Source organism: Stomoxys calcitrans, chromosome 3 (assembly GCF_963082655.1).
Source record: "Stomoxys calcitrans chromosome 3, idStoCalc2.1, whole genome shotgun sequence".
Classification (NCBI taxonomy): Eukaryota; Metazoa; Arthropoda; class Insecta; order Diptera; family Muscidae; genus Stomoxys; species Stomoxys calcitrans.
Window position 1 is genome coordinate 51,997,774 of NC_081554.1, and position 72,089 is coordinate 52,069,862.

Genomic DNA, 72,089 nt, shown 5'->3' on the forward strand with positions numbered 1-72,089 from the left:
TCTACGACGCATAGTTTAGGAGATACAGCCATTTTAAGTTTTCCAAGTGGAATTTCGATTTTTCAAGGATTTTTGATGGAGTCACGAATTAAGGCCCATTTCCCTCTACGACGCTTACATACAGCCATTTTAAGTTTTCCAAGTGGAATTTCGATTTTTCAAGGATTTTTGATGGAGTCACAAATTAAGGCCCATTTCCCTCTACGACGCTTAGTTTAGGAGAAACAGCCATTTTAAGTTTTCAGAGTGAAATTTCGATTTTTCCGGGAGTCACGAATTAAGGCCCATTTCCCTCTACGACGCATAGTTTAGGAGATACAGCCATTTTAAGTTTTCGATTTTTCAAAGATTTTTGATGGAGTCACGAATTAAGGCCCATTTCCCTCTACGACGCATAGTTTAGGAGATACAGCCGTTTTAAGTTTTCCAAGTGAAATTTCGATTTTTCAAAGATTTTTGATGGAGTCACGAATTAAGGCCCATTTCCCTCTACGACGCATAGTTTAGGAGATACAGCCATTTTAAGTTTTCCAAGTGAAATTTCGATTTTTCCGGGAGTCACGAATTAAGGCCCATTTCCCTCTACGACGCATAGTTTACGAGATACAGCCATTTTAAGTTTTCCAAGTGAAATTTCGATTTTTCAAAGATTTTTGGTGGAGTCACGAATTAAGGCCCATTTCCCTCTACGACGCATAGTTTAGGAGATACAGCCATTTTAAGTTTTCCAAGTGAAATTTCGATTTTTCAAAAATTTTTGATGGAGTCACGAATTAAGGCCCATTTCCCTATACGACGCATAGTTTACGAGTTTTCCAAGTGAAATTTTAATTTTTTTTGATGGAGTCACGAATTAAGGCCCATTTCCCTCTACGACGCATAGTTTAGGAGATCCAGCCATTTTATGTTTTGCAAGTGAAATTTCGATTTTTCAAGGATTTTTGATGGAGTCACGAATTAAGGCCCATTTCCCTCTACAGCGCTTAGTTAAGGAGATACAGCCATTGTAAGTTTCGCAAGTGAAATTTCGATTTTCAAGGATTTTTGATGGATTTGACGAATTAAGGCCCATTTCCCTCTACGCCGCATAGTTTAGGAGATACAGCCATTTTTAGTTTTCCAAGTGAAATTTCGATTTTTCAAGGATTTTTGATTGATTCACTAATTAAGGCTTATTTCCCTCTACGACGCATAGTTTAGGAGATACAGCCATTTTAAGTTTTCCAAGTGAAATTTCAATTTTTAATGGATTTTTGATGGAGTCACAAATTAAGGCCCATTTCCCTCTACAACTCATAGTTTAGGAGACACAGCCATTTTAAGTTTTCTAAGTTAAGTTTCGATTTTGCAAGGATTTTTGATGGAGTCACGAATTAAGGCCCATTTCCCTCTACGACGCATAGTTTAGGAGATACAGCCAGTTTTCCAAGTGAAGTTTCGATTTTTCAAGGATTTTTGATGGAGCCACGAATTAAGGCCCATTTCCCTCTACGACGCATAGTTTAGGAGATACAGCCATTTTAAGTTTTCCAAGTAAAATTTCGATTTTTTAAGGATTTTCGATGGATTCACGAATTAAGGTCCAACCCTCTACGACCCATAGTTTAGGAGATACAGCCATTTTAAGTTTTGCAAGTGAAATTTCGATTTTCAAGGATTTTTGATGGAGTCACGAATTAAGGCCCATTTCCCTCTACGACGCATAGTTTAAGAGATACAGCCATTTAAAGTTTTCCAAGTGAAATTTCGATTTTTCAAGGATGTTTTGATGGAGTCACGAATTAAGGCCCATTTCCTTCTACGACGCATAGTTTAAGAGATACAGCCATTTTAAGTTTTCCAAGTGAAATTTCCATTTTTCAAGGATTTTTGATGGAGTCACGAATTAAGGTTCATTTCCGACTCATAGTTTACAGCCATTTTAAGTGAAATTTCGATTTTTCAAGGATTTTGGATTAAGGAGATATGGCCATTTTAAGTTTTCCCAGGGAAAAATTCATTAGTTGAGCAATGTTTATCATAATTTTTAGTATTTGAAATTTTTTGGCAATAGTTTCAAAAATCAAATTTTTGATTAAAATGGCAAAGTCATAATTCATTTCAAAAATAAGTTTGAAGTGTATAATTTTCATAATTTTCATTATTTTGACTCACCTGAAGTTATGTCGTTTTGGACCTAAAAGAAACAAAAAAAATGAGTTCAATTACTACGAATTTAATAATTTTTCCATAATTGAAGGAGTTCTGATTGCGAATTCAACGGATTTTTGCAGGCAAATTAACCTCTCCATTTACCTCTCGGTTATGGCTAATAAAACTAGTTCAACCTTTTTCCTAATGGTTGCAGTATAATGGAGGCCACCGTAGCGCAGAGGTTAGCATGTCCGCATATGACGCTGAACGCCTGGGTTCGAATCCTGGCGAGACAACCAGGCCCTTGTCATTGAGTTTATACTTGAATCGGACTGCACTCATTGATATGTGAGAAGTTTGCCCCTGTACCTTAGTGGAATGTTCATGGGCAAAATTTGCATTTGCATTTTGATTGCAGTATAATAACATTTTGAAAATCGTGTGCACAATATTTTCTACAAGCAATGTTTTCCTTAGATGTCAGCAACTGCTAAGGAAGAAAAATGTTGACACTCCACAGCACAATTTAACATAAACACCCAAATCAAAACATCGAACAAAATAAGCTGATTAAATTCTGCTTAGGGCCCAGTAGCTAAGAATACGTCAATGCATTTCTTATGGCTACGAAAATTTCGTTTGAAGTGCATACCGCCCTTAACTCATTGAGGTGAGCCAGGGGAAAATTAAGTGAGAAACTTCACACAAAAGTTTTCCTTAAGGCTTAATAGAACTTTTTACAGAGAATGCAGACTGCAACGAAATTAATGTGAGTCGAAATAACTTTCATTCAGCTGAAATTTATAGTTTTTTTTTTTTTTAAATAGGTTAGACTGGGGTTTCTTTTCAAAGCCTTATAACAATGACAAATATTTTTAGGTTTGAGAATAAGAACAATTTTATCTCATTTTCGCATTCGCGAAATTTTTCTAGGCCTTCTTAGGGAAAAACCCACAAGGGGCAATTTGCTTTTAAGCTTATAGGGCGGCTCCATAATGGCCCTTTTTTAAATCAATAACGGCACAAAAGGCATCCCAAAGTTTCTTTTCACCTAGTGAGCAATGCATCCCATCCTCAAGAGATCTGAGGCGACCCATAAAATTGTGGGTCCAAGAATCTTTGCGAAAGACAACAAGGAGACGAAAGTATTTAACAGAGGGTCAACAAAGGACATGTGGAGGCTTTTAATGAAAACGCACTGTCTACAGTATGCTAAGGGACTTGGAGGCCACCATTGCGCAAAGGTTTGCATGTCTGCCCATGACTTCGAACGCCCGTGTTCGAATCATGGCGAGAACATCAGAAAGAAGTAAAAGCGTGCTAAGTTCGGCCGGGCCGAATCTTATATACCCTCCACTATGGGTCGTATTTGTCGACATCTTTTCCCGGCATCTCTTCTTAGGCAAAAAAAAGGATAAAAGAAAACATTTGCTCTCCTGTTAGAGCGATATCAAGATATGTGTAAAATGTCAGCCAATTCGAATAAGAATTGCGCCCATTGGGGGCTTAAGAAGTAAAATAGAGAAATCGATTTATATGGGAGCTGTATCAGGCTATAGACCGATTCAGATCATAATAAACATGCATGTTGATGGTCATGAGAGAATCCGTCGTACAAAATTTTATTCCAATCGGATAAGAATTGCGCACTCTAGAGGCTCAAGAAGTCAAGACCCAAGATCGGTTTATATGACAGCTATATCAGGTTATGGACCGATTTGAACCATACTTGGCACAGTTATTGGATATCATATTAAACACGTCGTGCAAAATTTTTTTCCAATCGGATAAGAATTGCGCACTCTAGAGGCTCAAGAAGTCAAGACCCAAGATCGGTTTATATGACAGCTATATCAGGTTATGGACCGATTTGAACCATACTTGGTACAGTTGTTGGATATCATAACAAAACACGTCGCGCAAAATTTCATGTTGCATGTTGATGGTCATGAGAGAATCCGTCGTACAAAATTTTATTCCAATCGGATATGAATTGCGCCCTCTAGAGGCTCAAGAAGTCAAGACCCAAGATCGGTTTATATGGCAGCTGCATCAGGTTATGAACCGATTTGAACCTAATTTAGCACAGTTGTTGGAAGTCATAGCAAAACACGTCGTGCAAAATTTCATTTTAATCGGACAAGAATTGCGCCCTCTAGAGGCTCAAGAAATCAAAACCCAAGATCGGTTTATATGGAAGCTATATAAGGTTATGGACCGATTTGAACCTTACTTGGTTCATTTGTTGGAAGTCATAGCGAAACACGTCGTGCAAAATTTCATTCCAATCGGATAAGAATTGCGCACTCTAGAGACTCATGAAGTCAAGACCCAAGATCGGTTTATATGGCAGCTATATCAAAACATGGACCGATATGGCCCATTTACAATACCAACTGACCTACACTAATAAGAAGTATTTGTGAAAAATTTCAAGCGGCTAGTTTTACTCCTTCGGAAGTTAGCGTGCTTTCGACAGACAGACGGATGGACGGACGGATGGACAGACGGACGGACATGGCTAGATCGACATAAAATGTCACGACGATCAAGAATATGTATACTTTATGGGGTCTCAGACGAATATTTCGAGTAGTTACAAACAGAATGACAAAAGTAGTATACCCCCCATCCTATGGTGGAGGGTATAAAAAATTTTACCAGCGGTTATCCCCTCTTAAGAGGTGTCGCACTGCAGCATGCCCTTCGGACTCGGCTATAAAAAGGAGATCCCTTACCACTTAGCTTAGCATTGATATGTGAGAAGTTTTATGAAATGTTCATGGGCAAACTTGCAATTTGCAATACTACGGGATTGACAGAGACACCGGAATCTTGGAACAATGAGGTTGATCGAAGGCATATCATTACAGACTTTCTGGTTGGTGAGGCAAGGTTGGATGAGGATAATACCGGACAAGTCCTAGTGGTGTTTAATGCAGGCACCTGCCGCGTTGGCCTAATCCTGCAGGGCTCTTAACCCCGGGTGAATATAATGCGTCCACCAACGCCCCCACACATAGCCTAAGATATGCATGGGTACCAATTCGAGTTCACGTTGTCTGGACGCGTTCTCCCCCTTGGTTAGGGGCGGAGCACTATCTAAAACTCCTTCCGATCTATGGGTCACGGCACCCGGTTGCAATGCAACTCCACATCGAGCTTGCGCTCTACCCGCGATTTGGGTCCAAACCACAGCCACCACGTTACTCCCCACTGGGGCCTCACCATAGTGATAATACCGGACAGAGTCGCCCAGGCCATATTGTGGCCCATTGTTGTGGTTCCTCAAGAGCCTTTCTCTTTTAGATCCGGTTAGTTCACCAAGCAGCGCCAATGATTCCGGCAGATTTCATCAATGCACTCTCTCCTAGGATGAAAGAATGCATATGAATTCTATGTGAATTCGTTTTTTTACCAACCACCATAGTATATAGGTATACTAACCTAGTCATTCCGTTTGTAACACCTCGAAATATTGACCTAGGTCCCCATACAGTATATGTATTCTTGATCACTTCGACGTCTTGATTCGATCTAGCCATATCCGTCCGTCCGTCCGTCAGACGAAATATGACGATAGCGGTCGAACGCGTACAGCTAGCCGCTTGAGATTTTGCACTGACACTTAATATTGATCTAGGTCGTTGGAGATGGCAAATGGGCGATATCGGTTCAAATTTAGATAAATCTCCCATATAAACCGATCTCCCGATTTGACTTCTTGAGCCATTACAAGCCACAATTTATGTCCGATTTGTCTGAAATTTTGCATGTAGTGTACTCTTATGACTTACAACAACATTGGTAAGTACGGTCCGAATCGGTCTATAAGCTGATATAGCTCCTATATAAACCGATCTCCCGATTTGACGTCTTGAATCCTTACAAGCCGCAATTTTTTCCAAATTGGCTGAAATTTTGCATGAGGTGTTCTGTTACGACTTCCAACAACTGTGCTAAATATGGTGGGATTCCTAGATTCGGCCCGGCCTAACTTAGCTTAGTAAAGGATTAAAAAAGCAGATCGGTTTATATGGGAACTATATCAGGTCATAGACCCTACTTGGCACAGTGTTTGAAATTCATAACAGAACACTATGTGCAAAATTTCAGCCAAATCGGAAAATAATTGCGGTTTTCAGAGGCTAAAGAAATCAAATAGGGAGATCGGTTTATATGGGAGCTATATCAGGTTCTTGAGCGATTTGAACCGTACACCGCACAGTGTTTGGAAGTCATAAGAGAACACTATGTGCAAAATTTCAGCCAAATCGGATGAAAATTGAGGCTTCCAGGTTCTCCAGAAGTCAAATCAGGAGATCGGTTTATATAGGAGCTAAATCAGGTTATAGACAGATTCGGACCGTACTTGGCTCAGTTGTTAGAAGTCATAACAGAACACTATGTGCAAAATTTCAGCCAAATCGTACAAAAATTGCGGCTTCCAGGGGCTCAAGAAGTCAAATCGAGAGATCCCATATAACCATATGGGAGGTGTACCCAAATATGAATCTATATCAATCAAATCAATACAAAGTATCTGTGCAAAATTTCAAGCGGCCAGCTTCACGCGTTCGACCTATATCGTGATTTCGACAGACGGACGAACGGACATGGCTAGTTCGATTCCGAATGTCGAGACGATCCAGAATATATATGCTTTATAGGTTCGCAGATCAATATTTCGAGGTGTTATAAACGGAATGACTAGGTTAGTATACCCCCATCCTATGGTGGTTGGTAAAAATATGTCATTAAATTGATAATTCCTGAATAAGTTTAGTTTCAAGAAAACACATGGTCGAAGAAAGTTATCATGCTCCTGTTTCACAAATATTTCCATAGTATAAAACAGTTTATTTCCATACATCAATCTACAAACTGCCTCTCCTACCATTTACCCAAGGCATGCATAATAAGCTGGGGAATTTCTGTTGTTGCCATAAATTGAGGTTAAACAGCTCCAAGAATCTATTCAAGCTACCACAAACGTTAGCACAACTCAGAACGAGAACATCTTTCACCTGTATGCCACAAGCTCTGATTTTGCCAGCTGCATGAAAAACAAAACACCACTTCTTACACAGAATTTTAAATGATAACAAATATACTGAATGCTGCTCTCAACGTGTATCACTTTATTTTCATGTACATGCTTAAGATAAACAATGCAAATCGTTGTTGCAGGAAATTGCTTTCTGACACTCCCATATTTATGAAGTCCCACCCAAAGGATACAAATAACACCTGAAGTGCTTTTAATGTCAGTTGAAAGACTCCCTTTCGTGGTGCTTTCTGGATGCTGAGAAACATGCTAATCTTTATTGCCGGAAAAACCAACATTCCTAAAGCATTAAGTAGCTTATCATAGTTCAGTGGAATACCAAATTATTGGGTAGCAGCACTCAAGCTTCTATTTATTTCATTTCTATAGAAAAAGTTTAAAAATTTCTGATTTTCTAGAAAACATTCGATGTTTTATGAAAAATTCAGATTTGTATACCCTTCACCATAGAATGGGGGTATACTAATTTCGTGATTGCGTTTGTAACACATCGAAATATTGATCTGAGATCCAGCAAAGCATATAAATTCTTGATTGTCTTAACATTCCAAATCGAAATAGCCATGTTCGTCAGTTTATCTGTCTGTAAATGCGGTCGGCCTATGTTTTGATATATCTGCCATATAAACCGATCTCGGATCATTGAATCTTGAGGCTCTAGAGGGCGCAATTCTTATCCGATATGGCTGACATTTTGCATGTGGCATTTGAAGTGACTTTCAATAACTGGTCCACAACCTGATATAGTTGTTAGAACTCACAACAGAACCCTATGTGCAAAATTTCAGCCAAATCAGGCAAAAATTTCGGCTTCCAGGGGCTCATGAAGTCAAATCGGGAGATCGGCTTATATGGGAGCTGTATCAGGTTACGGTCTGATTTAACCCGTACTTGGCGAAGTTGTTGGAAGTCATAACAAAACACTAGGTGCAAAATTTCAGCCAAATCGGAAAAACATTTCGGCTTCCAGGGGCTCAGGAAGTCAAATCGGGAGATCGGGTTATATGGGAGCTATATCAGGTTATACATCGATTTAGACCGTACTTGGTACATATGTTAAAAGTCATAACAGAACACTAGGTGCAAAATTTCAGCCAAATCGGACCAAAATTACGGCTTCCAGGAGCTCAAGAAGTCAAATCGGGAGATCGGCTTATATGGGAGCTATATCAGGTTATAGATCGATTTAGACCGTACTTGGTACCTATGTTATAAGTCATAACAGAACACCGTGTGCAAAATTTCAGCTAAATCGGACAAAAATTGCGTCTTTCAGGGGCTCAGGAAGTCAAATCGGGAGATCGGTTTATATGGGAGCTATATCAGGTTCTTGACCGATTTGGACCGAACTTTGCACAGTTGATGAAACTTGAGGCTTGCAGGGGCTCAAGAAGTCAAAACAAGAGATTGGTTTCTGTGGAAGCTATATCCAAATCTAAACGGATGTGACCCATTTGCAATCCCCAACGACCTACAGCAATATAAGTATCTCAGCTAAATAGCAGGTGGCTAGCTTTACGCGTTCGACCGCTATCGTGATTTCGACAGATGGACGGACGGACAAGGCTAATTGGACTCAGAGTGTCAAGACAATCCAGAATATATACACTTTATGGGGTCTTAGATCCCGAGGAGTTGCAAACGGATTAGTATAACCCAATTGTGGAGCTTTGTTTATTTGTCTGTTCCGTATAGACTCAAAAATAGCTGAACCCATTTGCATTACATTTTCACAGATGGTGGGGTTGACCTCCCGTTAAAAATAGGTTACTTAATTTTTTGATATCTGTTGGGGGGCGAACCCTCCCCCTTACCCTAATTTTCAAAAACGTCAGATCTAGGAGACGGGTGCACCGATTTGGGCATAATTTTGTATGCCGCCTTATGGTAAAAGCAGAAACACAAAATTGGAATACAACTTTGGGGTCAAATAACCTGGGGGGACGCCCCACCCAAAAACACATCCAAAGGGACATGTTTGCCGATTGCGACAATATGGGTATCAAATGAAAGGTATTTAAGAGTAGAGTACAACTTGATTTAAAAATTTGACCCCAAGTGACGGAGAGTCGCCCCACCCCCCCAAAAAAATATCCCAAAAAGATATATTTATCGATTGGGTCAATATGGGTATCAAATGAAATGTAATTGGAAGTAGAATACGAATCTGGTATGAGAATTTGGTCCAAGGTGTCTACGGGAACTCCTCAATCCCAAAACCCCCCAAAACGGGCCCGTAAGACATAAATCCAAATAAGGGTTTCAAATAAAGGGTCCTAGGGAGTAGACTATAAATCTGGTATACAATCTTAGATCAAAGGGTCTGGGGACCGCTCATCCATTAAATACCCTTCATACGACATATAGTCGATCGGGACAATATGGGACTTAAAGGGAAGGTCTACGATAGTAGAGTACGAATCTGATCCCTGGAACCTACCGCTTTCCTCAATTTTCAAATACCCCAGATCTCGGAGATGAATGCACCAATTTAATGCACCGGTTTAAGCAAAATGTTGCCGCCTTATGGTAAGCCAGAAACACAAAATTAGTATAAAACTTTGGCGTCAAATAACCTGGGGGTACCCCCCACCCAAAAACCCATACAAACGGAAATGTTTGCTGATTGGGACAGTATGGGTATTAAATAATTAAAAGGTATTTAAGAGTAAAGTAAAACTTTGTATAAAAATTTGGCATATTCATTTTGTTATTCCCTTTGCAAGACATCAAAATATTGATTTCCGTAAAAATCTAAGAACATCTAGCCACTAGCCCCTGAATCAGCGATCTGAATCAGGAAATAAACAGGGTAGTCAACGAAGATAGGCGGAATTTGTGGCTGGAACAGTTGGAGCAATGTAACTTAGGCACCGGTTTAGGCAAGCTGTGGTCTACTGTTAAGTCACTCTCGTAACCCGGTAGACGGGATGACAGTACCTCAGTCAGAGATGCCCCAGGTTATTCAACCGTCAATTCACTGTGCATCCCGAGAGTGACAGGGCAAGGAGGAGCCATTCGTTGTATCCGTGGTCTCCGAGCCGATGGACAACCATCACAATTTACCATGGGCGAAGTTATAAATGTTATCCATGGCACCAAATCATCCAAGGCATTGGGCCCCGACGGAATCTCTACACTGATGCTGAACAATTTAGATTTACCTGGAGTTGAGTACCTTACTACTGTCCTCAACCTGTCCTTGAACACTCTCATAGTTCTCGATGTCTGGAAAATGGACAGAGTGATCCCGCTACTGAAGCCTGAAAAGGACCCGAGTTTGGGGTAGTCGTACAGACCTATCTCCCTTCTCTCACCAGTGGCAAAGACGCTTGAGGCATTACTCCTCTCGAGCCTCGTAGGAGAATTTCCATTCGCCGAGCATCAACATGGATATCGAAGACTGCACAGCACAACAACAGCTTTGCATGCCGTCACCGCACACATTTGCCGTGGCTTCAATCAGCCCAGGCCATGTGATAGGACGGTCCTCGTGGAACTGCACCCTTCGAAGGCATTCGACACCATGTCACCGGTCAGCCATGCCAAACTATTTGAGGACATCGCCGATACGTCCCTGCAGCCAGGCCTGAAACGCTGAGTTGCGAATTATTTGTGTGGTCACCAGCCATTTGTGGTGATATAGGGTCTTAGGCCCATAAAAGCCACACTTATTATCCGATTTTGCTTAAATTTGGGGCAGTGAGTTGTGTTAGGCTCATTGACATACTTCTGCAATTTGCCCCAGATTGGTCCAGAATTGGATATAGCTGCCATATAGACTGATTTAAGGACTTGCGTCCATAAAAGGCGCATTTATTGTCCGATTTTGCCAAAATTTGGGACAGTGAGTTGTGTTAGGCCCTTCGACATCCATCTTCAATTTGGCTCAAATCTGTCCAGATTTGGATATAGCTGCCATATAGACCGAGCACTCGATTTAAGGTTTTGGGCCCATAAACGCGCATTTATTGTCCGATGTCGTCGGAATTTGGGAGAGTGAGTTCAGTTATGCCTCTCAACATACTCCTGTAATATGGCTCAGATCTGTCCAGATTTGGATATAGCTGCCATATAGACCGATCTCCCGATTTAAGGTTATGGGCCCATAAAAGGCGCATTTATAGTTCGATGTCGGCAAAACTTGGGACAGTGAGTTGTGTTAGGACCTTTAACATCCATCTTCAATTTGGCTCAGATCGGTCAAGATTTGAATATAGCTGTCATATAGACCGATCTCTCAATTTATGGTTTTGGGCCAATAAAAGGCGCATTTATTGTCCGATGTCGACGAAATTTAGGACAGTGAGTTGTGTTAGGACCTTTAACATCCATCTTCAATTTGGCCCAGATCGGCCAAGATTTGAATATAGCTGCCATATAGACCGATCTCTCGATTTTAGGTTTTGGGGCCATAAAAAGCGCATTTATAATCCGATTTCGCCGAAATTTGGGACAGTGAGTTGTGTTAGGCTCTTTGACATTTGTCTGCAACTTGGCCCAAAACGGTTCAGATTTGGATATAGCTACCATATAAACGCATATCTCGATTTAAAGTCTTGGCCACATAAAAGGCGCATTTATAATTCGATTTCACTAAAACTTGACACAGTGACTTATGTTAGGCTTTTCGACATCCGTGTCGTATATGGTTCAGATCGATTTATTTTTAGATATAGCTACTAAAAAGATCAATATTGTGGTATAAACAATTGAACAATGACTTGTTCTTATAAGTATTTGGTCTAAATCGGAACATATTTCGATATAGCTGCGATGGGGCATAAATATGCATTTTTCACCGGATTTTGACGAAAGGCGGTTTACATATATATTTATTTATTTCATTTCATGCAATGCGAAGCCATCAGGCCTATAAATAATCACACTATGCATAAGACGTACTTTTTCTAACATAAGTTAAAAAACTACTCAATATATTCGAGGTGGTGGGTATCCAAAGTTCGGCCCGGCCGCCGAACGCCTTTTTACTTGTTCAACCTAAACTAACCTAGCCTAAGAAATGGATACACATAGAGAAGGTCTCAGACTACCTGGTAGCTGGACAAAATCTTAAGGATGTGCATTTCCAACAAGTACGATTGGATTCGGGATTATGAAGAATTTTTTAATCTTCTTTAAACATTTCATTAAAATTTGATTTTTTTTTTTAACATTTCATTAAAATTTGATTTGTAAAGAAAATTTCCTGAAAATTTAATTTGAAATGAAAATTGCGAAGTTTAAAACCATTTTTCTGAAAATATAATTTTCACAAACAATTTAATCAAATTATAATTTAATGAATTTGCAATTCTTTATACAAAAATTTTTTAAGAATTTATTTTCTATAAAAAATGTCATTGAATCTTTGTGTTTGTTCTTAAGTTTTTTTTTCACTATCTCTCCCGCTTAAACTCTTATTGTTGATAAGAAACGTGTCCCGCTAGCCTAAAATATGTTTTTCAATTTTGCTGACTTGTAGCATCCGCAGGATTAATCTCATCCGCATAAAGGCACAATGATTCCACTTCATTTCTTGAGCGAACTTCCAAATCGACCACCGCGATTGTTATGGGCTTATCTACTACCGAACAGCCTCCATGCCCCCAAAATGCCTTTCCCCTTCCTCCTTGAATTCTGTCATAATAAATATTTATTGGATATCAATGATTTCGTACCACCCAACCTCTCCTCCCCACAAAATGCCACGCAAACTAGGCAGCCTTCAGCCTCCAGCCAAAACAAAAACCAAGTCGCATACAGGGTGGCTGATGAAAGCCGCTACCAAAAAAAAATGTAATAACTTTTTTTCTATTTAATAATAATAATTTAATAATTAATTTAATTAATTAATTAATTAATTTAATTAATAATAATTTAATAATTAATTTAATAATTTAATTTAACATGAATAAAAGAAAAATGTATTCCATACACCGAAAAAAAAATGTAGCAATATTCATCATTGTAGCAATATTCATCAGCCTCCCTGTATATAAATAAATCTTTGTGCAAACATTGAATGAAAAAAGGTAACACCGTAGATTAAAAAGCAACAAATACGTACATCTAGCTCCAGTTTGGGATATGCTCGAATATCGAAAGCATTCATTTGTTGATTATACTACAAGAGGATGCAAAAAAGGACTACAGAAAAATCTATTTGTTTGTATGCCAACCATCCCCACTTAGCGAAAATGCACAACAAATGCGACACTTCCAATGGCTGAGCAATGGTGGCCATGCTGCCGGAGAGTACAGGAGTATCGTGAGTACCATAAATCTTAGAATTGTCAGCGTATCTAATACGACCATAACTTTGAACTTTTTTGTGCAAATGTTCATCCTTAAAGGATGAGGATGTTTTTGTAGGCAAAAACAGTCCACATTTTATGGAGTTTCCAGGCAGTCATTAAGAGGACGATGTTCAAGACATCGTTATACCCGCAAGGACCTCATCGTTGACGAGAAGAAAATAGCGTGGGCGGTTCCCAACTTCCGGCCGTTTAAATAGGCCTGGTCAAATGGGATCATCCCTGGTCTGCTTCAAGAGTTCCTAGGGGCCACTCTGCCACGGATTTTCAGGGCGAGTCTGGCACTATCCTATTCATCGAGGGCATGGAGGGAGGTCAGACTGTTGTTTATCCACAGGCAGAAAAAAACCACAGTTCTAAACCCCAATCAGTCTGTCATAGTTTTTATTTCAATCACTGCAAAGGCTGGCAATCCTTAAGTTGAAGGAGGAACAAATACCGAAGAATTTCAGTGGGGCACAACATGCAACTCCCTCGTCCTCCTCTGGTCGATGACTAGCCATAGCGCCTTCGCATGCCGGCAACCATCCACCGAGTCCCAGCTCGCCACCGACGCCGCCCTGGCCATCCCATCTACTGTGTTCAGTAGCTCGATAAATGGACTGATCCGCCCGGCGCAGACAAACCCTTCCTGGCGCACACGTCCGCCCTCTCATTTCCTGGAATTCACTAATGCCCATGAACCCATGTCAGTGTCACATCGTGGGCCTGGAGCCTATCCACGGATTCCAAACAACACGCCACGCATTTCGACCTCACCATCCTCTACCCCAAGGCCTTGAGCGCCGCCAAACTGTCCACATAAATTCTAAGATTCGAGGTAAGGCCCTTACCAGAATTTCTCTTGCGGCCACTGCAATGGCATAGACCTCAGCCTGAAAGACCGTACACTTGTCCGGCAGTTTCAAAGACACTGATATTAAAAGCGTCAGAGTAGACTCCCAATCCAGTCCCTGAATCCATCTTGGAGCCATCTGTGTAGATCGAGGTCCACCTTTCTCAAGTACACCATTCGCCCTCCATTCGTCCCTCTCAGGAAATCGAATCGCGAAAGCCCTCACTTCAGTCGGTACTGGTGCCAGGTAGTCGGAGATCCTCCTCAGTTCACCCTTCGTATCCATAACACCCAGAATCGAACTGTGGCCGGGACCGTCCTCCTTCCCTTAGTCTAAGTGCGACCCTGGCAGTTTCAAATATAGGCCCTAATGGCCAGCATATCCAGCATCGCCTCCAGGTCTGCCTGCGGTGCGGATTTCAGTGTGCCTGTGACCCCGACGCAGCCAGTCTCTGGACCTTCTCGAACTCCTTCGCACGAGTCCTCTTCCCGTATACATACAATAAATCATACTGGGAGTCATCCCCCACTTTCTACCGAACATCCTCCTGCAGGAGTAAAAAGCGCGCAGTTCCTTACGTCTTCTTTCCTCGATGTTCCTCTTCCAGGACAGTTTCGAATCGAGGACAATGACTAATGGTACGATAGGTCGAGATTTTTCTCCAACAGAAGGAGAAGATGATGGCGGTCTTCCTTGATATTGAGGGAGCATTTAATAACGTGGAGGTAGGGTGGATAGTCGCCGCCCTGCATCGCATGGGGATACATCCGAGTATCTCCCGGTGAATGGATAACATGCTTTGCGGCAGGATTATTTACGCGGACTTAAGAGAAAGTGTAGGCAGAAGGAGGGCGCCGAGGGGAACGCCAGGAGGGATGTTCTCAACGATTCTCAGGAACCTAGTGATAAACCAAGTCATTTGGGATCTCAACGAAAAGGGCGTGAGGCTGATTGGACATGGGGGAGACGTCGTACAGTGGGCCAATCGGCGAAAAATTTCAAAATAAGTCCACAACTTTTTACCTGTTGGTCTGAGCGTTGAAAATTGTTCTAGACATTTGTAGAGAAATAGTCATTAAAATGTCTCTGTCCTATCCGATTTTATGTAACTCTCAGCATGGACTTGACATGCTGAGAGAAGGCGTACATGACCACTGCTCCATTCTGGATGCGATGGAATCAAGGGGTAGGCTGAGGAGAATCTGAAACCACATGTCGCCAAGACCGTTTCGAGAAATGTTGTGTCGGCTTCGCTTTTCCAAAAAGGACGAGTTGTTGTTGTTGTACCAGTGTGTTGTACACAGAGGCGGCAGCCTTTGCCGATGATGGATGTCAACGGGTCCATCCGGTAACGTACAACCGGCTGCAATGGGATTGCAAATGCTGTGGAAGGCAGATGCTGCGATTGTGTTGAATGAGACTTCGTTCTTCATTGACGGCTCCAGGATGGAGTCAGGGACGGAATTAGGGGTCTACTAAGAGACACTCGACAACGGCATATCAGTCAGACTGCCGGACAAGTGCACGATCTTTCAGACAGAGGACTGTGGCAATAAGTTGGCTGCAAAGCAGATACGGAGGATGAACCTACCACCTTCGAAACTCAGGATATATGTGGATATGAGGCCTTAATATCAAGGACGATGAGGTCGAGGTGGGTGGCGGAGTCATGACGTTGTGTTGGCCTGGTTTCCCGGATACGTCGGTGTTCTGCGGAATGAATGGGCGTACGAGTGTGACAGAAGGGGATCCTCTACTGCAAGCAGACCTGCGGCCGGTCTTGCCCATATGCACTATTGTCGAACTACTCAACATAGTAAAAGAGATGAACAGTGCGGAAGTGATGGTGAGACGGGAATCTGTGGATGGATGTCGGATTGCCAGAAAACTCTCAACTGCTGTTGACCAGGGAATTGCTGGTTAGTTGATTGATAAGGGGACACCTGGACACCGTAAAGGAGTCATAACTGAATACTGTACGTTAGGCCATATTGATATCGAAATAGTTCTGTTGAGGAAAGGTAGTGCCTCTTATTGATTCATCTTTGTTTTCCTTGTAAACAGCCATATCTCAGTCTTAGCTGAATAAACATTCATACCCCTAGGTCTAGCCCGGTCGTATGCCATCTTCGAGACCCTTTCGGATTATCTGCATAGCTGGTTCTGAGCATTCCCTAAGAAATATTAAACCCTCAAAACACTCTCTTCTGTCAGGATCCGTAGAAGATTAAATGTAGTGGTGGTGGTGGGTGGATTGGTGATAAAATCCCGTATTCTGTTCCACTTATTTTATGGGACCCACAATTGTTCCATTTGTTATTTAACTTCCTTAACATATCATTCATCGATTCCCGAAGGTCCACGTCAACCGTGTAGTGGTCAAAGTATTGATAAATGAATCGGTCCTCACATTGTTGAAAACTCTTTGGATGCCAATACATTACGTCAACCTGTACATCTTGGCATCGAAAGATTTTTCTATTCTATGAACAACTTCGAGCAGAACGGTCTCCAATGACCTTCTCTAGCCATAGGCACGTTTCTTGTATCTATGTAATAGGCTGGGTATTGTAGTCTATTTCATGGCATCTACTGCACCGTTCATAGTTTCGAGCAGAAACGACGTAAGGCTTTAAGTTCTATAGGCCTTCGGTTTGGCATAACTTGCCTTGCAAGGCTTGGGTATAAACACCACAATCGGCTTCTGCTAGACTAGAATCCACTACACCGTTCATGGTTTTGGGTAAAAAGGACGTAAGGTTTTAAGTTCTATAGGCCTTTGGTTTCGCATTTGCCTTGCCGGGTTTGGCAAGGCAGGAGTCAGACGGGACAGTCCTAGCAGAAGCTAGATTGGACAGTCCTAGGCTACTTGCTAACTAAATTTCCCATAAACATCTCACTAAGGAACATGAGCTACTTCTCTCACATCAATGAGTCCAGTCCGATCAATGTTTAAGCTCAATGATAAGGGGCCTCCTTTTTATGCCGAGTGCAAACGGCGTGCCGCATAGCGAAACCATTTGGAAGAGAAGTCTTCAGATGGCAGGATGCTTCACAAATGTAGCCAGCATTGCAAACTTTGCCGATGTACATTCCACTAAGGAACAGGGGCAAACTTCTCACATATCAATGAGTGCAGTCCGATCAAACTTTAAGCTCAATGATAAGGGACCTCCTTTTTATAGCCGAGTCCGAACGGTGTGCCGCAGTACGACACCTCTTTTGAGAGAAATTTTACATGGCATAGTACCTCACAAATGTTGCCAGCATTAGGAGGGGAAAACCACCGCTGAAAATTTTTTTTCCGATGGTCTCGCCTGGATTGGAACCAAGGGGTGTTCAGAGTCATAGGTGGACATGCTAACCTTTGCGCTACGGTGGCCTCCTATGTAGCCAGCATTTGTAAGGGGATAACCACCGCTAAAAATTATTACGTCGGGATTTGAACATAGGTATTCGGCGTCAGAGTCGGACATGCTAACCTCTGCGCCACGGCGGCCTCCAGCCTTAGGCATGCTACGAATATAGCGGCATCTAGACCCATTCTTGTAATCTGCCGCCTCCAGTTGTTATACAGGAAATATTCTATCAGTTCCAAGTGACTTAAGTGGAAGGAAGCTCCTCAAGGCTTCCTTAACCAAAAAGTCCATAATCATGAGCCCTGGATCAACCTCATCGTTCCTAGATTTCGCCGACCCTGCCTGTCCCGTCGTATACTGTGAAAAATGCGTCTTCTTCAATAGCCTTGACATCTCCTTTTTGTTCACTGCCTGCCTCTTTGTCATCATTGCTGTCGAACTGTTCGCAGAAAAGCTACCAAAAGTTACGCTTCGCAGCTCTGGTTATCCTGTAGTATTCGTGGAATTGTTCGTCATACACAACCAAATACACTCCCGTCTGTTTACAACATGCTCTGCATGACTTTAGAAAGAGTTCCATGTAAATTTTGTCTGTAGAGAAAATTTCAAGGAAATGTTGTCTATAGAGAAAATTTCATGGAAGTGTTGTCTATAGAGAAAATTTCATGGCAATATTGTTTTTAAAGAAAATTTCATGGAAATGTTGTCTTTAGAGAAAATTTCTTGAAAATTTTGTCTTTAGAGAAAATTCCATGGAAATTTTGTCTTTAGAGAAAATTCCATGGAAATTTTGTCTTTGGAGAAAGTTTAAAAGAAATCTTATCTTTAGAGAAAATTTCTGTTTTTAGAGAAAATTTCTTGAAAATTTTGTCTTTAGAGAAAATTCCACGAAAATTTTGTTTTTGGAGAAAGTTTTAAAGAAATCTTATCTTTAGAGAAAATTTCATGGAAATTTTGTCATTGGTGAAAGTTTTATTGAATCCACTGTACTTCTCGGCACCATCTCTGGACAAATACTCCCATCGAATTTGCCATCCATACGTGCATAACACTCGGTGTCTATGCTCTATTTAAATATTTAACAGTGGATATCAGTCTTTGCCAAGAACCAATGATTTGCAATTAATCGTAATTGGTCTTAGATGCTCAAATAATTTCTATACAATGACTTTTATGGTTAAAGCCAATATTTACTTAAGAGACATTGTTTAGCACCTGGGTGCGTAAGGGGAGAAGCACTGACTTTCAGGAAGTCATACAAATTGCGTAGACAAAAGGGGGCAACTTATATCTACCGGCTTAAAAGAACGTGTGCATCATACCCCCCTACCAAAATTCAACAAAATCGTTTACAATGAACCCTGGGCTTCAAAGAGAGAGGAATTAGGTTAACCTGACCAAACTTTTGATATATTCTACAATCGACCATGGATCTTCACGAGTTTTGTATTGTCTTATGAGCCTTACATCATATCAGGGAGTTGATATGAAGAAAGTTTTAAAAGATTTTCAGTGTAATAAGCCCACAAGTTGAAATATCATCGAAGTCGTATGGAAAATACGCCGCCCGTTCAAGAAGTCAAACAGTAAGGTTGATCTAGCACTAATGAAGCCAACGAAAAAGATTCTCTCAAAAACCCATGTCTAAACTGAGAAGTTGGTAAAAGGACTGGGGAATAAGAGTGATGGCAATGAAGTTAATGGAATATTTCCGGCGTTACTACAGGGTGGCACGAGTCCTCAGAGACTGGATAAACTATGCGCTTAGGAACAGGTGGATAAATTGAGGGTTCCATGACATAAATAAAGGGTGATTTTTTTGAGGTTAGGATTTTCATGCATTAGTATTTGACAGATCACGTGGGATTTCAGACATGGTGTCAAAGAGAAAGATGCTCAGTATGCTTTGACATTTCATCATGAATAGACTTACTAACGAGCAACGCTTGCAAATCATTGAATTTTATTACCAAAATCAGTGTTCGGTTCGAAATTTTGACAAATTTTGTTCAGCGATGAGGCTCATTTCTGGTTGAATGGCTACGTAAATAAGCAAAATTGCCGCATTTGGAGTGAAGAGCAACCAGAAGCCGTTCAAGAACTGCCCATGCATCCCGAAAAATGCACTGTTTGGTGTGGTTTGTACGCTGGTGGAATCATTGGACCGTATTTTTTCAAAGATGCTGTTGGACGCAACGTTACGGTGAATGAACACATTTCGAACCGAACACTGATTTTGGTAATAAAATTCAATGATTTGCAAGCGTTGCTCGTTAGTAAGTCTATTCATGATGAAATGTCAAAGCATACTGAGCATCTTTCTCTTTGACACCATGTCTGAAATCCCACGTGATCTGTCAAATACTAATGCATGAAAATCCTAACCTCAAAAAAATCACCCTTTATAAGGGAAAAAGTGGCACAAGATACGCCACAAGGGGCATTTTATCGCCACTTCTATGGGTGATAACCATAAACGACCGATTACGAATGCTGACTGAGAAGGGATTTGAACCCGTCTGCTATGCAGACGATGTTATAAATCATCTAAGGGGTAAGGATCCGAACCAGCTATGCAGAAGGGCCGAAAAGGTCTTACATATGGCATATGACTGGAAAACATCCAGAGCTCTCAATGTTAGCCCAGAGAAGTCTGAAATACACCAGTTTATGAGGGACACGAAGGTGGGCCAATTTGACGCACCATGTTTCCTCAATGCAACGATATCGATATCTGACAAGGTCAAATACTTAGGTGTGATCTTGGATAGGAAACTAAATTAGAAGTGTCACATTCCGGAGCGTACTGAGAAGGCTCACAGATGTTGGGCAATATGAACACGGGCCGTAGGCTCGAAATGGGACCTGATTCCGAGGATAGTCCACTGGCTCAACAGAAACGTGATAAGAGCAATACATACTCATGCCTCAGCAATTGGGTGGACTGCTATGGAGGAAAAGTACAACAAAAGGACCATATAACAGGTTCAAAGAACATGCTGCTTTGGCATAGGCGGAGCCATGAGGACCCCGCCCATGAGGATCCCGCCCATGAGGGAATTAGAGACTATTCTAGATATCCGACCCAATGACAAACAGATTATGTGTGAGACAGCCACTAGTTTGGTGGACTGCTATGGAGAAAAAGTACAACAAAAGGACCATATAACAGGTTCAGAGAACATGCTGCTTTGGCATAGGCGGAGCGATGAGAACCCCGCCCATTAGGGCACTGGAGACTATTCTAGATATACGAACCATTGACATACAGATAAAGCGTAAGGCAGCCAATGCGGATTAAGTGTAAGGCGATGGGAGAATGGATTGAGGATGGGAGCTCCTCATACCATCGCGATGTAATCGAGGCGACGATAAGAAACCTGGAAGGAGGGGAAGAGGTTTCCGATCAGATATCCGAGACGATACTTGAGGTCGAGTGCAAGGCATTACTACCAACGGCACAGTCTTGGACTGACAGAACCCTAGTATTGCCATCTGAAAGATCATGTTACACAGATGGATCAAACCTAGAGGACAGAATGGGCCTAGGAGTCTACATTGAGAACCCAAGGACTGAGATCTGTTTTAGACTGCCTGATCATAATACAATCCTGTAGGCGGAGATCCGTGCTATCACGGAATGCGTCAGGTGGTGTGGTGCGAACGCGAGGACATCGAGTCTGAACATCTTTACGAACAGTAAAATGGCCATAAGGGTAATAACAACTAGGACGGTAAAGTGGCACAATCCGTATTGTTTGGGTGCAGTGCATATCGGAATAAGGGGAATGAAAGGGCAGACGATTTAGCGGTGAAATCCAGAGGACTTCAATAACTTTGAAGAAACGTGGGGGGATCTTTCAGTGTGCAGAGATGGGAACCACCAAATATAACTCTGAAGATTCCTAGTGGAGAAGAGTGGACTGTAGGGTTTGTTGTTGTTGGAAGTTATTATTTCTCAATAGAGAGAAATAATAACGTCGTTGTAGCAGTTGCCCAAATGATAAAACAAAAAAAACAATAGCCGTATGAGTTCAACTTTCAACGTTATAAATTTTATTTAAAGTAATAAAAAAGTAGAGAAGAGAAGAGATGCTCACCTTTTCGTGGTTGTGCCAGAAGTGAAGCAAGTGTAACTTCACATACGAAAGGGAGATATTTTAGTACTTACAAACTAAGTGCCTATTCTATTACCACTTAGCATATGTGGTAGGGAAATTTAAATACATCTCTTAGATAATTCACAATAACAGACGTTAGGAAATTCAATTTCATTTAAATAGTTCAAATTCATGTAAATAGTTAAGGACAAAACTTCAATTTTGTCCATGGCGCCGGCCTTGCACTTGTGCAACAGAAGATGCACAAAGCACGGACGCCAAAGACTTTATGGCCTCAGAAAGAAGCATCGGATCTGGTTGCATAATATTGGGTAAATTATTTTTTCTTGTCTTGGGGTATCGTTTGGCCGTCTTTTGTACCTTGCTGTGTTGTTGTTTGGTCTTTCTTAAGGTTGTAGATCGTTGTTGACCTTGAGGCGACGTTTTATTGACTTTTTGTGACTGCTGACCCAGTCTAGAACGGAGATTTATGCTGACTTCTGTGCTCCTCTCGGATTTAGGCTCTCGAGTAGGCTTCGGATGCAGCATAGTATGATGTTGATACCTGCACTTGCGGCACGTTTCCTCGGAATGGCATTTTTCTATCGTGTGGCTCCTCGCAAGACAATTGATGCAGTATTTAAATTTGCGGATAACGATCCTTCTGTCTGACACACTCATCATTACAAATTTAGGGCAGTACCGTAAGGAGTGACGCATCTTGCACAACATGCAGGTGTATATATCACGTACGCGCATTTTGAACTTTCTTTTGATGATCTGAAATAAGAAAGTAGGTTAATGCCTAATTTTATTAGAGTGGGGAGTCTGAAATGACATGTTATTGGATATGTTAAATGAATCGGATGAAGCGATAGAATATTGCAAAAAAAAAAAAAAAAAAAAAAAAAAAAACGGTCAAAGGCTAATCTAAAATTGGCAAGTGACATAGCTTCACGATGGGGCGGGTTATCGTCCCAGAAGATACCCGAATATCCGCGATGCGGATATTGTCATCAGACCCAGAATATGTCTTCACAATACGTCCCAAGCGCCAGTCACTTGGGGGCAACAAGTCGTCCATCACGACTACAAGCTCGCCGATCTTTATATTCGGAGACTTGGTTCTCCACTTATATCGTTTCTGCAGCGCTTTTAGATAATCTTCCTTCCAACGTATAGAGAATTGGTGATGAATAGCTTTTAGCTTAAGCCACCTATTTATTACAGAGATGTCTTGTGCAATCGGTTCCGGAAACGACATTATGGGAGACCCCTTCAAAAAATGGCCTGGAGTCAAGGCTGTGAGATCATTCGGATCTTCTGACACAGCGGAGATAGGGCGTGAATTCAAAACTCCCTCAATACGAGCCAGAACTGTAGCAAATTGTTCGAATGTGAACAAGTGGGCCCCTGCTATCCTCCTAAAATGGTGTTTGAAGCTCTTAACTGCCGATTCCCAGAGTCCCCCCATATGTGGAGCATGGGGGGGTATAAATTGCCATTCAAACCCCTGTGTCGAATATTTCTCCGAGATATCTACAGCTGTGACTTGAATAAAGCTCCTGAATTCCCTGAGCATCCTCCGACTTGCACCAATGAAGTTCCTTCCATTGTCAGATACTACCTTGCGAGGTAGTCCTCGCCTCCCCAAAAATCTGAAAAAGGCCGCCTCAAAGGCCAGCGAGGAAAGCTCTGAGCAAGGTTCTAAATGTATGGCCTTTGTGGCGAAACATACAAATATGCTGACATAGCCCTTTAAGAGAGGAGACCGCCGTAGAGTTGAACTTTTAAGCTCAAAAGGCCCGGCAAAATCTATGCCAGTGACATGAAAGGGAGGAGTTAATGCGCATCTCTCCGGAGGCAGTGGAGCCATAATTTGAACACAGGGTTTTTTCCTGAAAATAATGCACGTCTTGCATTTGCGAATTATACTTTTAACCCTAGGTTTGAGACGTGAGATGTAGAATTCTGTTTGCACCATTCGACACATCAATATACATTCGCCGTGGACAAGAATAGAGTGCAAATAGAGTAGATATAATTGACAAAAACGTGATTTCCCAGGAAGAATGATAGGGAATTTTTCATTGTACGGCAGGGAACAAGAGGCGAGTCGACCGTTCACACGTAACACATTGTTCTGATCCATGAAAGGGTTCAAGCATTTCAAGGAGCTTTTCTTAGACAACTCCTCAGACTTACTGACCTGTCTATATTCCTCGGCATACCACCTGAGCTGAGCCAACATTATCAATCGATTTTTCGTAAATAAAGCTTCGGAATGGATGAGGACTGGAGATGTGTTCCTGGGTTTACCCCTGAATCTACTTAGGCAGTTATTGTAAAAACGAAACATGTGGGAAATAACTCTCAATGCCCGAGAATAAGAAGAAAATTGAATCAAAATATCCGAGTCCTCAACGACCTCATGCATGACCCGAACATTAGGACGTTTTCCTATCTCAGGGATGATCAATGGGCTCCTGTTTGGCCATTCTGACGGTGCCTCCTTTAACCAAGTGGGTCCATTGAACCATAACGTATTATCAGTCAGATCGCGGGGCCTGCATCCCCTAGTTCCCAGGTCTGCAGGATTATCATGGGTAGGAACATGTCGCCAAGTTCCACCAGGTATAAGATCGTGTATCTTGGACGTCCGATTCGCTATATAGGTCTCCCATGTCCATGGTGGTTTCATTAGCCAGCCTAGCACTATAGTGGAATCCGTCCATAAGGTAATACCACCTATTCGAAAGTCAAAAGTCGATACGACGTAATTAACAAGTTCTGCCAAAAGATACGCTCCATTTAACTCTAAGCGTGGTAAACTTACAGTCTTGAGGGGGGCAACTCTGCTCTTTGCAAGCAATAGATTCGTACAAACCACAGAATTTGAAGCTGTGCACCGCACGTACACACAAGCACAGAAAGCAGATTGTGAAGCATCACAAAATCCGTGGATTTCCACCATGTCAGTAGGGTTATATTGTAGCCATCTTGGGATTGAAATGGAGTCGATGTGGCTCAGATCAGAGACAAGAGCATCCCATTTATTCTGAGATTCGGTGCTGAGAGTTTCATCCCAATTAACCCCCTCCAGCCAAAGCTGTTGCATCAACACTTTAGACCTAATGACAATTGGGGCTACCCATCCCGCGGGATCAAATAATTGTGCAACAGCTGAAAGTACTTTCCTTTTTGTAGTGGTCCGGTCTGGAGAGATCGATCCAAGGGAATAAGAAAATTTATCGCTCATTGCGTTCCACTTAACGCCAAGAGTCTTAGTAGAACTGGACTCGTCAAACTGAAGAAATTCAGAATCAAGCAAATCCTCCTTTGCCACCTGAGAAAGCAATCTGGAATCGTTTGCGGCAATTTTCTTTAAAGGAAAACCGGCACTGGATAGAACTGTCTTCAGATCATTCTGAGCATCAATAGCCTCATCAATTGAAAATCCTCCGGATAATATATCATCCACATATGTCTCGCCTCTAAGAATATCCGCAACTTTGGGAAACTGGTCTTCAGTATCGGAGGCTAATTGGAGCAGAGTGCGAATGGCCAGGAATGGTGCACAATTTATCCCGAATGTCACCGTTTTCAATTGAAAATCTCTTACGGGGTCATTGATGCCCGGGCGGATGAGTATTCGCTGATAAGGCCGGTCTTGCGGATGTATAAGGACTTGACGATACATCTTCTGTATGTCTCCACAAAACACATACTGATATTTGCGCCAGTTAAGAATAACGGAGATCAAGTCAGATTGAAGAGCCGGTCCAGTGTGTAGCACATCATTGAGCGAATAGCCTGACTTGGACTTGCGAGAGGCATTAAAAACCACCCTTAATTTTGTGGTTCTATGTTCGGGACGAATTACCGCGTGGTGGGGTAAGTAGAATGAAAAGAACTTTCCACTCTCGGAAATTTCCTGTGACGAAGTTTCCTCCGCGTGGTCGAGGGAAATGTACTCATTCAAAACAGAGCAGTATTGAGATCCTACATCGGGTTCCTTAGAGAGATTTCTCCCCATACGGTTAAATTGAGCCAGAGCTAGAAATCGGGACGAACCAAGATGAATGGACCCAGGAAATTCCTTTTTGAATGGAAGCCGAACAATATAGCGTCCGTCCGTGGACCTTGTGGTAGTTCTTTCGAATAGTTCCTCACAATATGAATCCGATTCAGAGCCGAGATGAGAGGTTGGAACTTGTTCTTGTTCCCAGAATCTTCTCAGGAGTTGACTGATCGCAACCTCCTCCGATTCTATTACGTTGGTAGAGAATGAGTGATACGTTTCAGTCCGCATTGGACCACTAAGTACCCAGCCGAATATGGTATTGTAGGCTGATGTCTCGCCACAAATGTTCTTTTTAATACCTTCTAGATTTATGAAACGTTCAGAGTCGTTTCCAAGAATGAGATCTATTTGAGATGATCTGTTAAAGTAAGGGTCTGCTAAATCCAGCCCATCAAGCTCAGATGGATTAGAGATCTCAAAGGAAACTGAAGGAAATCGCTTTGTGACTTTAGGTAAGACAATGGCAGAAACTTCAAACTCTATACCATGCTTTTCTGACACAATGGTCAGTTGACATTCTTTCTCGGACGATTGCTCTTGATTGCCAATACCCGTTATCAGAAAATGGGCTTTTGAAGTTGGAATTTGTAAACGGTTTAGCATTTTTTCAGAAACGAACGTTCGTTGAGAACCTGGATCGATCAAAGCCCTTATGGTGAAATGCTCTCCTTGATGCGCAATCTGGATCAATGCAGTCCTTAGAAGAATCATGTCATTGTTTGAAGCCAAATTAGCCTGGACAGAGCAGGAGCGTTGTGAACTAGCGGGAGCCTCAGCTTGAGACGAGATATTTGTCCTTACCTCGTTAGATGCAGGACGAGTTTCACTGGCGGTTTCTGATTTCTCAGTTATCGTGCCACTATCTTTATGTGGTTTACCTTTAAGGTGAAGAAGGGTATGGTGAGTCTTGTGGCATATAATGCACTTGTTCTTACTCCTACAGTTTGATTTGAGATGAGCTGAGGATAGGCAGTTGCCACATATTTTGTTTGCATAAACAAAATCAACTCGTTGTTGAGCAGTGAATTCCCGGAATTTCTGACAGGATCTTATGCTGTGTTTCGAATCACATAGGGGGCACGGAGACTGGTCGAGTTTATCCTGTGAATGATATGTCTGAATTTTCTCAGGACTTTTGGTAGGAGGTGTATTTCCTTGTTTAGTGGATTTTATACTATGAATTCTTTCGACCACTTCAAATCGGTTAACCAAAAACTCATCGAGTTGGCTCCAAGTTGGCAACTCGCGGTGGGATTTAAGGGATTGTTCCCAAAGTGCCAGAGTCTCGTCAGGCAACTTGGTAGACACTAGGTAAATTAGCAATGGATCCCAACTCTCAATATTCACGCCGAGTGTCTTCAAGGTACACAAGCAATCGTTGGTTGTGGATTGAATCTTTTGGATAGATTCACTGTTCTCTACCATTGCGACAGGAATATTGAACAGCACTTTCAACTGATTATCTACCAGCACACGCTTGTTCTCGTACCGGGATTTTAATGCGCTCCACGCTAGACTGAAATTTTCGTCGCAGAGAGGGAATCTCTTAACTATTGCGCCTGCCCCCCCTTGAGTCTTGTTCCTCAAATGATAAAGTTTCTGAGCTGGGGTTAATTTCGGATGGTTCACATATACGGCCGTGAACATGTCACGAAACGAGGGCCATTGCTCATATCCGCCCTTAAACACCTCTGTGTCACAGGGTGGCACTTTAATGCAGATATTCGAAATATCTTGAGACGAGTTGTGGGACACATTTTGGTTTTGGGGTATATATTCCGGAACGAGACTGTGCCGTGTGTTTTGACGAGAATACCCACCGGATATTCTGAGTATATCCAGAATCTGGGACCTGGCGGTATAATATGCCTCAGAACTGGCATGAAAATTAATTTTTGCATTTTCCCGGAAATCCTTCGTATTAGAGGCCCGTGGTGACAACATTAGACCCTCATAGGTCTCCTGCAATCGTCTCCAACGATTCTCCAAGTCCTCCAGCTTCACCTCTAAAACCGAATCAGTCTGATCCGCAATATCGCTTTGCTCGAACTGTGTGCAAAACGCGACCAGATGGTCACAATTGAATAAAAACTTCTCTTGATCGGGCGAAGCCTGAATTCTGTTAAATGCTCCTTTCGATCCCGATGCATCTGTAGACGCGTTTGCGTTCGACATAGTGTCGGAACTCGCCTCTGTTGTGCTCATTTCCGTTATAAGACTATACGAAGCAACGTCAACGGAAAATAAAAGAAGAATCGAATAGATCTTTTGGTGTCCGGAAAATCTTGCGTACCTAAGGAATAGTGATGAAAACCGCCTCTATTGAAAAGACAGAAACCGATGATTCGAGACAATCTCACAGTCTCCAACAGACATAAAACGCCTAGGAACCACAACAATCCCGTTCTTCAACAAAAAAAAAAAAAATTGCCAGCAGAAGATTGGCGAAGCGTACAAGTTTGAAGTGTCCCAAACGTAAAGAAAAATAGAACGCAAGTTCCGACAATCTGATCGATCTATATGTAGGTATAAATCTTCTTATCAAGAAAGATAAAAAAAAACTAAACATAAACTTGGCAGAAAGAGCAGGGCACTTTCTTTTAACACAATGAGTATAAAGAAGCTATATCCAATAACTTATGCCGTAAGTGCGTAGATTTCAGAACGACGAAGTCCACTACAAATCCGAACGATATGTGTCGGAAATGATTACTTAAGGCGGAGTAGAGATGCAGAGCAAAAAACTCGAGGCCAAGTTACGTTTGAGTAATGAATTTCAATTCATATAAGTAAAGACTGCCGGACCGGACCGTGGACAAATGAGATTATCCAGATTCAATAGTAAAATTTTACAAATTAGCGGAAGTGAATCCGAATAAATTAAATGTGATAAATATTTGCATTCAGTCTAATCAAAAATCCAATAAGGATAGTGTACTTAACGATGTATACGTTATTCAGGCAAAAATCTGCCACTTTAAAGCATTCAAGGTCTATAAATCAAAGACGTCTAATTAAAGCATGTACATTTCTATATTTATTCGTAGGTGCGTTGTAAATTATATTTTATTACTATCTGTGCAAACTTCACTTCGAATTTGTTTATTCGGCCATGCATATGTTCAATCGAACTGAGATTTTCGTTCGAGTGTATGGTAGAGTTTCATCTCAGCTGATCATATAACAACAGTAAATGTATCTAAGCGATGTTCAAATTGTTCGATTTTGTTTACATTTATTCTTTCTCCATGATTTGTTTTGATCATAACTTTCTGTAATATGATTTCTTGGAATATTCCAATATGATGGCAGTACTACATGAACTGATTATGTATGAAGGCAGTGCAATATGATAAATATGAGGGAAGTGCAATAAGGGAGGAAATGTGTGATGTCGTTAATGATGTGATGTCTCAATGTGAAATTTTTAATGTTATATAAACTACATTTGTTAGCAAAGAGGCCATAATAAGGCGATAAAATGAGATGAATAATAAGGAATAAGGCGATAAATGTAAACAATTTACCTGGTTGTTGGAAATGTCATATTTTTGATTTTGTTGCATTCAGCCTAAACTGTTTTCTGTTCAAAATAGATTTTCACACTATTCACAAATTTTCATTAAGTAATTGCTTTTAATTTTTTTTTTTTTTTTTTTTTTTCAAAATTTTATTTAGGCAAATTTCTAAAATAAATATTTAGAAAATTTTTCCAAGTATCTTCAAATCTTCAAATGGGTTTAAATATTGAAAAGAAAGTTTTAATCTCTTTCTTTTTATTTTATTTTGTTTTGCTGTTCACTTTTTTCTTACTTCTTTTTGTCTTCCTTGTCTTGTTACTACTCGTTATTCCTATTTTAATATTCTCGTTCCTTTAATTTGCATTGTCGTACTTTTCTCTATTCCCATGTCGTGGGCGGTTTTTTCTTTTTTTCTTGTCCTATTAACTGGCTTCCAATGAGAGAAAAATAAACGACGAACGAGTTACAAATCAACTAAAAGAGGAGAGCTTAAACTCGAAAAAACCAACCAATAGGAAAACTGTTATACATAAGACCGGATTAAATTACTTCTTTTTATCTGTTTTCTTTAAAGTGTAAAGAAAAAACCGTTAGGAGCAGTAAATCACTGAGACAAAAAAAATTTTAGGCTTTTGGCGAAGAATATGAAATTTTTTGCAAAACAACAAAAAATATATGGATTTTCCCGTTTTCAGACATTGGGTAAATTTTAACACGACTGTCGGACGGACATCACAAATTTCGATATCATATTGCACTTGGGGTTTCTTTTTGTTGGATTCCTTCTTTTTAAAGGGTATTTTTTGTGAATTTCGTGATTTTTAAAATTTCTGGTTTTCTAACGAAAAAAAAAAAAATACACCTTTGTAAAAGATATCCAATGGAGACATATATAATTTTCTTTTTTTTTTTTTTCGATTTTTTGTGGATTCTTTTCTTAATTATATTTTTTGATGTTTAACTTGACAACAAATATTTTAAAAATCTTCTGAGCATTTTATTAATAATTTTTTTCTTTTTTTTGGTTTTTTTAGTAATTTTTACCGATTTTTTTTGGTTCTATTTTACGACGATCAACGTGGGTGTGTCTGACTGTTTCGCGACGGTCAGCAGATAACACAAAAGGGAGTGAATGCGCACTTACCGCAGTTGTTATACGACTAATTACCATTAAGGGCAATGCAAAATGAATAACTTGTGCCTGTTTCCAATGGACGGCTCGAAGGACCATGAAGAAACGTGGGGGGATCTTTCAGTGTGCAGAGATGGGAACCACCAAATATAACTCTGAAGATTCCTAGTGGAGAAGAGTGGACTGTAGGGTTTGTTGTTGTTGGAAGTTATTATTTCTCAATAGAGAGAAATAATAACGTCGTTGTAGCAGTTGCCCAAATGATAAAACAAAAAAAACAATAGCCGTATGAGTTCAACTTTCAACGTTATAAATTTTATTTAAAGTAATAAAAAAGTAGAGAAGAGAAGAGATGCTCACCTTTTCGTGGTTGTGCCAGAAGTGAAGCAAGTGTAACTTCACATACGAAAGGGAGATATTTTAGTACTTACAAACTAAGTGCCTATTCTATTACCACTTAGCATATGTGGTAGGGAAATTTAAATACATCTCTTAGATAATTCACAATAACAGACGTTAGGAAATTCAATTTCATTTAAATAGTTCAAATTCATGTAAATAGTTAAGGACAAAACTTCAATTTTGTCCAAACTTGATTAACCCGAAGTCTTTCGGGTCGACGCAGTCCGAGTTAAGGGTGTGGGCGACAAACACTGTGGAACAGTGAAACAGTGGGTAGGATGGCGAAATTCCTAAGGGGTGATCCTGATCGTAAGGTAATTGGGAAGTAAGAAGGAAGTCAGTATAGCTTGTGAGCTCACTCATGCAAAATCGGTGCGACAAGTGATAGCATGTGTAGAGCATGTGATGAAAAAGAAAAAGATGAGACGTTGGAGCATTTCCTATATTGTTGCCCAGTTTTCGCGGCTAAAAGACACCGGTACTAAGGTGGGGACACAATACCAGATGTGAACCAACTTTGGTGAGTGGTATGGAAAACAATTAAGGATTTCGTAAGTAAAGGGTGATTTTTTTGAGGTTAAGATTTTCATGCATTAGTATTTGACAGATCACGTGGGATTTCAGACATGGTGTCAAAGAGAAAGATGCTCAGTATGCTTTGACATTTCATCATGAATAGACTTACTAACGAGCAACGCTTGCAAATCATTGAATTTTATTACCAAAATCAGTGTTCGGTTCGAAATGTGTTCATTCACCGTAACGTTGCGTCCAACAGCATCTTTGAAAAAATACGGTCCAATGATTCCACCAGCGTACAAACCACACCAAACAGTGCATTTTTCGGGATGCATGGGCAGTTCTTGAACGGCTTCTGGTTGCTCTTCACTCCAAATGCGGCAATTTTGCTTATTTACGTAGCCATTCAATCAGAAATGAGCCTCATCGCTGAACAAAATTTATCGATAAAAAAGCGGATTTTCTGCCAACTTTTCTAGGGCCCATTCACTGAAAATGATTTGCAAGCGTTGCTCGTTAGTAAGTCTATTCATGATGAAATGTCAAAGCATACTGAGCATCTTTCTCTTTGACACCATGTCTGAAATCCCACGTGATCTGTCAAATACTAATGCATGAAAATCCTAACCTCAAAAAAATCACCCTTTAGCACAAAATTCCTAACACAAATTTTTCTTATTCAAGGTTACATTTTATACCCACCACCATTGGATGGGGATATACTAATTTAGTCTTTCCGTTTGTAACACCTCGAAATAATGATCTAGCACCCCATATATTCTAGATCTTCTCGACATTCTTATTCGATCTAGCCATGTCCGTCCGTCCATCTGTCGAAATCACGATAGCGGTGGAACGCGTAAAGCTATCCGGTTGAAATTTTGCGCAGATACTTAATATTGAGGCAGGTCATAGGGGATTGAAAATTGGCCATATCGGTTCAGATTTGGATATAGCTACCATATAAATCGATCTCCCGATTTAACTTTTTCAGCGCCTGGAAGCCTCAATTTTTGTCCGATTTGGCTCAAATTTTGCACATAGTGTTCTGTTGTGACTTCCAACAACTGCGCTACATACAGTTCAAATCGGTCAAGAACCTGATGTAGCTCCCATATAATCCGATCTCCCGATTTGACTTCTTGAGCCTCTAAAAGCCGCAATTTTCATCCGATTTGGCTTTAATTTTGCATGTAGTGTTCTCTTGTGACGTCCAATAACTGTGTCGAGTTCGGTCCAAATCGGTCTATAACCTTATATAGCCCCCATATAATCATATCTGCCGATTTGACTTCTTGAGCCCCTGGGAGCCACAAATTTCGTCGGATTTGGTTTAAATTTTGCATGTAGTGTTCTTTTGTGACATCCAATAACTGTGTGGGGTAAGGTCCAAATCGGTCTATAACCTGATACAGTCCCCATATAAACCTATCTCCCGATTTGATTGCTTGAGCCCCTGGAAGCCACAAATGTCATCCGATTTGGCTGAAATTTTGCACATAGTGTTCTCTTCTGACTTCCAATAACTATGTCGAGTACGGTCCAAATTGGTCTATAACCTGATATAGCTCCTATATAAACCGATCTCCCGATTTGATTTCTTGAGCCCCTGAAAGCCACAAGTTTCGTCGGATTTGGCTGAAATTTTGCACATAGTGTTTTCTTATGACTTTTAACAACTGTGCCAGGTACGGTCCAAATTGGTCTATAATCTGATATAGCTCTCATATAAACCTATCTCCCTACTTGACTTATTGAGCCCCTACTAGCCGCAATTTTTGCCCGATTTTGCATGCGGTGTTCTGTTATGATTTGCGTCAACTGTGCCAAGTACGGTCCAAATCCGTCTATAAACTGATATAGCTCCCATACAAACAGGTCTCTCGATTATCCTTATTCGGTTCCTAGAAGCTTTAATTTTTCAACTAAATTTAGTCTGTATAAATTTTTGCAGAATCCATGATGGTGGGTTCCAAAGATTCGGCCCGGCCGAACTTAGCACGCACTTTTACTTGTAAGTTTTTAGAGCGCACAACAGGCCGATTACGTTTTCATTTCGATTTTCTACCACTGTGTGGCGTTTCAAAATAAATGCACTTTAATTTCCTTGACTGGATATGCATTTTCTCAAAAATCCCCCCCAAACCTCCAATAAAACTTCTATATTTAATGTGCAAAACTTTTAAAGTTAATATAGCGATTTGCGTTATTTGGTCTTCAGATATGAAAATTTAAACAGAAACTCCAAATAAGCCGCCGGCATCAGTGAAGATGCCAAAAAAGCTCCAGAGTGTGAGGCTATATGTCACAATTGTACAACACTTCATTATTAAAATTTTTTTCGTAACTTTGGCCATGAATGTGGCAGTTGAGTTTGAGGAAGAGTAACTACAGCCACGTGGCTATGCGTTGGTATGCAAGCTGCCCATGTTTGGTAGAAGATTTCATTTTTATTTTTCTACATTCTTGTGTTTTTTTGGCTGCCATAACAAAAAGTTTTTATGTTAACATTTCTTCACATGGCTGCTGGATGCAGAGGGAGACCAACACGACGAAATGATGACAGACATGCGGGCAAAGAGAAGAAGTGACATTTTTCCATATCTTTTGCAAGGCATTGTTGTGTTAATTTTTTCATACTCTTTTAAAATATTTGCCTTTTTTCCCCAAAAAGTTGGTACATGGGGGTTGTTGCCAGTGTTATCAGTTATTTTATACCCTACACCATAGGATGGGGGTATACTAATTTCGTCATTCTGTTTGTAACAACTTGAAATAATCGTCTGAGACCCCATAAAGTATATATATTCTTGATCGTCGTGACATTTTATTTCGATCTAGCCATGTCCGTCTGTCCGTCCGTATGTCCATCAGTCCGTCCGTCCGTCTATCCATCAGTCCCTCTGTCTAAAAGCACGCTAACTTTCGAAGGAGTAAAGCTAGCCGCTTGAAATTTTGCACAAATACTTGTTATTAGTGTAGGTCGGTTGGAATTGTAAATGGGCCATATCGGTCCATGTTTTGATATAGCTGTCATATAAACCGATCTTGGGTCTTGACTTCTTGAGCCTCTAGAGGGCGCAATTCTTATCCGATTGGAATGAAATTTTGCACGACGTGTTTCGCTATGACTTCCAACAACTGTGTCTAGTATGGTTCAAATCGGTCCATAACCTGATATAGCGGCCATATAAACCGATCTTGGGTCTTGACTTCTTGAGCCTCTAGAGGGCGCAATTCTTATCCGATTGGAATGAAATTTTGCACGACGTATTTCGCTATGACTTCGAGCAACTGTGCCAAGTATGGTTCAAATCGGTCCATAACCTGATATAGCTGTCATATATACCGATCTGGGGACTTGACTTCTTGAGCCTCTAGAGGGCGCAATTCTTATCCGATTGGAATGAAATTTTGCACGACGTGTTTCGCTATGACTTCCAACAACCGTGTCAAGTATGGTTGAAATCGGTCCATAACCTAATATAGCTGCCATATAAACCGATCTTGAGTCTTGACTTCTTAAGCCTCTAGAGGGCGCAATTCTTATCCGATTGGAATGAAATTTTGCACGACGTGTAACGCTATGACTTCAAACAACTGTGTCAAGTATGGTTCAAATCGGTCCATAACCTGATATAGCTGCCATATAAACCGATCTGGGATCTTGACTTCTTGAGCCTCTAGAGGGCGCAATTCTTATCCGATTTGAATGAATTTTTGCACGTAGTATTTTGTTATAATATCCAACAACTATGCCAAGTATGGTTCAAATCGGTTCATAACCTGATATAGCTGCCATATAAACCGATCTTGGGTCTTGACTTCTTGAGCCTCTAGAGGGCGCAATTCTTATCCGATTGGAATGAAATTTTGCACCACGTGTTTCGCTATGACTTCCAACAACTGTGTCAAGTATGGTTCACATCGGTCCATAACTTGATATAGCTGCCATATAAACCGATCTTGGGTCTTGACTTCTTGAGCCGATTTGAATGAATTTTTGCACGTAGTATTTTGTTATAATATCCAACAACTATGCCAAGTATGGTTCAAATCGGTTCATAACCTGATATAGCGGCCAAATAAACCGATCTTGGGTCTTGACTTCTTGAGCCTCTAGAGGGCGCAATTCTTATTCGATTTGGCTGAAATTTTGCATGAAGTATTTTATTATGACTTTCAACAACTGTGCCGAATAAGGTTCAAATCGGTTCATAACCTGCTACAGCTGCCATATAAACCTATCTCGGATCTTCTTGAACCTCTAGAGGTAGCAATTGTTATCCTATCCTCTCATGACCATCAACATACGTGTTTATTATGGTCTGAATCGGTCTATAGCCTGATACAGCTCCCATATAAATCGATCTCTCTATTTTACTTCTTGAGCCCCCAAAGGGAGCAATTCTTATTCGAATTGGCTGACATTTTACACAGGTCTCCAACATATAAATGAATTGTGGTCCGTACCGGACCATATCGAGATATCGCTCTAATAGCAGAGCTAATCTTTTCTTTTATCCTTTTTTTGCCTAAAAAGAGATGCCGGGAAAAGAACTCGACAAATGCGATCCATGGTGGAGGGTATATAAGATTCGACCCGGCCGAACTTGGCACGCTTTTACTTGTTTTTTTTTTTCGTTTTTATATCAAAGTTTGGAACAGCAACAAAACCTTAAATATTTTTGGACTAATCCATGACTTGCTGGATGTTATTTTAACACTGAACGAGAGCAAGAGAGAAAGGGACAGGAGTAGGAGGAATATAACCACAAAAATTGCAACATGGCCCCGCTTTTGATGTGGGTGGTATAAGGAACGTGTCACTATTTGCAAAAATTCATTGTGGCGTATTTTAATTTTCTTTTTTTTTTTTGTATGGGTTCTACGAGTATTGAAAAAGTTAAGTGTGTGAGCTCTTGTAGTATAATTTTTAAAAATTCTCTACAGGCAAATATGCTAAGAATTTTAATCAGAAATTGTGTTGTACAACAACCAAACAAAACTTTTTAGCACTTTATAAAGTGTCATCTATAGGAGTTTAAAAGGAAGAACTTAAACTGAAACGAGTTTAGTAAGAACAAGTAAAAGCGTGTTAGGTTTGGACGGCCGAATCTTACACGAGGGTTGCTTTTTATATTTTGGGATTAGAGAACAAAAACAAATATTATTAATCGAAATCGCTTTTTTTCAAAAAATTCCCCATTAAGATGCGTTTGAGCCAATTATCGAAGCACGTTTGCTACTCTGGTTGAGATATCTACAAAACATGAATTCTGAACCCATTAACCGCTTCTTCAGGTGGTGAAAAACGTTGACCTTTAATTTTATTTTTTACGTACGCGAAGAAAAAGAAGTCATTCGGTGCCAATACAGATGTTTGAGCCGATGTTTGAGAGCTCCCATTGCCGTGGTGAAGAGTGATCCGTCTTCGGTGGTTGGTTTTCCTGATTTCTTGGAAGACAACTGGCAAACAAATGTTTGTTTACCACTCAGAAGTGACTGTTCTGCATTGTTCTAGAGGTACGATTGCGACATGTCCAGTTTTTCCGAAAAAAACAGGAGGTCGTTTGTCTGGAAGTGCTTCGTGCGCGAACAACTTTTGTTGGATTTGGCTCATCTTGAAACACCCATACAGTCGACTGCTGTTTACTTTCGGGCTCATACTCGTAAATCATCACCTGTCACGATGTTGTTCGAAGCACTGCAATCGTATTTTTGGAGCATTTCTTTCGACCAATCGCAACGAGCACTTTTTTGAGCAAATGACAAATCGTGTGGAATCCAATGAGACCAAATTTTTTTGACGGTCAAATATTCATGCAATATTGAATGAATGCTGGTCCCACTAATGCCTAAGGTTGTCTCAATCTCACAATAGGTCACATGACCATCTTGCAATATCAGTAGGCGCTCAGCATCAATGGGTTTTAAAACATCAACCGATTTTGGACGACCTTTACAAAATTCGCGTTGGAGTGAACTACGACCTCGGTTGAATTCTCCATACCATCGATAAACACTGGTCCTTAATGGAGCTTCATTGCCAAAAATTGAATTAAATTCATCGATGCACTCTTGCTAAGTTAATCTACGTCAAAAGTTTTAAAAAATAATCGCACGAAAATGTTCGCCATTTAATTCCATTTTTTGGGCGAGATGAACCTTTTAATTTACTGTACACAACACAAATTGCGCTCATATATCAAAACGTTCTGAGTACGTATAACCTCAAATATGTCAAGCTTTACGATAGAGCTGTCAGTTGGTAGATTGCAACGCAAGGGTTGTCCAATCCCGAAATATAAAAGGCAACCCTCATATACCCTCCACCATGGATCGAATTTGTCGAGTTCTTTTCCCGGTATCTCTTGGGAGACCATTGTAGAAGTCATTATGTAAAAATTTCAGCCAATTCAAATAAGAATTGCACTCTATAGGGGTTCAAGAAGTAAAATAGGGAGATCGGTTTACATCGAAGCTATATCAGGCCAAAGACCGATTCAGACCATATTTGACACGTATGTTGAAGATAATGGAGGAAGCCATTGTACAAAATGTCAGCCAAATCGGATAATTATTACGCCATCTAGAGGCTCAAGATGTCAAGATCCCAGATCAGTTAATATGGCAGCTACATGGAGTTACGAACCGATTTGAACCATACTTAGAACAGTTATTGGAAGTCATAACGAAACACGTCGTGCCTTCATTTTAGACAAATCGGATATGAATTAAGCCCTCTAGAGGCTCCAGAAGTCAAGATCCAAGATCAGTTTATATGGCAGCGATATCAGATTATGAACCGATTTAAACCATACTTAACACAGTTGTTGGAAATAATAACGAACCACATCATGCCGAATTTCAGCCAAATCGGATAGGAATTGCTTCCTCTAGAGGCTCAAGCAGTCAAGACCACAGATCGCTCTATTTGACAACTACATCAGGTTATGAACCGATATCGACCATACTTTGAACAGTTGTAAGAAGTCATAACGAAGCACGTCATGCCAAATTTCACCCAAATCAGATAATAATTATGCCATGTAGAGGCTTAAGATGTCAATATCCCAGATCGGTTTATATGGCAGCTATATCAGGTTATGGACCGATTTGAACCATATAAACCGATCTTGGGTCTTGACTTCTTGAGCCTCTAGACTGCTCAATTCTTATCCGATTGGAATGGAATTTTGCACGATGTGTTTTGTTATAATATCCAACAACTGTGCCAAGTATGGTTCAAATCGATCCATACCCTTACATAGCTGCCTTATAAACCAATCTTGGGTCTTGACTTCTTGAGCCTCTTGAAGGCGCTATTCTTATCCGATTTGAATGAAATTTTTGCACGACGTGTTTTGTTATGATATCCAACAACTGTGCCAAGTATGGTTCAAATCGGTCCGTAACCTGATATAGCTGCCATATAAACCGATCTGGGATCTTGACTTCTTGAGCCTGTAGAGGTCGGAATTATTATCCGATTTGCCTGAAATTTTGTACGACGGATTCTCTCATGACCATCAACATACGTGTTTATTATGGTCTGAATAGGTCTATAGGCCGGTCTATATAGGTCTATATCGATCTCTCTATTTTACTTCTTGAGCCCCCAAAGGGCGCAATTCTTATTCGAATTGGCTGACATTTTACACAGGTCTCCAACATATAATTTAATTGTGGTCCAAACCGGACCATATCTTGATATCGCTCTAATACCAGAGCAACTCTTTTCTTTTATCCTTTTTTTGCCTAAGAAGAGATGCCGGGCAAAGAACTCGAAAAATGCGATCCATGGTGGAGGGTATATAAGATTCGGCCCGGCCGAACATAGTACGCTTTTACTTGTTTTTATCGATATTTCGTTGTTTTTCTGACGCATCCTTTACTGACACATCCCATCCTATAATTGCTGCTTTCAATTCCTCTATACAAAGATATTTTCCCACTATAGGAACTAATATAAGGATTTCAATTGACTTTTCCAGAAACTAAGCACCAATGAGAATCTCGACAAACATATCGCATTGAGACGTTATCAAGTAAAGGATCATTTGTGTTCCGAATTATGTTACCCAACCCCACAACCCCTTCTTCAATTCTTTATTAATTTCGGTTAGAATTTCAATGGTTTATAGAATTAATCCTCAACTATCCACTTGGCAATGAGGCAACATTATAATCCTCTACTAACAAACCAACAGCAACAGCTCATTCATGGCATTGCATCATTATTGATTTCCCTTTCAATTGGCTCAAACAAAAGGAACAAGCAAATCCTTTGAATTTATTATCATTTTCCGTTTAATAAGCTTGCAATAAATACGCCCAAAATCCATTCAATAGATTCAACCAAATACAATAACTTTTCGCGATGTGCTACATGATTTTCATATCTGCCACAAGCATGGAAAAATATTCATTGGATTTACTTCATTCCGAATTCCATTCAATTTCGCTTATGAAATATAAATGAAAAATACTATTTTGATGATCATAGCAAATATTTTTGAGTTACGGCAAATTCTCGCTTCTCCTTGAGACATTGCCATAGCCATAACCATGGCAATCTCAAGCAACAGCAAAGCAAAACGAATAGTAAATCTCCAAGTTCATTGCATCATCCATGGAACAAAGCTCATCCCTATAGCTCATCATGAGCAGGCAGGCAGCACGAAAAGCAATGCAGCTATGAGCAATGTAGGTAATTTATGCGAATTTCAAATGCAATTTATTATCGAAAAAGAAAGAATAGTAATGCCGCTGCTTGCGTTGCATGGAGCATGAAGCGTGGGGTTAGCACACCAATGAGTTGTTGCAATTTTAGCCACCAAATATGAATTATGAATAGGAGTGTTGCTGTTGTTCATCTTCTTTTTTCTTTTTGCCCTACCGTTGGTATTTAAATATAACTCGAGTGAAAACAAATATCGTTTAAAATGCATGAAAGAAGTTTAGAACAATGCGAGGGATACCAAAAGCTGGATTCTTTCTTCAAATTTTAAACAAACATATGTTAGGCTGAGTTAAGAAAATGTAAGGGGCAAGATACGAAATGCTCAGAACAAATCCTGGGTAGAATTCTGCAGCTCCGTAGAGGACACATCTGAGGCCTCTAAACTAAAAATGATTCTGTCCTCGAAACCTAGTACGGTGGGGTATACTCAAAAGTCAGAGAATGTATGGACAATGTCTAGTGAGGAATCCCTAGAACTGCTCGTTGATACACATTTCCCGGGAAATTCTCCAACAACCTTGCGCAAGAAGACCTTGTCACTGGTATGCATTCATCGGAGGTTATTAGGAAAATAATGTCTGAGCCGAAAATCCTTTGGGCGATAAGAAGTTTCGACTCCATTAAGTCGCCAGGCCCTGATGATGTATCACTGGTTAAATTACATGCTGTGTCTGATAGACTGGTTCCTTGTCTAAGGGAGATATACTCTGCTTGTGTCAGTATGTCATATATAACTGTGGGATGGGGGGTCATGCAGGTCATTTTCATTCCGAAAGCAGGAAAACCTTAGCACACGATAATGAAAGATTTTCGTGCTATTAGTCTGTTGAAAACTCTTGAGAGTTTGATAGAAACATATCGTAGGGAATGTAGTCTAGGCGTAAATCCGTGTAAGACAGAAGTAGTTCTTTTCGGCAGGAGATACAAGTTGCCTACAGTGGCACCTGTCTCCATGAGTGGAGAGAATGTTCCATTTACAGAAAGCGAAAAATACCTGGGCGCTTTGCTGGACAGGAAATTGAACTTCAAATCCAACATTTTGTTCAAGGCAAGAAAGGCAACTCTTGCCCTATACACCTGCAAGAGAGCCATTGGCAGAAGTTGGGGGTCTAGACCGTGCGTCATGCCTTGGGTATATACTGCAGTTGTCAGACCTATAATGCTATATGGTGTTGTGGTGTGGTGGACGGCGATTCAAAGGTCCATCTACTGCTTGTTTGTGCATCACAGCCGCACTGAGGACGACACCATCTGATGCAATGAATTTATGCTACATCTTATGATTCTAGACATGCCTTAGGTATATAATGCAATTGTCAGACCTATAATGCAATATGGTGTGGTGGTCTGGTGGACGGCGCTTCAAAAGTCCATATACTGCTTGTTTGTGCATCACAGCCGCACTGAGGACGACACCATCTGATGCACTGAATTTAATGGTACATCTTATGCCTCTAGACATGGTGGCAAGACAAATTGCCATGGGGCTAAGGGTGCTTTCTCTTTGGCCATGTGGTGGCTACAGACACTGTGTTATCCTTGATACAATCAATATCCCATGTTCCAGGCAGTGTGGATTACACCATGCCAAAGCCGCTTTTTTGATAAAAAGTACTGTACCAATATTCCTAATAGAACCGATTGGAACTACGATATTCCTGATAACAGAAGTAACATCTATACGGATGGTTCCAAACTAAACGACCAGGTGGGCCTTGGGGTGTACTCTAAAGATCGAGAACTGGTCACATCGAAAAGGTTCCTCGACCACTGCAGTGTGTGTCAAGTAGAGATCCTTGCAATTAAGGAAGTGATGGAATGGCTACGATATAATGTCATAACGACGAATGACAAAAATATCTTCTCAGACAGCCAGGCAGCCATTAAATCCCTGCAGAACGTGTTTCTGAACATAAAAACCCCACTAGACTGTCGCAGATCTCTCAACGCGATGGCTGAACAGTTCAAAATTCACCTGGTCTGGGTGTCGTGCCACAGAGATATACCAGGGAATTGTAAAGCGGACGAGCTTGCGAGACTAGGAATACCCTACACATTCCAGGGATACTGAAATCTGTGGGTATGCCTTGAATGAAGCAAAGTTTTCAGGCCCAGGACCGAAGGACAACGAATGATAGATGGTGACTTAAATGGTTTGAAGCTCCTCAAGGATTCCTTTACCATAAATTCCGTTATTAGAAACCTTCGATCAACCTCATTATTCCAAGATTCCTGTGGCTCCGTGAGTCCCTTCGTATCCTGTGGAAAATGGGTTTTCATCAAAAGCCTCGAAATGTCTTCCGTTGTCTCTGCTCTCACTCCCATGTCATCTACTAAAGTTTCAGTTTGGACATGGGTTATTGAGAGAAACTTTTTTATCTTGGGGCGTCATTAATGCTAACGACCTATTCGCAGAGAAGTTACCAGAAGGCACGTTTTGCCGTTCTCGTAATTTTATTGTATTCCTTGAGCCCTATGTAATACAAATCCCAATAACCTTCCGCTTTTTCACGACGTTCTCTGTTAAAAAGTCTCGCAAGTCTTTCCCAATATTTCTAATCTCCCCGGTCGTACAGGGTTTTTCTTGGACTAAGTTCCTTCCTCGAAGACAGATCTACCCCATCCAGGACAGGTTTCTTAAAAACACCCTGCTTCCTCCCCCTGGAGAAAAGTACCAACTCAGTCTTTCTGGGATTTATGCCAAGCCACTCCTTGAACGAGGTCTGTAATAGAAGAGAAAATGGCTTCGTAGGCAACCACCTTCACCCCTCCCTCTCGAAACAACTAAGAGTCTTATTGATAAGCAGAAGAAGAAGTCAGAAAAAATTTAAAGTGGGGGTATCCCCTCCTAATGCTGGCAACATTTGTGAGGAACTATGCCATTTGAAACAAGTAAAAGCGTGCTAAGTTCGGCCGGGCTGAATCTTGGAAACCTACCACCAGGGATTCTGCAAAAAATATGGGAGCTATATCTGATTATAGACCGATTTGGACCGTCCTTGGCACAGCTGTTGAAAGTCATAACAGAACACTATGTGCAAAATTTCAGCAAAATCGGATGAAAATTGAGGCTTGTAAGGGCTTAAGAAGTGAAATCGGGATATGGGTGTATATGGGACCTATAACAAGTTATAGACCGATTTTGGACGGTACTTGGCACAAGCGTTGGAAGTCATAACGAAACACTATGTCCAAAACTTCAGCCAAATCGGACAGAAATTGCGGCTTGTAAGGGCTCAAGGATTCAAATCGGGAGATTGGTTTACATGGGAGCTATATCAGGTTATAGACCGATTTGAACCGTACTTGGCACAGTTGTTAAAAGTCATAGCAGAGCTTTATGCGAAAAATTTCGGGCAAATTCGACAAAAATTGCGGCTTGTAAGGGCTCAAGAAGTCAAATCGGGAGATCGGTTTATATGGGAGCTATGTCGGGTTATGGACCGATTCAGACAATACATGGCACAGTTGTTGGAAGTCATAACGGAACACTGTGTGCAAAATTTCAGGCAAATTGTGGCTTGTAAGGGCTCAAGATGACAAATCGGGAGATCGGTTTATATGGGAGCTATATAAGGTTAAAGACCGATTTAGACGACACTTAGCACAATTGTTGGAAGTCATAACAGAACACCACGTGTAAAATTTCAGCAAAATCGGATAAAAATTGAGGCTTGTAAGGGCTCAAGAAGTCAAATCCGAAAATCGGTTTATATGGGAGCTATATCAGGTTATAGACCGATTCAGACCGAACTTAGCATAGTTGTTGGAAGTCATATCAGAACACCACGTGTAACATTTCAGCAAAATCGGATAAAAATTGAGGCTTGAAAGGGCTCAAGAAGTCAAATCGGGAGATCGGTGTATATGGCAGCTATAACAAGCTATAGACCGATTTAGATGGTACTTGACTCGATTCGGGATGTCGAGACGATCAAAAATATATATACTTTATGAGGTCTTAGATCAATATTTCGAGGTGTTGCAAACGGAATGACTAAATTATAATACCCACATCCTCTAATGGTGGTTATAAAAATGGTATGGCAGCCATGTAAAAACTTCTCCCAAAGAGGTGTCACACTGCGGCACGCTGTTCGGACTCGACTATAAATAGGAGGCCTTTTATCATTGGACAGAACTCATTGATATGTGAGAAGTTTGCCCCTGTTCCTTAATGGAATGTTCATGGAATAATTGACAATCTGCAAGCAGAAGCCACAATAGAGGCTTCTGGTTATCAAGGGCCTCATGTACTCCCCTCCAACCGCCCCCAGGGTTTCCTTGCCCCTCAAATATCAACCTAAAATCTTAACTTTTTATGCATACACTCTCCTGATGCCCTACGTATGTCTTTTCATAAACCAATACCATAATCAACGAATACCTCGCTTTTCTTATTTCCACTCTCCCATCGTCTGTTGCCTTGGCCCTTTGCAATCTAACAAAAGGATAAAGGACTGAAAGCATATAAACAATAATGATGTGAAGCAGTGAATATGAAATTCGTATCATTTGATTAAGTGTTATTGCTGCTTACAATGAAAATGAAGGCCAAGACAAAAGCATGGTTAGAATTCGTAAGAGCGAGGGGGGGAGGCAGCAACGAAATGTACACAAATGCTAATTTCAACCAAAATGATAATCGCTGATTTATCATGAGCAAACGACTTTGACTTGATAAATTCATTGAAAAACTGCTGACACTTTCGAGTCCATTCATGCATCCGTCCGTCCGTCCATCGTACGCTGTCTGCCCCATGCAAATGACTCTTTGCATTCATTCATTCAACGACGGAAAAAGGAAACAAAAATATTTCTGCTGTTTCCGTTTGTTGGCATTTATTTGCTGCAGCGTTTCATTTCCCCAGAGTGCAGTAAATTACATTTGCCTTGATTAAGTTGGTAGTTGCAAAACAAAAACACAGACACACCCACACACACACACACGCATACAATTCCCACCCACACACCACATGCCATTTCATCATCAAGTAACGCAACATGCTATGAGGAATGAGAGATGCCCCTCGTGTTTTTTGATAATTACCCACAAAAGTTTCATAGGAAAAAAAGTTCTTTTTTTCCAGTTTCCCTAACCTATGCACATTTTAAATGAAATGGAAACAAATCTGCTCTTTGGTTTCGATTTAAGAAGTTTTAATTTTTTTCCCTTCACATTCAACACTTTGGTCGCAACAATTGTACATTCGGGGGCGCACACTGCACACACCACCCATGCCAGTTGACTGTCAACATAGTGATCAAGTTCGGGAAGGGAGAAGAGTCGGTTCACAACAAAAAATCCGAAGGCCTTTCAACTGTTCTGTTAAGTCAAATGTCTAAGAAACATTTTCCATGAACACTTAAATTTTTTGCAAATTTTTCATGACAAATAATTTTAAAAAAATTTTCTAAAAAAATTTTTATGGAAATCAATTTTTTTAAGTGTTGTGCAAAAATTGCACCTGGGAAATTTCTTACTAAACTTTGCATAAATTAGGTTAATTTTGCATATCGAAGTAGCTGAAAGCGAAAGGACAAGATTTCCTTAGAGCGCTGCACAGTGGGAGAAAAACGAAAAAAAAACTTGTAAAAAATATGCCGAGTCCGTATGGGTAGATATATTTCTGCGAAATTGGGAATGGTAAAAACTGAGGTGTTATCGAGGTCGTGTGCAAAATTTAAAGGTCCTAGTTGGTCTGGGCGCCTCTTGGCAGTCCTCTGACATTGGTCACCTCGGCATTTCCAAAAATTGTTCGGGCGGCCAAATCTTCACATTTGTAGTTTCAAAACTCGGGCAGAATTTATTTTTGCTTTGTTAAGGAAGTACAAAGGCGTTAAGTTCGGCCGGGCCGAACTTTGGATACCCACCACCTCAGGTATATATGTAAACCACATTTCATCAAAATTCAGTGAAAATTTCATACCTTTTGTCCCATGTCAGTTATATCAAAATATGTTCCGATTTGGACCAAATACTAATAAGTACAAGCCATTGATCAATTGTGTATAACAAAATATTCGTTTTTTCTTCAGCTATATCTAAAAATAAACCGATCTGAACCATATACGAAACGGATGTCGAAAAGCCTAACATAAGTCATTGTGCCAAATTTCAGTGAAATCGGATTATAAATGCGCCTTTATGGGGCCAAAACTTTAAATCCAGATATCGATCTACATGGCAGCTATATCCAAATCTGGACCGATTTGGGCCAAGTTGCACAAAAATATCGAAGAGCCTAATACAAAGCACTGTCCCAAATTTCGGCGAAATCCGACAATAAATGCTTCTTTTATGGCCCCAAAACCTAAACCTAGATATCGGTCTATATGGCAGCTATATCCAAATCTGAACCGATCTGTGCGATATTGCAGAAGTATGTCAAGGGGCTTAACTTAACACACTGTCCCAAATTTCGGAGACATCGGACTGTAAATGAGCTTTTTATGGGCCTAAAACCTTAAATCAAGAGATCGGTCTATATGGCAGCTATATACAAATCTGAACCGATCTAAGCCAAATTAAAGAAAAATGTCGAAAGGCCTAACACAACTCACTGTCCCAAATTTCAGCAAAATCGGATAATAAATGTGGCTTTTATGGGCCTAACACCATAAATCGGAGGTTCGGTCTATATGGCAGCTATATCCAAATCTGGGCCGATCTGGGTTAAATTAACGAAGGAAGTCGAAGGGCCCAACACAACTTACTGTCCCAAATTTCAGCAAAATCCGATAATAAATGTGGCTTTTGTGGGCCCAAGACCCTAAATCGGAGGATCGGTCTATATGGCAGCTATATCCAAATCTGAACCGATCTGAGCCAAATTGAAGAAGGAAGTCGAAGGGCCTAACACAACTTACTGTCCCAAATTTCAGCAAAATCCGATAATAAATGTGGCTTTTATGGGTCCAAGACCCTAAATCGGAGGATCAGTCTATATGGCAAATCTGGACCGATCTGGGCCAAATTGACGAAGGAAGTCGAAGGGCGTAACACAACTCACTGTCCCAAATTTCAGCAAAATCCGATAATAAATGTGGCTTTTATGGGCCTTAGACCCTAAATCGGAGGATCAGTCTATATGGGGGCTATATCAAGATATAGTCTGATATAGCCCATCTTCAAACTTGCTTATGGACTAAAAAATAATCTGTGCAAAGTTTCAGCTCAATATCTCAATTTTTGAAGACCTCAATATCTCAATTTTTGAAGGCCCAAAAACACGAAATTGATATAAAATTTTGGGGTCAACTAACCTGGGGGGACGCCCCATCTCAAAACCCACCCAAACGGACATGTTTACTGACTGGGACAATATGGGTATCAAATAAAAGGTATTTAAGAGTAGAATACGAACTTGGTATACAAACGTCACCCTTAGTGTTGGGGGGTCCCCCACCCCCAAAAAACACTACACCACAGGACACTTGTACTGCTTTGGGCAATATGGGTATCAACTGAGAGGTATTTAAGAGTAGACCACGTACTTGGCAATATGGGAATCAAATGAAAGGTTTTTAAAAGTAGAGTACAAATCTGAGATAAAAATGTATTCCTTGGTGTCTGAGAGGCCTCCCCACCCCAAAATCCCCCAGCAGGACATATTTATCGATTGGGACAATATGGGCATAACATGAAAGGTCTTTAAAAGTTGAGTATACATCCGTTATAAGAATTCCGTCCAAGGTGGCCACGGGGACTCTCCAATCCCCAAAAACCCTCAAAACGGGCATGAATGTTCAACGTCACAAAATGGGTATAAAATGAAAGGTCTTTGAGAGTTGATTGGGACCGGCCAACCACCTATGACGCCTTAATGAGACGTGTAGTTCGATCGGGAAAATATGAGAATTTAACGACAGTGGAGTTCAAATCTAATGTTGATGCAGGATTCAAGTATCTGGGTTCGTACAAAAAGAACTCAATTAAATTGTATTTTGGGTCTTAGCGGGAACCGACCAGCTCCTCCCAAAAAAAACAACGCCAAAACTGTCATGTAGGACGACCGAGAATGAATTGTATTCTAATGAAAGGACGTTTAGAGGGTAATCGCCAACCCAAAAAGAGAATTAAAAATTATAAATGAAGGCCGATCAGTGTAGAATAGGACAGCAATAAAAGGCCTTTGATAGGAGAGTACACTTTTTACCCTCAAATTGGGATAGCCACAAGAGGACCTTCAGATCTTAAAAAATGTGGTATCCCAAGTTGTAGCTTTGAAATATGATTTTGAAAGTAGATAAACAATACACAAAAAATTTATTAGTGTGGATCTGAACGGGACCCGTAGATCTGAATGATCGCCACCTTCAAAATGCTTGTCTTTATAGCCCTATATGCTTATAGGGCTCAAACAAAATCGTGCTCTAGAACGATGCTGATATTATTTCAGGGTCCGCCTCCTAAACTTCCTTTAAGCCGGTCATGTTTGCCTACCATGGCAATAAGAGGCTCAAATAACAGGTATTTGATAGTAGAAAACGAATTTGATATCCAATTTTGAGACCAAGGGTTTGGGGGTCGTCTCACCCCATAAACTCGCCCCAAAACCAATTGTAATTGCAGCTCAAATAAAAGCAATTTAACAGTAGAGCACAATGCTGATAATTTTTCAGAGCTAAGTGTGTGGGTGGCCGCCCCAACCTACTTACCCCTCAAACTCGACATATTTGTGGATTATGGCAAAAAGGGGGATCAAATCTGATATCCGTTTTATGGCCAAGTGTTTCAGAGACGACTCGTCTCATAAACTCCCCCGGAACCACACAAATACCGACTATAGCAATTTGTAGCTCAAATGTAATTTTTGGGAGTAGAGTATGAATTTGATATCCACGTTCGGGGCAAAGGGTTTACCTACTCCATTGCACCACCAAAACCAAGAGAATAAAGTAGATCTAACATCCAAACTTTAATGGGCGGACTCACCCCTTACCCTTTCATTTTCAAAAGCCCCAGATCTCGGAGATGGATGGGGCGATTTACGCGAAATGTAGTACGTTTATAATAACTCAAAAACAATGGGGTGGCTGCTTATCTCCGCCAAATGGAAATTTAAACCAATATTAATAATTTTAGGCTTAAATGAAAGATAATTGAAACTAGAGCACGAATCTGATACATGGGGTACCACCTCACCCTCAAAAGCACCCTCATACCGAACATATTTACCGGTCATAGCAGTATAAGGCTAAAATGAAAGAAATTTGGGAGTAGAACACCAATATGATATCCACACTTTGGGGCGAAATATCTAGCACCCCCAAATAGGACTTTTTTCCTGACCGTGCCAGTATAGGGCTCAGATAAAATAAGAGAGTGAAAGAAGGCACAGCAGAGCGGGCCCTGCCCAACTAGTCTTATATTGGGTTGCCCAAAAAGTAATTGCGGATTTTTAATATTGACAAATTTTTTCACAGCTTGTGACTCTGTAATTGCATTCCTTCTTCTGTCAGTTATCAGCTGTTACTTTTAGCTTGCTTTAGAAAAAAAGTGTAAAAAAAGTATATTTGATTAAAGTTCATTCCAAGTTTTTATTAAAAATGCATTTACTTTCTTTTAAAAAATCCGCAATTACTTCTTGGGCAACCCAATATATAAAAATTATTTATGTTTGTTTTTTTGTTCCGTATGGATCAAAAAACGGCAGAACCGATTACCTTGAAATTTTCACAAATTGTGTAGGTTGGTCTGGAAGGAAACATAGGCCATATAATTTTTTGATATCGTAAGGGGGGCGGATCCTCCCCCTTCCCCAAAAAGACTACCCAAAAATAGAAGTGTACCGATCAGGACAATATGGGACTTAAATGAAAGGTATTCTGGAGTAGAGTAAGATTTTCATATTAAAAGTTGGGTGCAAGTAACTGGGGGGCCACCCCAACCCCAAAACCCCTAAAATAGCTTCCTTAGACGATCAAGACAATATGGGACTCAAATGAAAGGCATTCGGGAGTAGATTACGAATATGGTCAGGAAGGGGAAATAGGCTCTATAATTTGTCGATATCGGAAGGGGGCGGACCCTTTCCCGTTACCCCTAAATCAAAAGTGGACCGATAATGACAATATTCGAAGGGCCTAACACAATTTACTGCCCCAAATTTTGGAAAAATCGGACAATAAATGCGCCTTTTATGGGCCCAAGACCTTAAATCGGGAGAATGGTCTATATGGGGGCTATATCAAGTCCGATATAGCTCATCTTCGAACTTAACCTGCTTATAGACAAAAAAAGAATGCAAATGTTCAGCTCAATATCTCTATTTTTAAAGATTGTAGCGTGATTTCAATAGACAGATGGACGGTCATGGCTTGATTGTCTTAGATTTTTACGACGATCAAGAATATATATACTTTATAGGCTCGGAAACGGATATTTCGATGTGTTGCAAACGGAATGACAAAATGAATATACCCTCATCCTTCGATGGTGGGTAAAAAAACGGCTGAACCGATTTTTTAAAAATTTTCACAGATTTTGTAGGGTTTTGTGGAAGGAAACATAGGTTATATAATTTTTAAATATCGGATGGCGGCGGACCCTCCCCCTTACCCCAAAAACGACACCCGAAACCAAAAGTGGGCTGATAGCCACAATATGGGTATCAAATGAAAGGTATTGGAGACTAGAAAACTAATATCGTATTAAATTTTAAATGGGTCCAAATACCCGGCGAAACTCCCCAACCCCCCACATTCCTATCAATATGGGACTTGATGAATGAAAAGTATTCGGCAGTAGATTACAAATATGGCATAAAATATTACGTCCAAGTAATGGGAGCTCGCCTCAGTCCCAAATACCCCCAAATGGGCATATGAGTTGACCAAGACTATATGGGATTCAAATGAAAGATATTAGGGAGTAGATTACAAATATGACATTAAAATTTGCGTTCAATTTTTTTTCTCCTAAAACTACATCGAATAGATTAATTGACCCATTAAGGCAATATGGGACTCAAATGAAGGGTATTTGAGAGTAGAAAATCGCCAAGTACGGTCCTATTCGGTCTATAACTAGATATAGCTCCCATACCTTAGCAGAATCTATGGTGTTGGGTTCCCAAGATTCAGCCCAGCCGAACTTAGCACGCTTTTACTTGTTTCAAATGCCGAGGTGACCAAATTAAAGAGCCTGCCAATTTTGCACACGATCTCAATTACACCTCAATTCTAACATTTACCAATTTCAAAGAGATACCCGTTCTCAAATTTTTTCGATTTTCTCCCATTGTGTGCTCTTAATTCGCACAGAGAATCATTTCAGTTATATGGTCGATAAGCGATTAAAAATTCGGTTTCATAAAACCGGTAAAACTGGTAGGCCCCTATCGTATTTTCCTTCACTATATTCATGCCCATCAGACTCTGCTGTGTAACAGGGAGTTTTTTAATTTTTGGTTTTTCGGTTCCCCCTTTGAGGGATTTATGGTCGAAGAAAACTTTTCACTGAAAAACGCTGTTTTGTGCCACTCGCATCCGGCCAAGCAGTTGTGTTCGCCATGTGCATCCTTTTCCACCGGGTATATGGTGTAAAAACTCAATTAAACTTGAACATGCAACAGAGAGTTTTGTGGTGATATGATGGCTTCTGTTTCTACATCCAGAGAGTATGAAAAATGTCAGGTAAAGCACTCAGGTGTAAGGGAACCATGTGGATAAACAACAAAAGTATGAACAACTTAAAGGTTAAGCTGATTTCTTAAAATTTGCCGCTTAAATAAATAAATACCCAAAGATGAAGAAATTAAGGTCAATGCCAAAGAGAGAATTATATAAGAAAAACAAGTTTTTCAAAATTTTATTTATACGATTCAGAAGCCGTTGTACAAAATTTTAGCCAAATCGGAGAATTCTTACGCTGTTTAGAAGCTCAATAGGTCAAGATCCCATATCGGTTTATATATATCAGGCTATATCAGGTTATGGACCGATTTGAAATATTCTTAGCACTGTTGTTGAATGTCAAACGAAACACCTTATGCAAAATTTCAGCTAAATCGAATAATAATTGCTCCCTGTAAAGGCACAAGAAGTCAAGACCCCAGATCGCTTTTTATGGCAGCTATATCAGGTTATGAACCTATTTGAAATATTCTTAACACAGTTGTTGGAAGTCATAACTAAGCACGTCGTGCAAAATTTCAGCCAAATTGGATAGGAATTGCGCACTCTAGACGCTTAGGAAGTCAAGACCCCAGATAGGTTTATATGACAGCTATATCAGGTTATGAACCGATTTCAACCATACTCAGCACAGTTGTTGGTTGTTGGTCATAATAAAATACCTCATGCAAAATTTCAGCCAAATTGGATAAGGATTGCGCCCTCTAGAGGCTCAAGAAGTCAAGACCCAAGATCGATTTATATGGCAGCTACATCAAAACGTGGTCCGATATAGCCCACTTACAATCCCAACCGACCTACACTAATAAGAAGTATTCGTGCAAAATTTCAAGCGGCTAGCTTTACTCCTTCGAAAGTTTATGTGCTTTCGACAGACAGGCGGACGGACAGACGGGCGGACATGGCTAGTTCGACTTAAAATGTCCCGATGCCAAATTTCATAAAGATCCGACAAAAATTGTGGCTTCTACAGCAGTAAACGGCCATATCAGATGAAAGATATATATGGAAGCTATATCTAAATCTGGACCGATTTTCATGAAATTATTCACACATATTAGGACGTCAAATAAAACACCTCGTGCAAAGTCCGTTTAAGATCAGACTAAAATTGTGACTTCTACAGCCTTAAAAGTCCATATCGGATGAAAGATATATATGGGAGCTATAACTAAATCTGGACCGATTTTTATGAAATTTTGCACACATGTGTAGACCTCAAATAAAACACCCAGCGTCAAATTTTGTGAAGATCGGACAAAAATTGTGGCTTCTACAGCCTTAAAAAGCCAAAAATGTGATGAAAGATATATATGGGAGCTATAACTAAATCTGAACCGATTTTTTTCAAAATAGCGTTCATCCTTGGGCCAAAGAAATGACATGTGCGAAATTTCAAGACAATCGAACAATAAATGCGACCTGTACCTTGATCACAAAAATACATGGACAGACAGACAGATTAATCAATTAAAGAGCATGCGGGGAAGATGATGAGACGTTGGAGCATTTCCCTTGTCATTGCCCGGCTTTCGCGTCTAACATATAGCAGCACATGAGTGGGGACACAATACCAGACATGAACCAACTGAGGGTAGTGGTATTGAAAACAATCAGGGATTTTGTACGTAGCACGGAATTTTCGTTTGTTTCTCTTTTGAGACGAGCTCAATACTCAATTTTCTTTTAAAAGGTTACTTTATAGTATATAGAGAGCGCACAACAAGCCAATTACTGGCTTAGGTGTATGTCCATAGTGCCATGGGGCGGATTAATATCTGCAACCTCTTTTCAACCTAACCTAACCCATCCATTAATCTTTGTTTGCCTAAAAAGAGATACCGAGCAAAGAACTCGACAAATGCGATCCATGGTGTAGGGCATATAAGATTCGGCTAGCTCGCTCTTACTTGTTATCCATTTCACAGTTACAGAAGGATTTAACAAATTTTTCGATTTCGAACCACAGTAAGGTGCGGATACGAGGTGGAAATAGTTGAGCACCTTCTTTGTCTCTGCCCTCCGCTTATCAAATCCTAGACTTAGAGCCCTAGGTCGTCCGTTCCCTCATGGCCTTGTCGAGAAAAATGAGTTGGGTGAGTTGGTAAAATTTCGGGACCCTTCCAGCTGGATATAACATCAATTGGAGTGCAACACCATTACAATGTCGCTGTGGTTTTTCCAAACCCCATATTTTAAAGCAAGATTGGGTTCATAGTTGGCCTTATGTTGTGTCCTGCCCATCTTTATTGGAACTCAAGAACATCTTAAATGATAACTAAAAATGAGCCACCATTTCATTCTAAACTGTTTAATATTTAAAACTCTTACTCTTCTCAAATAAAGTACAAACTTTACCAATTTTCTTAAGCCTTAGTTATTGAATTACCAACCACTTGAAACTGTTTAAACAAAAATGTTCTTTAATATCCTTAAACAAGTATGGTAGATATTCTAATTAAGATGCTTGAAACCAGAAATCCTTTCTTCACACCGACCACTTGACATTAAGAGTTTTACTCTTCCCTCCTCAACAGCTGCTGGCAACAGTTTGCCCCTTCTAAGTCATTAAGAAAATTGTTCATGACAAAAGCGCACCAAGATTATGATGATGTTGATGATGATGGAAAAATGTCTACGAACCACGACAGCATCGAAAGCATTATTAAAAATTTCTCTAATCTTAAGTTTACAACTTTGGCAAAATGAAACTATTTAAACTATCGTTAACTTTATCAAAGTCGTCAGCAGCCGTACTCCTTGTCGTTGTCATAGTCGTTACCACAACAACTTAACTACATCCTGCATGACTTTGTCCGCCACAACAGAGGCAGAAGCAGCACCACTAAATCCATCCAGCCGACCTATCCTGCATTAGGGATGGAAATATTTTAATTATTTCTCCGTTGCAATTATAAATAAAAACATACTTAGAGGTACTTAAACCTTGACATTAAGTATAAGTTTAACGCTTCAGCAAATCCTCCGCAAACAAAGCAAGTCAGCGATACTATGAACAATGGCTTTCACAGATGTTCAAAGGGAAGAGGAAATGGTTGAAGCGACAGCCTATGACCCAAGCAACCGGTAGATTTTACTTTTTGCCGCTGCACATAGGCGTAGGAGATGGGGGGAGTATTTGTTGCAAGAAAGAAGGACCAACGATTAAGGCCTATCAAAGAAACTGCCTTGAAGAGAGACTTCAACCTAAGCACCGATGTGCAACAAAAAAACAAAACATTTAAAACAAGTAAAAGAGTGCTAAGTTGGGCCCAGCCGAATCTTATATACCCTCCACCATGGATCGCATTTGTCGAGTTCTTTGCTCGGTATCTCCTTTAAGGCAAAGGATAATGGATAAGAATTACTATGCTATTGGAGATATATCAAGTTATGGTCCAATTCAAACTATAGATGAGTTGAATGTTGAAGACCATAGTAGAAGCCATTGTCTAAAATTTCACCCAATTCGGATAAGAATTGCGTCCTTTAGCGGCTCAAGAAGTAAAATCTGGAAATCGGTTTATATGGGAGCTATATCAGGCTATAGACCAAATCAGACTAGATTTGACACGTATGTTCAAGGTCATGGGAGAAGCCGTTGTACAAAACTGCAGCCAAATCGGATAAGTATTAGGACCTCTAAAGACTTAAGAAGTATTATAGGGAGATCGGTTTATATGTAAACTATATCAAGTTATGAACCGGTTTAAACCGTACTTGGCTTAGTTGTTGCGAGACGAAACAAAACACTTTATGCAAAATTTCAACCAAACCGGATAATAATTGCGCCCCCTAGAGGCTCAAGAAGTCAAAATCCCAGATCGGTTTATATGGCAGCGATATCAAAACCGGGACCGATATGGCCCATTTACAATAAGTGAGCTTTATCAGGTTATGAACCGATTTACACCGCACTTTGCACAGTTGTTGCGAAACAAAACAAAACATTTTATGCAACATTTCAGCCAAATCGGATAATGATTGCGCCCCCTAGAGGCTCAAGAAGTCTTGATGCCAGAACGGTTTGCATGGCAGCTATATCAGGTTATAAAACGATTTGAGCCGTACTTAGCACAGTTGTTGAAAGTCATACCAAAACACCAAGTGCAGCCAAATCGGATAAGGATTGCGCCCTCTAGAGGCTCAAGAAGTCTAGGCCCAAGACCGATATGACCTATTTACAATCCCAACCAACGTACCATAATAAGAAGAATTTGTGCAAAATTTCAAGCGCCTAGCCTTACTCCTTCGAAAGTTAGCGTGCGTCCGACCGACAGACGTTCTAAGTATGGCGCAAATCGGAACATAACCTGATATTGCTGCCATATAAACTGATCAGCGCCTAGTATGGTTCAAATCGGTCCATGTTTTGATATAGCTGCCATATAAACTGCTCTTGGATCATGACTTCTTGAGCCTCTAGAGGGCGCAATTCTCATCCGATTTGGCTGACATTTTGCACGTAGTGTTTTGGTATGATTAAATCGTGTTAATAATCTGTGTAATGTCTTGCTGCCATATAAACCGATCAGGGATTTTGACATCTTGAGCCTCTAGAGGGCGCAATTCCCATCCGATTTGGCAGAAATTTTGTACAACGGCTTCTCTCATGACCTTCAACATACGTGTCTAAATCGATCAATAGCTTGATACAGCTCCCATATAAACCTATCTCCCGATTTTGCTTCTCGAGCCCCTACAAGGCGCAATCCTTATCCGAATGAACTGAAATATTTCACAATGACTTCTACAATGTTCAGCATTCATTGACCGTCCGAATCGGACTATAACTTGACATAGCTCCAATAGCATAACAGTTCTCATTCAATATTATTTGTTTACCTAAAAAGAGATACCGCGCATAGAACTCGCTCGACAAATGCCATGCATGGTGGAGGGTATATAAGATTCGGCCCGGCCGAACTTGGCACGCTCTTACTTGTTGTCATTTGAATCAATTAAAAAATATTTCCACACCATAATATTTGGCCGTTTGATTTGGTAACACTTCATGTCAGCTATACTGTACAAGAGTTGCCGCTATTTGCCACGAGAGAGATTTCCTTTCGTTTCTTAAAAGAATGTACAATATATGAGAGAATAATAGCAGAAACTCCTCAATACAGGGTTTTCATGAGCATCTATTGGGTTGCCCAAAAAGTAATTGCGGATTTTTTAAAAGAAAAACTTTAATCAAATATACTTTTTTTACACTTTTTTTCTAAAGCACGCTTAAAGTAGCAGCTGATAACTGACAGAAGAAAGAATGCTATTACAGAATCACAAGCTGTGAAAAAATTTGTCAACGCCGACTATATGAATCCGCAATTACTTTTTGGGCAACCCAATAATAAAGTGATTATTTTCCCCCTAAGCAACTTTGACCTTTTACGCCAATGCGCGCAAACGCCCTTACAAATAACAAAAAACGGCGAAATTATAAAAATAAATCATGTAATGTATTATGGGTAGTGAGAGTGGAGTTTATGACGTACGGATTCGGTCGTGGGTGAAAAACTCTACGTGGTTATGGTAGTCCTGGTGACGATGACAAAGTTTTGGGATTTGCTATGCTGGGCGCAGAACACAGTATTTGAGAACCTGCATTGTAAAACAAAAGAAATTTTCTTACGCTAACATATCATCAAATGGTGTAGGGTATAAAAATATGTTGAATAAGCATTGCCAGGTGAGAGAACTCCCTGTGGCTGAGTTGGTAGCGAGCCAGTTTTCTGGAGGTGACCACCAAAGGCTATCGGTCAACTGGTGAAAAACTAAAACAAAGGTATCACGAGGACCAAATATTGCCTATGGGAATTTGATTTCCCTACGGTCACTATTACCTAACCTACCAAGTGGCAATCAGCATATCAGCAGAAGAACTGCAAAGCTAAGAAATGTAGGCAAAATAATTATTGACAAAGTGACACCGCGATGATTTGAATTCTCTTTTTTTGAATTCACAGCATATGTTTTCAAAAGAACTTTTTTATGCATACTTAAGAAGAAATAATTAGACATTATGGACCCGTTTATTGCCCACCAAAAGCATGCAATCTGAATTCCATCTTTCAAACACTGTGCCCAAATGTCCATCACTCAGCCTGATACAGAGACTGTCACAGAATCCTGTCTGTCAGTGATGAATGCTACGATTTGTTATTTCGACTGACTGTTGAATATACAAAACTCTATGCAAACATATTTAAGTGCTATGCAAGCTACGTAAATTGTACCTGGAATCTAAAAGGGGTTTCGATGCGGGAGCGAAAATTCCTAGAACAGAAGGAAGAGAAATTCTACTTTTGTCCTCTAGAAAAGGCATAAATAAATATTTACATACTCGCACAGCGGAATGTTGGAAAGTCTACAAATGTTTGCTAGGAGATGAGTCAGATATGGTTTAATACTAGCAATGGGCAAGGGGTTGAGATGGAACTTTTGTTTCTGGCATTGAGTTGATTGAGGTGACTATAACTTTATGGTGTGACAATACAGTTTTTATTTCGTCTTTTTTTTCTGTATTCCTGTTGTTGTCTAGGTTATTGTTTTGTGGCTACCACAAGGAAACGGAAACAATGCTGCAGATTGCAACCACTATACTATCCGAGTATTGGAAATGTCGTTGTCATACGTTAATTGACTGTCCGTGTTTATTGTTGTTTACTTGTGTATGTTTATGTTCTAAACCGTTGAGATTTTCCGTTTCAATTATTTTTTGTAAATAAATTAAAATCGTTAGTTTGCAAAACTACGTGGGCTGTTTCAAAGTTGGACATATGTGAATCTTATTTGACATGGATATTGAATGATTTCATATGCTCAAAATGTCATATCAAGAACAATTATGTTAGACCTGGCAGAACTTTGGACACCTCGTCACTATGGAAATATATATTAACTAAATTTTTCCGAAAACAGATGAAAAATGGTCCGTTTATTCGAGAGATTTGTCTTCATGAAATATTAGTGCGATCGAGAAAATCAGGTAAGAAATACATTACCGTTTGTGACAAATATCAAACACAGCTAAATGTGGAGCATGGGAGCCTGGGAGCCTGGGTAGCCGAGTTGGTAGCGTGCTTGGTTACCATTGCAAGGGTCGTGGGTTCGATTCCCGTCAGAAGCCTTGGTCTGTCGCTACAATGGTATCACAATAGACCTAAAATTGTCTAAGTGAGCCTGGAAAGGACTGCCACTCATAACTTACCTAACCTAAATGTGGAGCATACACATTCAAGTTCCCGAGTAAAACTATTGGGTTGCCCAAAAAGTAATTGCGGATTTTTTAAAAGAAAGTAAATGCATTTTTAATAAAACTTAGAATGAACTTTAATCAAATATACTTTTTTTACACTTTTTTCCTAAAGCAAGCTAAAAGTAACAGCTGATAACTGACAGAAGAAAGAATGCAATTACAGAGTCACAAGCTGTAAAAAAATTTGTCAACGCCGACTATATGAAAAATCCGCATATATCTACCCATGACCGGCCTATGACGCTGCACCCCTGGGTTCGAATACTGACGAGACCATCAGAAAAAATTTTCAGCGGTGGTATTCCCCCTCCTAATGCTGGCAACATTTGTGAGGTACTATGCCATGTAAAACTTCTCTCCAAAGAGGTGTCGCACTTTCGAACGGCGTGCCAGCTCGGGCTCGGCTATAAAAAGGAGACCCCTTATCATTGAGCTTAAAACTTGAATCGGAATGCACTTATTGAATGTCCATGAAGATAAAGTTAACTTAAACTAGTAGAGACACAAACCAATTAAATTTTCAGGGTAATGTTAACACGTTAACAGAGCACTGTTATAAAGTTAACAGCAAATATTTAAAAATAACAAAAAAAAAAACTATTTTAGCTCCAAATTACGCAAAAAAAAAACAATAAAAAACCAAAATATATCACAAACGCTTGAAATTTCCCAAAAAATATTAAAATTATGTACATTTTTCAAGTTTGTAGCCTGTTAGGGCGAAATCATTAAATTTTACAATTTTTGTTTGTTTCTCTTTCGAGACGAGCTGGATGACAAAAATCGTCTCGAAAGAGAAACAAACAAAAAAAATAGTGCGTCAATCACCGCTTGGGGTTTTATTATATGGACCAAGGAATTTCCAGAAATGTATTGGCCATATCAGGGCAATTTCACTCTAGAGAAAGATAAGCCCACTGTAGCGGAATGAAAAATAGTGCGTCAATCACCGCTTGAAGAAATTAATATAAATTTCCCGAAAATCAATAAATGTCCAAAACATATGGGGCGGCTCCCCAAACACATGGCTCTATATTGTCGTGATTGGTCTATATATCCATTTGGCGGATTTTGGGCGGTCCCCACGGCACCCGTCCGCAACAATAAAAACCATGTTTATTTGGTGAGTGCAAAAAAATTTCGAACTAATCGCATTACCACTCTCCGAAATCTGGTGTTTTTGAAATTTGGGTAATGAGAAGTGCTTTTTAGGGGAGACATTTCGACTCAAATATGGATATCAAATTCGTGTCCACTCTCAAATCTCTTTACGTTGAACCCCATATTGTCATAGTCGGTAAGTATGAACAGTTTGGAGGTTGTTTTGCGGCTGGGGAGGCCACCGGCACTTTGCCCTGGAAAAAGATATCAAAATCGTTCTTTACTCCCAAATACCATTGATTTGAGCTCCATATTGCTAAAGTCAGAAATAAATTTCAGTTTAAGGGGTGATTTAGGGCGTACTTCTAAAAATGGATATCAAATTCTTTCTCCACTCTCAAATACCTTTCATTTGAGTTCCATATTGCCATAATGGGTCAATTAATCTATTCGTCGTATTTTTATGAGGGAAAGAGCCATCTTGGCTACTACTATTTTTCACTCCCAAATGTCTTTCATTTGAATCTTATATAGCAATGGTGGGCTGATATTCCCATTTGGGGGTATTTCGGGATGAGGTGAACTCCCATTACTTGGACCTAATTTTTTATGCCATATTTGAAATCTAATGTCAGGTACTTTTCATTTGAATTCCATATTGATAGGAACTTTGAATATATCTGATTAGAGGAGTTTTGGGGTTAGGGCGGTCCGCTGAGTACTTGAAAACAAAATTTAATACGATATTCTTTTTCTAGTCTCGCGTACCTTTTATTTGATACCCATATTGTGTCCATCAGTCCTCTTTTGGTTTTGGGGGGGGGGGCGTATTTGGTGTAAGGAGGAGGGACAGCCACCATCCGATATCTAAAAATTATATAACCTATGTTTCCTTTTTTTATTCTACGGAACAAACAAACAAACCGAGTCTCATATAGTCATAATAGGTCATATGCCCATTTGGGTAGTTTTGGGGTGTGGGGTGACCCTCTACACTTCGATCGGATTTTGTATGCCAGGTTCGTAATCTACTCCAGAATACTTTTCATTTAAGCCCTATATTGATGTGGACGATCGACTTGTCTGCTTCCTGGGTACTTGGACCCAATTTTTAATACTCTATTCGTATTCTACTCCTCAATACCTTTCATTTGATATCCATATTGTCTTTATCGGTCCCCTTGTGATTTTGGATGGTATTTTTAGGGGTAACGGGGAGGGTCCGTCCCCTTCTGATATCAACAAATTATAAAGCATATTTCTTCTTACTGGCCATATTCGTACTCGCCTCCCGAATGCCTTTCATTTGAGTCCCATATTGTCATGATCGTCCAAAAACCCTATTTTGGGGGGTTTTGAGGTTGGGGCGGCCCCCCAGTTACTTGGACCCAATTTTTAATATGAAGTTCGTACTCTACTCGTGAATACCTTTCATTTAAGTACCATATTGTCCCAATCGGTCCACTTTTATTTTTGGGTAGTACTTTTGCGGTAAGGGGGAGGGTCCGCCCCCCTCCCGATATCAAAAAATTATATAGCCAGACCAACCTACACAATCTGTGAAAATTTCAAGGCAATCGGTTCGGCCGTTTTTGAGTATATAAGGAACAAACAAACTGACAAACAAGATATGAGACTCATCTTCACATCTGTGTTTTAATATATTGGATTGCCCAAAAAGTAATTGCGGATTTTTCATATAGTCGGCATTGACAAATTTTTTCACAGCTTGTGACTCTGTAATTGCATTCTCTCTTCTGTCAGTTATCAGCTGTTACTTTTAGCTTGCTTTAGAAAAAAAGTTTAAAAAAGTATATTTGATTAAAGTTCATTCTAAGTTTTATTAAAAATGCATTTACTTTCTTTTAAAAAATCCGCAATTACTTTTTGGGCAACCCAATAAAAAACCGATTTCCTTAAAAATACTTTCATTTATATAACTTAATTTCTTAAGGTTACAAACGACATCATAAACTGTGCATACCCCCTTCAAAACTAACTAACAATTGTTTTCCAAAAAAATAACCGACCATCCTTTTTCTAACATTGGTATGAGATAAAAAGAAAAAAACCAACAACAATTCCTGGAAAATCCCATTTTATGCCATAAAATCCAATAAATCTTTACGGTGACATTTTTGTTTTGCATAGACAACACATAAACGCAGACAGCAGCAGTAAACTGAAGGTCATGCACAGACAGAGGCATATACGAATGGGCTTTTGCAGGTTATGCTAGACCCCAAGTTGCAAGCAAACAAAAAATCAAATCAAAATTAGAGTTGGGGCCATCGCTGAGGTTGTGTGGATGGTGTTTGGAAACAGACAAATGTAGGCAAGTCCTGGTTCATCCGTTGGCTGAGGCCTCAAAACACCCCCGCTCTAAAATGATTCGGTTTATTACGTATTTATTTGTTGATGTTTTTTTCATTTTGCCAAAAGGATACACTCTAAGCCTCCCCCCAAGGCAAATAAGTGTAAGACAGTGTTAATTAACTTTGTAACTCTTCTTCTCTCTTCCTACACCACATATTTCTCTTTTTCTCCCTCTCTCTCTCCTTCTCTGCTATGCTGTACTTTATTTATAATATTTTAGCCTTAGGGTGTGTTATTGTCATTGCTGTGATCAGAACACAAGGGCAATATGTTAAATGATGTTGTGAAGGACTTTTGTTCGGCTTGGGCAGGAGGACTGAATAATTGCAAATGACTTTTTGTCTACCCCCAAAAAGGTTTGAGGCCTCGAATGGGGGCGGTGTGTTGAATGTGCCTGTGTCAGTTGACATCTCAATATGCCGTTTTAAAGAATTATTGATATTGACGCGTTGAAAAAGCTATAATTGGGCTTTTGATCACTGGCAAACAAAAGGGGTGAATGACAACACAGCAATCGAGATTACATGGCGTCAAATGTATTTCTCTAACCAAACATAGCGATGGGATCTTTTATAAGGAAATCTTATATTTGGTTGCCCAAAAAGTAATTGCGGATTTTTCATATAGTCGGCGTTGACAAATTTTTTCACAGCTTGTGGCTCTGTAATTGCTTTCTTTCTTTTGTCATTTATCAGCTGTTACTTTTAGCTTGCTTTAGAAAAAAAGTGTAAAAAAGTATATTTGATTAAAGTTCATTCTAAGTTTTATTAAAAATGCATTTACTTTATTTTGAAAAATCCGCAATTACTTTTTGGGCAACCCAATATAAAGGGTGATTTTTTTGAGGTTAGGATTTTCATGCATTAGTATTTGACAGATCACGTGGGATTTCAGACATGGTGTCAAAGAGAAAGATGCTCAGTATGCTTTGACATTTCATCATGAATAGACTTACTAACGAGCAACGCTTGCAAATCATTGAATTTTATTACCAAAATCAGTGTTCGGTTCGAAATGTGTTCATTCACCGTAACGTTGCGTCCAACAGCATCTTTGAAAAAATACGGTCCAATGATTCCACCAGCGTACAAACCACACCAAACAGTGCATTTTTCGGGATGCATGGGCAGTTCTTGAACGGCTTCTGGTTGCTCTTCACTCCAAATGCGGCAATTTTGCTTATTTACGTAGCCATTCAACCAGAAATGAGCCTCATCGCTGAACAAAATTTGTCGATAAAAAAGCGGATTTTCTGCCAACTTTTCTAGGGCCCATTCACTGAAAATGATTTGCAAGCGTTGCTCGTTAGTAAGTCTATTCATGATGAAATGTCAAAGCATACTGAGCATCTTTCTCTTTGACACCATGTCTGAAATCCCACGTGATCTGTCAAATACTAATGCATGAAAATCCTAACCTCAAAAAAATCACCCTTTATAAAAATCAATTTGTGTTTGTTTGTTTGTGTGTTCCTTATAGACTGAGAAACAACTGAACCGATTTTCTTGAAATTTTCACAGATGGTGTATAATGATCCCGTGGTGAAAATAGAGTACTACATTTTTTGATATTTGAAAGGGGGCGGACGCTCCCCCTCACCCTAATTTTCAAATCTCGGAGATGGGTGGTGCGATTTAAGCGAAATTTTGTGTGCTCTCATATAGTACCCTAAAAATAAAAATTTTTTATACAAATTTCGGATGGGGTACCTAGGGGGGCTACCCCACCCTAAAACCTACCAAATATATATTTAGACCAATCACGATAATATGGGACTCAAATGAAAGGTATTTAGGATAAGAAAACGTATCTGATATCCAATTGGCGGAGCGAGTGTTAGAGGGACCAACCCAAGCCCCAAAACACACATAAATCGGACATATTTACCGACCATGGCAATATGGGACTCAAGTGAAAGGTATTTGCGAGTAGAATACGAATCTGATATCCAAATGTGGGATCACGTTTCTGGGAGTCCATCCCTTCCCCAAACAGGACTTATTTACTGACCATGGAAATATGGGGCTTAAATAAACGGTATTTAAGTGTAGAATTCGAATCTGATATCCAAATATGGGACCAAGTGTTTGGGGGGCCGCCTCTCCCCAAAAGCATATCCCAAGGGGACAAATTTACAACCATAGTAATATGGGGCTCAAATGAAAGGTCTTTGGTAGTAAAGCACGAATCTGATATCAATATTCGGGAAAAGTGTCTATGGGGCCACCCCAAAACATTGTCGACCATGCCAATATGTGTCTCAAATGAAAGGTATTTGAGATTAGAAAACGAATTTGATAACCCATTTTGGAGCCATGTGTTGGCTCATCGTGTAACTTTCCTAAACCAATGGCAATATGGCGTTTAAATAAATGGTATTTAAAAGAAGAGCACGATGCAGATATTTTTTCAGGACCAAGTGTCTGGGGGACCACTGTTAGTCAAGCAATATACTATTTTCGTAGCATAGTTTTTCACTAAAAGCTCTTTAATTGTCGAAAATAAATATTCCAAGGAAACTTTTGTTCCATACAAAGTAAAAGCAGGCGCAGCGGAGCGGGCCCGGGTCAGCTAGTGTTAAATAAAATTTTACAACAATCATAAAAACATCTCTAAACCAGAAACATTAAACAGGGTTTAAACTTGTTGACCCTTATCTTGTCCGTTATCCTTAATGAATCTACTAAATTTAAGGCAATAAGAGAATCTCTATGGCATTAAGTGTAAAATATTTCATCAGCACTCTCTAAACTGTACAGTGTTATTGTTCAAATATAAATCTTCTAAACTCTCATAAAAATTTATTTTAGGGAATAAACCCTAAATGTTGAGGCGCAGATTAATAACAAAACGCAATACTGTTAAAAGGGTTATATTATTGGTTGCCCAAAAAGTAATTGCGGATTTTTCATATAGTCGGCGTTGACAAATTTTTTCACAGCTTGTGACTCTGTAATTTTATTCTTTCTTCTGTCAGTTATCAGCTGTTACTTTTAGCTTGCTTTAGAAAAAAAGTGTAAAAAAAGTATATTTGATTAAAGTTCATTCCAAGTTTTATTAGAAATGCATTTACTTTCTTTTAAAAAATCCGCAATTACTTTTTGGGCAACCCAATAGTAAAACAATAGCATTATGAACGAAATCCAAACGATATTCCTTTTGTATTGACAAATAGTTAAACTGATGGCAAAAATGACCACGATATCAAATGGTTGAAATTAATCAGCCAAATAAAAATTCGGTAGAATTATGGGTAGCATACCAACCATACAGTAGGAAGTAAACGCTATGAGTTTAAAATAGGTGACTTTAATGAAAAAAATCGGAATCGGACAAGTCAAGTAAAAATCACCAGACTTGTAAGAAAGCAAAGCTGGTGACATGCAAAGCAGTCCTGCAGTAAATTGCAATATGTAGGTTAGGGTACGTTTAACCCTCCGATGAGTGAGAAGGTCCCCAGAGACCTTTTTGCCTTTTCAAACTGAAATTACTCCTACTTCGGCCACTACAACCCACCCCCAAAGTTACTCTGTATTCCAAGAGTATTGTGTTGCGCATCTTTTGAAAAAAAAAAATCAACCCGATCGGATCATTACTTTAAGAGTTATTGAGGTTTTAGTGAGTATAGTACGCGGACATGTGAATAGGTCCGTATGGACCTTGTACTGAATTTCACTAATAAATGCATGTTTTTGGGCATCAATATTATCATTATGCTGAAGAGTCAGATGCCGAAAGATACTGATGACGACAATGATGACGGGGAAGAAAATGATGGACAGGAAACGAATGAAAGTTACTATATTGGTAAAGATGGCAGCCAATGGAGTAAAAAAGCACCACCCACAACACGCACTCGCACTATCATTACGTGGTCGACTTCAGAAGAAAGAAACCAACCAACCAACAGAAAATAAACACGACCCCTATACAATAAGCCGTTCAATCTTGACAGAGGAAATAATACACTTAGTGCTACGTGAAACAAATCGTAAAGGCAGGGAGGCTGCATGGAATTTGGCGAACCCCACGAAGAAAAAGGAGTGCAAGCCAGTGACAGTGAGAGAGAGTTTGACGCCTTTGTAGCTATTCTTTTGTATGCTGGACTCACAAGATCAAACCATGAAGCAGCTATGAAATTATGGGACGCGACGCGTTGCCCAATATACAAAGCTGCATTATCGTACGATCGCTTCATGTGTATAAAGCAATTTATTCGAATCAACAATGGAAACACTGGACAACAGCAAAACTGCGGCTATTAACGACATTTGGGAAATGTTGCAACATAACTTGGCGGCAGCTTACACTACTCATGAAGCACTAACAGTTGATAAGCAGTTGTTCCCTTACAGAGGCCGCACCCGCTTCACACAATATATTCCGTCAAAGCCAGCTTAGTATGGTGATTTTGCGACTCACAGAGTTATTATCCTGCGAAGGGTTGCCCAAAAAGTAATTGCGGATTTTTTAAAAGAAATTAAAAGCATTTTTAATCAAACTTAGAATGAACTTTAATCAAATATATAATTGCCATTTTGTTCGATAGCCTTTTGCCATCTTCCTGGCAAATTTAGTATTCCAAGCTCATAGAACTTCTGGCCTTTATCTGCAAAAAACTGAACCAAGTGCGATTTTATAGCCTCATCATTGCCGAAAGTTTTACCATTTAAGTAGTTCTGCAAAGATCGAAATAAATGGTAGTCTGATGGTGCAAGGTCAGGGCTATATGGTGGATGCATCAAATGTTTCCCAGCCAAGCTCACTCAGTTTTTGGTGAGTGACCAAAGATGTGCGCGGTCTAGTCCTGGTGGAATATGACACCTTTACGATTGACCAATTCTGGTCGCTTCTCCTTGATGGCTGTATTCAATTTGTCCAATTGTTGACAGTAAACATCCGAATTAATCGTTTGATTCCTTGGAAGCAGCTCAAAATATACCACACCCTTCCAATCCCACCAAACAGACAGCATAACCCTCTCTTGGTGGATATCAGCCTATGAAGTGGTTTGAGCTGGTTCACTATGCTTGAATCATGATCGTTTTCGACTAACGTTGTTGTAAACAATCCATTTTTCATCTCCAGTTATGATTCGTTTTAAAAACGGATCGAATTCATTGCGATTAAGGTGCATATCACAAGCGTTGATTCGGTTTGTTAAATGAATTTCTTTCAATACATGTGGTACCCAAATATCAAGCTTTTTCACCAGTCCAAGACTTTTTATGTGATAATGAACGGTTGATTTTGGTATATTTAACTTCTCTCCTATCTCACGCTCAGTTACATGACGATCCAATTCGATTAATGCTTTGATTTGGTCATCATCAACTTCATTTGGCCGACCTGAACGTGGCTCATCTTTAAGTGAAAAATCTCCAGAACGGAATTTGCGAAACCAATTTTGACACTGTCTTCCTTTTAAGGCTTTATCACCATACTCATCTCGTAACTTTTTAGCAACCTGCTCCGCGTTTTTTCCTTTACGGAAATAATAAAGTAAAATATGACGAAAATGCTCCTTTGTGGGCTCCATATTAAAATTGACGCCAAACAAATAAATGTAAACAAAATTTCGCGCACTTTTTTTCTAAAGCAAGCTAAAAGTAACAGCTGATAACTGACAGAAGAAAGAATGCAATTACAGAGTCACAAGTCGTTGAAAAAATTTATCAACGCCGACTATATGAAAAATCCGCAATTACTTTTTGGGCAACCAATATATTCTGGAAAACTGCCACACCAACAACGGGAGATAAACCAAGGGCAGAACGTAGTGCTGGATCTTGTGGAAAAATATTTAGATGCTGGCCGTACTATATACGCGGATAATTTCTTTACCACTCTTGACTTGGCGCGTATTTTGTTGAGGAGGAAGACCGCATATGTTGGTACAGTGCGCTACAACAAAACATTCATTCCACAGGAGTTCAAGAAGAACCCGAAGCGCACCATCAATAGTACATTATTTGGATTCAACGTGAACGTGCTCTCCACAATGCACTACACCTGCCTCGTTGACGAGCAAACCGAGAAGCGAAAGCGCTATGCCATATTAGATTACAACGCCAACAAATGCGGCGTTAATACCATGGATCAAATGCTAGGCACTTACAGCTGCAAAAGAGCAACACAACGATGGCCGTTGGCCATGTTATAGACCGATTTAAACCACACTTGGCACAGTTATTGAATATCATAGCAAAACACGTTGTGGAAAATTTCATTCCAATCGGATAAGAATTGCGCACTCAGAGGCTCAAGAAGTCAAGACCCAAGATCGGTTTATATGGAAGCTATATCAGGTTATAGACCGATTTGAACCACACTTGGCACAGTTATTGGATATCATAGCAAAACACGTCGTGCAAAATTTCATTCTAATCGGATAAGAATTGCGCACACTAGAGGCTCAAGAAGTCAAGACCCAAAATCGGTTTATATGGCAGCTTTATCAGGTTATGGACCGATGTGAACCATACTTATCACAGTTATTGGATATCATAGCAAAACACGTCGTGCAAAATTTCATTCCAATCGGATAAGAATTGCGCACTCTAGAGGCTCAAGAAGTCAAGACCCAAGATTGGTTTATATGGCAGCTATATCAAGTTATGGACCGATGTAAACCATACTTGGCACAGTTATTGGATATCATAGCAAAACACGTTGTGCAAAATTTCAGTCAAATCGGTTGAGAATTGCGCCCTCTAGAGGCTCAAGAAGTCAAGACCCAAGATCGGTTTATATGACAGCTATATCAAAACATGGACCGATATGGCCCATTTACAATACCAACCGACCTACACTAATAAAAAGTATTTGTGCAAAATTTCAAGCGGCTAGCTTTACTCCTTCGGAAGTTAGCGTACTTTCGACAGACAGACGGACGGACGGACAGGGCAAGATCGACTAGATCGAATATATATACTTTATGGGGCCTCAGACGAATATTTCGAGTAGTTACAAACAGAATGACGAAATTAGTATACCCCCATTCTATGGTGGAGGGTATAAAAATCAAAAAAAAAAATTTATATAAAAAAAAATTATTTACAAAAAAGGTCCGTAGGGACCTTTTCACACGGCCGTGAAGTTCAGAACTGTCACTCATCAGAGGGTTAATTGGCAGTCTGCCAAAAGACTCACTTAGACGAATGGGCGTTAAGCTTTTTCATTTAAACAGCCGAAGGTCCAGAGCGGTGATGCAGGAGTTAGATCGTGTTATGAGCAGCACTGGTTACTTGGTCGCACTGATATAAGAACCCTATGTAGTGGATGGAAGTCGACGGGAAGCTTAGCTGAAAGCTACCGGGCGCGTCCACAGGTTGCGGACGGTGGAAAGCCTCGGGCAGTCAGCGATTTTCGAGAGGAGAGTCTCAGTAAGGAGTCAGGTGCCACTGGCTCTTAATTAAATACTGAGTGCCAATGATACTCGAGATGACAAGGCGAGTTATTGGCGCCTTCAAATAGCCAATGGCCAACATCAGCGGCTGTTCCCAAGTTAGAGGCGGCTGGCGGCGAGCGTCGGATCTTGGAGCAAGCGGCTCGCCACAACGAGGGATACGTGTGCAATCCCAAAAAACCCATGCGGTTGGGGCGCTGGGCCAGTAACCCGCCCCCGGAAAACTAAGAACTTCCATGAGAAACAAAGGAATAGTAAAACGGACCCCACCCCACCGTTGACGACCCATGCAAACGAAAAAAGGACCATGAGTTGCGGATCTGCACCTGGAATGTCCGCACTCTTTATAGAGAAGGTGCAGTATACGCGCTGGCGGATGTATTAGAGAAGTACAAGGCAGATATAACCGCCTTACAGGAAGTGCGATAGACTGGGAATGGCGTCACTACAACACCTAACGGTGACGAACTATACTATAGCTGCCATAACACGAGGCATGAATTTGGCTGTGGATTTCTGGTTAGTTGGAGACTGAAACACCTTGTCTCCAGCTTTACTCCGGTGGCTGAGAGGCTAACCACAATTCGCATAAAAGTCAAATTCTTCAACAACAGCCTTATATGTGTCCATGCCCTGACGGAAGACAAAGACGAGCAGACCAAGGATATTTTTTACGAGCGCCTAGAGAGAGAATATGACCGCTGCCCCGCCCATGATATTAAAATCGTTCTGGGAGATTTTAATGCGAAAATAGGGAAGGAAGGCATTCTTGGTCCAACAGTCCGAAAGTTTAGCCTCCACGAGATAACGTCCAGTAATGGGTTGAGAGGCCACCGTAGCGCAGAGGTTAGCATGTCCGCCTATGACGCTGAACGCCTGGGTTCGAATCCTGGCGAGACCATCAGATAAAATTTTCATCGGTGGTTTTCCCCTCCTAATGCTGGCAACATTTGTGAGGTACTATGCCATGTAAAACTTTTCTCCAAAGAGGTGTCGTACTGCAGCACGCCGTTCGGACTCGGCTATAAAAAGGGGGCCCCTTATCATTGAGCTTAAACTTGAATCGGACTGCACTCAATGATATGTGAGAAGTTTGCCCCTGTTCCTTAGCGGAACGTTCATAGGCAAAATTTGCAATGGGTTAAGGCTGATAGATTTCGCCGCGGCAAAAAACATGGTAGTTAGTAGCACCAGATTTCAATATAAAAATATCCACAAAGCCACATGGCTGTCACCCGATCGAAACACGAGAAACCAAATTGATCACGTTGTGATAGATGGAAGGCATTCAGCGTGTTAGATGTACCATCGATCCGTGCAGCGAGTATAGATTCGGATCATTACCTTGTTGCAGCAAAGGTTCGCACCCGTTTGAACATGGTGAGGAAAGTACGATCTAACACTGCACGGAAGCTGGACATTGAAAAGCTGCAAACACAACAAATGGCGGCGGCATACTCCACTCGACTGACCCAACTGCTTGATGAAAGCACTCCTTGTTCCGATGTTCTTAATGGCGCAGTGGCAAACTATTGCCCAATGCCGCGAAATCCGTACTTGGGTGCCGGAAGCCTCCTCCAAGAAACCCATGGTACGACCAAGAGCATCGAGATGCTACTGAAGCCAAGAATGCGGCATATAGTGCAACCCTGTAATCAGTAGGAGAGGTATCGGGAGAAAAGGAGAGAGGAGAAACGTCTATTCCGCAGAAAGAAAAAAAAAATGGAAAGACGTGAGTGTGAGCGAATTGAGATGTACAGGAGTCAGAATCAAGTCCGGAAATTCTACCAAAGAATTAAACACCAAACGGATGGCTTTGGTGCAGGCACATCCTCCTGCAGAGACAAAGAAGGAAATCGGGTAACTGACATCGCTAACATGCTGAGGATATGGAAAGAACATTTTACCCAATTGCTAGTGTCCGATGTTGGCGGCGAAGACGATGCCGCAGAACCAATCCCTGATGATGGTATAGAATGTTTACCACCTAGTCAGAATGAGGTCCAAGTAGCAGTGACCCGACTAAAGAACAACAAGGCAGCAGGAGCCGACGGGTTACCCGCTGAACTATTTAAGACCGGAGGCG

The 72,089-nt window shown here is 40.3% G+C and overlaps 1 protein-coding gene across 1 annotated transcript; it reads right to left on the minus strand.

The window, feature by feature from the left end:
- Positions 1-21,746: 21,746 nt before the first annotated feature.
- LOC131996294 (uncharacterized) lies at positions 21,747-30,245 on the minus strand. Its single transcript, XM_059365853.1, has 2 exons — positions 29,425-30,245; positions 21,747-22,593 (listed from the first exon to the last, which is right to left on the minus strand). The coding sequence occupies exons 1-2, from the start codon at positions 29,461-29,463 to the stop codon at positions 22,030-22,032; spliced, it is 603 nt and encodes a 200-aa protein (XP_059221836.1). The 5' UTR covers positions 29,464-30,245; the 3' UTR covers positions 21,747-22,029.
- Positions 30,246-72,089: the final 41,844 nt, after the last annotated feature.

Coding starts and splice junctions, on each gene's coding strand:
- LOC131996294 (XM_059365853.1), bottom strand. CDS start 29,463: ATGCAACAAAATCAAAAATATGACATTTCCAACAACCAG. Junction 22,594..29,424: donor ATGACATTTCCAACAACCAG/GTAAATTGTTTA, acceptor TTCTTATTTCAG/ATCATCAAAAGAAAGTTCAA.